This window comes from Gobio gobio, assembly GCF_949357685.1.
Source record: "Gobio gobio genome assembly, chromosome: 13".
NCBI classification, from domain to species: domain Eukaryota; kingdom Metazoa; phylum Chordata; class Actinopteri; order Cypriniformes; family Gobionidae; genus Gobio; species Gobio gobio.
This window is the reverse complement of record NC_137106.1, coordinates 11,732,340-11,793,287: the sequence shown is the minus strand read 5'-3', so window position 1 is coordinate 11,793,287 and position 60,948 is coordinate 11,732,340. Positions and strand designations below refer to the sequence as shown.

At 38.3% G+C, this 60,948-nt stretch overlaps 3 protein-coding genes across 4 annotated transcripts; 2 read left to right on the top strand and 1 right to left on the bottom strand.

The window, feature by feature from the left end:
- Positions 1-659: 659 nt before the first annotated feature.
- Positions 660-15,510, top strand: LOC307136180 (uncharacterized protein; the record flags this gene model as incomplete). Its single annotated transcript, XM_079832966.1, has 13 exons — positions 660-721; positions 3,133-3,309; positions 3,720-3,825; positions 7,676-7,786; positions 7,979-8,089; positions 8,201-8,381; positions 8,472-8,594; positions 8,780-8,967; positions 9,092-9,288; positions 10,484-10,575; positions 10,680-10,734; positions 10,924-11,021; positions 15,287-15,510. The coding sequence occupies 13 exons, from the start codon at positions 660-662 to the stop codon at positions 15,508-15,510; spliced, it is 1,725 nt and encodes a 574-aa protein (XP_079689092.1).
- A 211-nt stretch (positions 15,511-15,721) lies between these two features.
- Positions 15,722-22,682, bottom strand: gstz1 (glutathione S-transferase zeta 1). 2 transcript variants are annotated; one of them, XM_079832819.1, is made up of 9 exons: positions 21,404-21,503; positions 21,271-21,322; positions 21,115-21,182; positions 20,235-20,315; positions 20,024-20,149; positions 19,061-19,136; positions 18,854-18,906; positions 18,165-18,214; positions 15,722-16,179 (listed from the first exon to the last, which is right to left on the bottom strand). In XM_079832819.1, the coding sequence occupies exons 1-9, from the start codon at positions 21,428-21,430 to the stop codon at positions 16,053-16,055; spliced, it is 660 nt and encodes a 219-aa protein (XP_079688945.1). In that variant the 5' UTR covers positions 21,431-21,503; the 3' UTR covers positions 15,722-16,052. The 2 variants fall into 2 exon arrangements, with proteins under 2 accessions (XP_079688945.1, XP_079688944.1); XM_079832818.1 differs by lacking the exon at positions 21,404-21,503 and adding an exon at positions 21,673-22,682 and having other exon boundaries at positions 15,993-16,179.
- Positions 22,683-22,922: 240 nt separating this feature from the next.
- aldh6a1 (aldehyde dehydrogenase 6 family, member A1) lies at positions 22,923-49,694 on the top strand. Its single transcript, XM_079833431.1, has 12 exons — positions 22,923-23,090; positions 23,687-23,731; positions 25,635-25,709; positions 27,620-27,781; positions 29,399-29,477; positions 31,642-31,944; positions 32,046-32,167; positions 37,630-37,819; positions 39,582-39,763; positions 41,378-41,557; positions 45,605-45,703; positions 49,059-49,694. Exons 1-12 carry the CDS (start codon positions 23,052-23,054, stop codon positions 49,161-49,163), a joined length of 1,581 nt encoding a protein of 526 aa, XP_079689557.1. The 5' UTR covers positions 22,923-23,051; the 3' UTR covers positions 49,164-49,694.
- Positions 49,695-60,948: the final 11,254 nt, after the last annotated feature.

The window sequence follows — 60,948 nt, the reverse complement described above, 5'->3', positions numbered from 1 at the left end:
TTTAAGATTATAAAATGAAAGCTGAAGCATAGCCTATTTAATAAGATTATGGGAAAATGCCCTTCATAAAAGGTAAAAATATCAAATATATGCAGATTTAAATATGTCAAAGCTGATTGAACACTGGTGAGACTATTGCTTCAGAATAAATTATATTTACAACACAGTGAATGCTGGAAGAAAAAATATATATATATATTCCAAATTATTATGGATTATTAATTTGCCTCTTCCCTGACATCTTTGAAATAGAGAAATGCAAGAATTAATACTATGCACACACACGCACACACACACACACACACACACACACACACACACACACACACACACACACACACACACACACACACACACACACACACACACACACAATCAGAACCATGTCCCCACCCTGCATGAGGTGTGTTCGACTTGAATCAGCGCTGTGTAGATCGATCGGCGTATCACATCAAAATAACGCGAGAACGATTCTAAAGCATACGGAGTCGTCTGCTCTCGCGGTATTTTATCACGCCGATCGGTCACACCTGTTAATTGGCCATGGCTGCGCGTGACAGGAGGTGATAAATGCACCGGAGGTCGCGCGTGACTTGCTGCTGTCTGCAAGCCGCGCACCGAGAGCACTGGAGGAGTTTGACCGACTCTGAATCAACAGAATGGGCAAAGTGCACTTTTATGCCATCTGGTCCCTACGTGAAGCACCTCGTCAGTTTATACGGTGGGCGCTTTCGTTTGATGCACGTGACTATATGACCTAATATTAATGTTTTACTTGTCACAGGTTGCAATTAACCAAACAAGAAGGGGGTTGTGTGTCATAATGTTACAGCAATTACTATTTCTCAGGGTAGAAGTCTCTTTTACAAAAAAGTAGCTGAATGTGTCCACCATTATTGATTAAATGCTGATTATGCTGATTAAAGGGATAGTTTACCCCAAAATTTAAATTGTCAACATTTACTCACCCTCAAGTTGTCCCAAACTTTTATGAATTTCTTTTTTCTAATGAATACAAAAGAAGATATTTAGAAGAATATGGGCAACAGTTGATGGGCCTTTGACTTCCATGGTATTTTTTTTATTTTTTTTGCAAGTCTGTGGGGTCCATCAACTGTTTGGTTACAAACATTCTTCAAAATTTAATCTTTGTGTTCAGCAGAATAGACTACATGTTTAAATGTGTTCAAAAATATATCATATCCTATATAATGTTAAAAAAATGTGCTGTCAGAAATGTCCTTCCCACTTCTGAAGTCGTGATTACGAACTCAAATTAAAATTGAGTTGAGAGGGCGTTGATGTCAAATGTTTTACCTAGGAAACTAGTATTTATGATAATTCTGATGGCACGAAGGCAGCATTAAAATGTATCTCTGCTAAATTAAAGTAGTTCAACGCAAAACATTCAGGAAGCAACAGCAACTCACATGAGATACAGTAATCACAAACCACAACCATCCAAAAATTCGATCAGTTCCCCATGGACAAAATCAAGTCCCGCCCACTCGGATATACTTTACTATAGGGACAAAAAGATTACAACTTGTTTCATGCTGACTTTAGTTATATTGTTGACCCTTTTTTGAATGAATGCCAGTGTTGATGATACAGACATGTTTGTTTTGAACTTTGTCATAAAATGTCATAATTTTCTAGATAGATTTTTAAACCAACATAAACAATGCTAGAGTAAACAAGCATTTATACAATTCATAGTATAGGGTATGCGTGTGACATCACCTTTGGCCGGAGTCGCTGCTGTTACGCCCACTGAGTGGCAAAAAGACGGGAAAAACACACACAATGGCTAAAACGGAAAGCGCTTTGAGATTGACTGCACAAACAGATTTGAAATCTGAGGTATATTTTTACAGACGGCCAAAAGCTACAGAAAAGAGAAGCAAATTCACAGAACCGCTGGACTCCAGGCAGCAAAACATGGATTTACAGTTATCATTTTGTCTCAATTTGTTGAATTTTGGGGTAAAATCATACCCTATATATTGTATTGACAACTCCTCAATTAAATATTTACCATTGTATATTCTGCTTAATATAAGTGATTACCCGGATTTAGTCCTACCTATATTGTATTTATATAAAGAGTTCACAGGCAAATTTGCTTTATGCATTTCCCAAGCCTCGAAATCATGCTCATATAAATATCAGGAAACACGATTCCTGGCTGCATGTCAATATCACGGATCATTGGATCTTTGGTAAGTTTTAAAGAACACTTATATCTAGTCCAACCTTTAGTTTAAAGGAACACGCCACTTTTTTGGAAAATGGCTCATTTTCCAACTTCCCTAGAGTTAAACAGTTGATTTTTACCGTTTTTGAATCCATTCAGCCGATCTCTGAGGTCTGGCGGTAGCACTTTTAGCATAGCTTAGCATAGATAATTGAATCTGATTAGACCGTTAGCATCTCACTCAAAAATGACCAAAGACTTTCAATATTTTTCTTGAAAATAGTCCCTAGCACGCTCCCTGTGCAAGCAGGTTGTCACGTTGGTTATGTTGACTGAAGTTAACCTGTTTTCAGGCGCTGTGTAATATCATTGGTTCGGCAGCAAAGTTCCTTGATTATTACACAGGAATGAGAAAGTAGTTCCAAGCCAAATCCGTCTAGAAATTCACAACTTTTCATTTTCCGTCGGTCTTAGTACACAATGTAACTACAGAAGAGTCAAGTTTTAAATAGGAAAAATATCAAAACTCTTTGGTCATTTTTTTGAGCGAGATGCTAACGGTCTAATCATATTCAATGATCTATGCTAAGCTATGCTAAAAGTGCTACCGCCAGACCCGGAGATCGGCTGAATGAATTCGAAAACGGTAAAACTCAACTGTTTAACTCTAGGGGAGAGAAAATTTGCCTATTTTCAAAAAAAGTGGAGTGTTCCTTTACACTGAAAATCGTTTTTTACTCGTGTTTTCACAGTTTCCCCTATTAACTCCAGTCATGCAGCAGCTCTTTTGCCACTCAGTCTGGATGAGGGGCGTGTTCAGGCAGGAAAGTGACGTCAATGCATACCCTCTATAAATGTAGATCTAGCCCTTGCAACCAACTCCCTGTATGAAAACCTTTTTTGTTGGTTTCTTTTCTTTAATGTACCCCATTTAGAAATATCAACCGTACGATGTACCAGGTTCAGATGCCGTTACCTTTACCGAAGCAGCTGATAGTATTTGGTCTAGGGGAATGGTCATCCTTCTCCAGTGACACCGAGATCTCTGTGGAGGTTCTGCTGGGTCCAGAGGTCAAATCACAGGTCATCGGGACACTTTCACCTCAATCCAGGCAAGCACAGAGAATATTCTGATTATAGTGCCCTGCAGTAAATCAATTGGTCTAAATTCATCCCGATGTCATTAACTGAAACTAAAGCTAAGAGCCAAGTCTTTGTCCTATATATATATATATATATATATATATATATAACAAAATAATTTGGACTCTAAAATTGCTTTGTGATTCAAAGTTGTGTTCCACAAAATTTGAGCCTGCTAAAAAGTTTTAAAGTTCCATTTAACATGGTGTCCGATTCTGAAACCGTTTTCACAGGATGAGTTTTGAGTGTTTAAACATTTGGTTGACCTAATTTATGATTATTAAATATTGTGAAAAAGGCAATTAAAACCAAGTGCCCTGCTACCGAGACACTGAGAGTTAACAGCCTATATTTTGTTTGGGAAACTTTATCTGTGAAGATGTCTGATCTGGCAAGGAGTTTGGACTCCTGAACTCCTCACTGAAGCCACACGGAGAGGCAGGAGAGGAGTTTACGCCAAAGTCATGCTCAGCATCACTGGACAGGTATTTAAACCTCTTCTCACAAATGCAGACTGCAAATATTTCATATGTATGCCTTGTTTTTTGCCTTTCTCATCCATCACAAACTTCTTTGATGTTAAACCATATATTATTTGAAGGTAGGGCTGGGTGATAAACAATATATCGAGATCACGATAAAACTTAATTTTGATAATGATAAGCATTGGACATTTTTACTCGGTATGAATTAATCGATCACACAGCAGAAATAAACGTGACAACAGCCAGTCAGTGCATGTCGGTAATACGTGATTTCTGTGTGAATGAACAATTTGAGGAAGCAGCAACGTAGAAGTCGAGGCTTTAGCTACAATGTGGAGTTTAATTTATTAAGGCATTCCTCAAGTTGAATGGATTTGACTGACGGTGCTCTGAAAATTGAAAAGACATATGTGCTGAATTAGAGACGGTAAAAGTGAGTGGGTCCAATATCATTGGTCTTAAAAAGGGGGTGGGTCTTGTCCCACCCACATACAGTGGTTCAGATGCCCATGCATCTTTGCATACGAAATGGATAAGTATTACATGTGAAACGACTCGAAAACCTTTAGCACATTTTTACTATTACAGCTCTCAAGGTTAACTAATTGTGAAAAGTGCTGATTATAGCATTATATTCAGATCTATGGCATTATATTCAGATCTATGGCATTATATTCAGATCTATGGCATTATATTCAGATTGTGGCATTATATTCAGATCTATGGCATTATATTCAGATTGTGGCATTATATTCAGATCGTGGCATTATATTCAGATCTATAGCATTATATTCAGATCTATAGCATTATATTCAGATCTATAGCATTATATTCAGATCTATAGCATTATATTCAGATCTATAGCATTATATTCAGATCGTGGCATTATATTCAGGTCTATGGCATTATATTCAGATCTATAGCATTATATTCAGATCTATAGCATTATATTCAGATCTATAGCATTATATTCAGATCTATAGCATTATATTCAGATCGTGGCATTATATTCAGATCGTGGCATTATATTCAGATCGTGGCATTATATTCAGATCGTGGCATTATATTCAGATCGTGGCATTATATTCAGATCTATGGCATTATATTCAGATCTATGGCATTATATTCAGATCTATGGCATTATATTCAGATCTATGGCATTATATTCAGATCTATAGCATTATATTCAGATCTATAGCATTATATTCAGATCGTGGCATTATATTCAGGTCTATAGCATTATATTCAGATCTATAGCATTATATTCAGATTGTGGCATTATATTCAGATCTATAGCATTATATTCAGATCGTGGCATTATATTCAGATCTATAGCATTATATTCAGGTCTATAGCATTATATTCAGGTCTATAGCATTATATTCAGATCTATAGCATTATATTCAGATCGTGGCATTATATTCAGATCTATAGCATTATATTCAGATCTATAGCATTATATTCAGATCGTGGCATTATATTCAGATCTATAGCATTATATTCAGGTCTATAGCATTATATTCAGATCTACAGCATTATATTCAGATCTATAGCATTATATTCAGATCTATAGCATTATATTCAGATCTATAGCATTATATTCAGATCGTGGCATTATATTCAGATCGTGGCATTATATTCAGATCTATGGCATTATATTCAGATCTATGGCATTATATTCAGATCTATAGCATTATATTCAGATCGTGGCATTATATTCAGATCTATGGCATTATATTCAGATCTATATCATTATATTCAGATCTATAGCATTATATTCAGATCGTGGCATTATATTCAGATCTATAGCATTATATTCAGATCTATAGCATTATATTCAGATTGTGGCATTATATTCAGGTCTATGGCATTATATTCAGATCGTGGCATTATATTCAGATCGTGGCATTATATTCAGATCTATAGCATTATATTCAGATCTATAGCATTATATGCAGATCGTGGCATTATATTCAGATCGTGGCATTATATTCAGATCTATAGCATTATATTCAGATCTATGGCATTATATTCAGATCGTGGCATATTCAGATCTATAGCATTATATGCAGATCGTGGCATTATATTCAGATCGTGGCATTATATTCAGATCTATAGCATTATATTCAGATCTATAGCATTATATGCAGATCGTGGCATTATATTCAGATCGTGGCATTATATTCAGATCTATAGCATTATATTCAGATCTATGGCATTATATTCAGATCGTGGCATTATATTCAGATCTATAGCATTATATTCAGATCTATGGCATTATATTCAGATCGTGGCATTATATTCAGGTCTATGGCATTATATTCAGGTCTATGGCATTATATTCAGGTCTATGGCATTATATTCAGATCTATAGCATTATATTCAGATCTATAGCATTATATTCAGATCTATAGCATTATATTCAGATCGTGGCATTATATTCAGATCTATGGCATTATATTCAGATCTATAGCATTATATTCAGATCTATAGCATTATATTCAGATCTATAGCATTATATTCAGATCGTGGCATTATATTCAGATCTATAGCATTATATTCAGATCTATAGCATTATATGCAGATCGTGGCATTATATTCAGATCGTGGCATTATATTCAGATCTATAGCATTATTTTCAGATCTATGGCATTATATTCAGATCGTGGCATTATATTCAGATCTATGGCATTATATTCAGATCTATGGCATTATATTCAGATCTATGGCATTATTTTCAGATCGTGGCATTATATTCAGATCGTGGCATTATATTCAGATCTATGGCATTATATTCAGATCTATGGCATTATATTCAGATCTATAGCATTATATTCAGATCTATGGCATTATATTCAGATGGTGGCACGAAAGGTTGCAGTGATAAGCACTGTAGCCGACCACAGACATGTTGAGCGCATGAATGATGTGATCTCGTCCTTGCTCGATTTATGCACACTAATGAATGATTTCATCATAACTAACAGTGCAAACACAATGTAAATAAGAGATTTGTTGATTATTACAGGAATTTTGGCACGAGTCCAGAACTCTCACTGATAAACTCTCGCTGTTTGATTGACAGCTGCAGCGATTGTAAAGGGAGAGTTCTTTGATCGCTTACTATATATACTTTAATCACAGTTTAAAGAACAGATTTTCATCCTGACCGTTTAGTCACTGGTTTGATTTACTGACACATAGACAAAGAACATCTGACTGTACATGAATCATTACATATCAGAAATCACTGGTCACAGATCAGGCATTAGAATTAACACGGTCACTTACATGTTGTGGCATTACTGTCGAGGCCATATTGTAAAAGTCTGTTTGCAAAGCCGACTGCGACTGATTTACCAAAGAATCCACAGTGAAATGTACTTAATACAAACAAATAATGCCCACCTGAGACATTCACATTGTTGAAAACAAATAAAATAACCACATTAGGATCCTTTGGAAGGTAATGTTATTTGTAGTCCATCCTGTATTGCTCTTCTCTCCTCGTCATCTCACTAACACGCCAGTGGGCGGGGCCAAAGTTGTAATGATGAAGTAGGCGTTGAATTTCTTCTGCAGAGGCAGTCTTTCACCTATCTATAAAAATTTGATAACTTTTTAAAATCATTTTATATAACTTTGTTAAATCATAAAATGTAGAATCCAAAAATAAAATAAAATGGAAAACAGAATAGCCCTAAATTAAGGGCTATTCTGTGGAGTTTAATTCTGAACAAACAAGTTTACATTCATTCTCAATGTCTAACAAATGTCTCATTTAATGGTAAATTCATATTGTTGAAAATATATCATATGATTTTGGCTAATTGCCCAGCCCTATTTGAAGGTGAGGTCCAGTTTTATCAGCAGCACTCCACGAGTGACGAGGAAAAGTCTAGCGTTGAACCACTCCTCCAATCCATCCAGCACCCTTCTCAGCAGCGGAGAGAGTCATGATGTGAGTCACACTTTGCTTACAGCTTAAGTGAAATGATCCATTCATTGTTCTTCAGTGGATTACAAGGTCATTTCTAACTGAACCAGTCATCAGATTTCAGAATTTCTAGACATAAGGTTCATGAAACGCCTTAAGACTTGACTTGTGATGAAGTGAATACACAAAAGAATGACTTCTTGCGTCTCTATGAAGATCACCCAGAGATCACCTCCCGAGGGAAGTGTTGGCTGTGTGGAGCTGGGCAAAAGCAGAATGGAGACACGGGAAAACTCTCTACTCAATGTTCAGGGTGTGTGGCCAATGGTAAGGAAGGAGTCATCCACAAACTAGTTCTTCAACATGTAGATCATCTCCAGGCAGAGAGAGAGTCGCAAGCGTTTAAATTTACTGTGTCTTTGTTGTCTGGTTTTGAAGGATAAAACTCCAAGACGCTCCATTATAGGAATAAAGGGGTATGTTTGGAGTTCTGAAGAACCGGAAAGCCCTCGGGATCCAAAAAGCGTTTCAAGCCCGAAGAAGCGCAAACTGTGTAGAATGTCTGCAGTAGATTTAGAGGACGAGGCGGACATCAAACGTGTGAAGAGTTGCAGGGCTGGTAAAGTATTAGTCCTCTGCTCAGATGAAACTTTACTAATGTTTCTTTACACACTTGGAATTTTCAGAAATGTTTTTATTTATTTTTCAGACTGTCCATCAAATCGCTGGAGCCACACGATGTGTCTGAGTGATCCTGAAACGGCCATTCTGATTGGTGGAGAGGCTGATAACCAGGCCATATGTAAAGACTCCATATGGAAACTGGAGATTGGTATGTTAAACAGTCAATCTATCGACATACCTGTATATATTTTTGTGCAAATATACATTATGTAATAACTATCATGTAAGCATTATTATTATTATATAGAATTATGAATTTATTTAATAAATAGTTTCATACTAATAATGGCAATAATGTACCTTTAACACGCCTTTTACGGTAATAATTCTCAGACAATGATTTCTGGTTCCCCATGGACGTCTCATCATCTGAGGTCAGCCCACCAAGCTCACACGGTCACTCGGCAACCTTTGATCCTGAGTCTAAAGTCGTCTATGTGTACGGCGGTCTGAGAGATGGCCAGCGGTACAGTGATATTTATATATTGGACACTATAACATGGAAGTGGAAGCTTGTCTCTGTGAGTAATGGATCATTTATTTCCATACCTAACAGGCGATGCATTTAGGATTTGTGTATGTTTTGTGTAACAGATGATCATTTACCATTTCTGCATGCTGTATATCACTTTTGGGTTCGGATAGGCAAAGGGAAATATCCCGTCTTTGGCATACCACAGTGCCACAGTCTATAAGAAGGAGCTATATGTATTTGGAGGGGTGCAGCCCAGCAGATGTCCTGAAGGCAAGGTTTGCAGTAACGCATTATACATCTTCAACCCAGAACATGGTCTATGGTATCAACCGATTGTGGAGGGTGACCGTCCTCTGCCCAGGTTTGGGTGAGTAGTGGAAAGTATAAAAGCATCGTAAAAGTAGTCCATACAACATTCACTGTCTTGGGAACCTATGGAGTTGTGTTTCTGTCATGGAATAAAACGTATAAAAGGTCATTGTGACTTATCTCCGAATTTTTCCCACACAATAGTGAATTTATATCTCATATTTCAGACTTTATTCCTCACAGTCATAATTGCGAGATATAGACTTGCAATTATGCGTTAAAGTCAGAATAGCGAGAAATAAATGAAAGACTTTTTGTGAGATAGTGTTTATTTGCTGGTATAACACTTCAGCTTTAGCCTCCTTGTTGGTGCGTCTGACTCTCATGCCGGCGGACCGGGGTTCGAGTCCCGCCTGAAGTGGGCGGAGGGGTTACATTGGTGCCGTGACCCGGAGGGAGTGAGGTTTAGGGGGGTGAGGGTAACGGAGGCCAGCTAGTAGTCGCTGTGCAAGTAAACCTCACTCCTCTGATCTCAAGATACACTCTAGTGACTGAGGTTGCAGCCTTTAGCCTCCTTGTTAGTGCGTCTGACTCTCATGCTGGTGGACCGGGGTTCGAGTCCCGCTTGGAGCGGGCAGGTTCGAACAGGAGGGGTTACACTGACTTTATAACTCATAATTGTACGTTTATAACTGTCAATTCTGACTTTTGTTCTCAGAATTGAGATATCAACTTGCAATTGCAAAAAAAAGTCCGAATTCATGAGTCACAGTATGCTCACATAAAGTGATATACTACAGCAAATCTCAACTGCTTGATTGTTTATATGGCGGCAAAATACATTGCTTTATTTTGCGGCAGTATAAACAATCAAGCTGTCAGATTTGCAATAGACCTCAGTCATGTTAGATGCCATATTGAATTTAAAGAAATAGCTCACCCAAAAATGAAAGTTGTCGTCATTTACTCACCATCAAGTTGTTCCAAACCTGTATGAGTTTCTTTCTTCTGTTGAACACACAAGCGATTTTGAAGAATGCTGGTAATGTTTATTGTTGCCATTGACTTCCATAGTAGGGAAAAAATACAATGTCAATGTCAATGGGGTCCATGAACTGTCTGGTCACCGACATTCTTCAAAATATCTTTTTATTTTCAACAGAAGAAAGAAACTCATGTTTTTTTAGCCTAAGATTTTAGTCCATCTATTTGAACTATATTTTGTCCTAATTGTTTGTTGATGTTTATATCAGGCACTCCACCACGCTGCTGTCCAACAAGATGATCATGTTTGGTGGGAGAAAAACCGCCACCTACCTCAATGATCTTCACATCCTGGATCTTGGTAATGACCCATAGCACATAGGCATCTTCTGGTATTCACTGTCTGCTGTGTTGTTCATATTATCCCAGTCTCGTATACCAAGTCTTTTCTTTCTTGTGGAAAAGGCTTTATGGAATACACTGCTGTAAAGTATGAGAACATGCCACCATTGGCTCGTGGGTAAGATTTCAAATTATGAATACTCTTCAGACCATTTCAACTTATTTTTGAAGAAAACTTAGAATGCGTTGAAGAATTTCCAAATACAGATCAAAAGGAATTTTACTTAATGAGTAGGCTTGTGGCCAAGTGTGCTGTTCATGTGTATTGAAGTTTTTTTCTTTTTTTCTACTTGATTCATCTGGGCAGGTTTCACGCTGCTCTACCCGTGTCTGACAACAGGGTGTTGATCAGCGGAGGCTGCAGTGCTGTGGGAGCCCTACAGGACCTCCATCTCTTTAACATAGGTCTGTCATTCCCTAATTGACTACATGAAGTGTCATACAAATAACTATATTATAGCTAAAGTTTAAATACTTTAAAGACTTAAACTGAATTGGTTTTACAATGGCAGTGATGGGCTTTTTTTTTTTTTTTTAACTAAACTACATGCATTTTGCATATGAACATTGTTTTGGTTGTGCTTCGGCTCTGTGTGACTGTGCAGATGAGTATGGTTATCCTACTGCTCATAAAACTTTCACTACTATTCTTAAGAGATTTAACCAGTTTAGATGGAAAGTATCTCAAGCTGACTAGCTGAAGACGTTACTGTAGCTTTACATATTAAAGGGATAATTCGCCCCAAAAATTAAAATGTCATCATTATCACACCCATAAGACCTTCGTTCATCTTCAGAACACAAATTAAGATCTTTTTGATGAAATCTGAGAGCTTTCTGTCCCTTCCATTGACAGCTACACAACTACCACATTCAAGGTCCAGAACAATAGGCAAGACATCATTCAAGTAATCCATGTGACTCTAGTGGTTTATCCTCAATTTTATGAAGCGACAAGTGTTTCGCGCAAAAATAATTACCACTTTATTTACGAAAATATTGACCTGCAATCCAGTAGGGGGAGCACCACGAGGCATGCAGGTTGTTGACTTATGGTGCTTTCACATTAGCAGTTTTGGTGCGCACCCGGGTTCCATTGACGTCAGAGTTCGGTACGTTTGGATGATGTGAACACGGTCTTCCGAACTCGGGTGCGCACCCGCGAACCGTACCAGAGTCCGCTTAAAAAGGTTGGTCTGGGGTACGGTTCATGTGAACTCCGGTACGGTTCGCTGCTGATGTGAACGCAATCGTACTAAATCGCGGAAGTGAACCGCTATTAATGACGTATGATTTGATAAAAATGTGTGTTTGTGTGTGTTTCACTCATTTTCCTGACGAGCGTGACTGACATACTGCAAGCAGAGAGCTGTAGATCTCATTTCTGCTCGTCTTCAGCATTCTTTAGAGCATTGCACTACATTCGCGGCAGATAGACGCAAGTGCCATTACGTACTGAAGCTTTAGAAACAAAACCAACGGTTAAAAAACAAAAATATAAAAGTGAGGTGAGCAACGCTATGCATTTTGCCGCCTTCACGCTCGCTGCCGTTACTAAGCAACCGGGTAAACAGCTGCTGCTTTGACGCAAACGCACCCCGGTTCGGATCCAAATAATATAATATGAACACAGTCCAGCGGGGGCAGGGGGAGGGGGAGCAGTCGAACTCGGGTTCGGTCCAGGCAATCGAACCAAGTGTGAAAGCACCCTTAAAGGACAACTCCGGTGAAAAATTAACCTAGGGGTAATTAACACATGGTTACCAAGTAGACCGTTCTTTGGGATGTGTTTTCATGAAAATCGAATGTGAAGAGATTTATCTCTAAAAACAGATTAGCTTATAACGCGAGTAAATGGGGCACAGAGTAAGTAAAATTAAATCGCTAGTTAACATCAATCGCCACTAACAAGGCTCAAAATAGCCTCACACTAACACGGTAGCGTAATGAGGGTCCCTACGTGCAAACCGAAGCATTGAGAACTTTGTAAGTGTACAAACACTTTAATAAGAAGATACTTTATAAAGACAGAATATTACGCGTACACAGACAGGAGCCATCTTGGAAAACAGTCTCGACAAGTCGAGCCACGAACGCTGTGCTAAGCTGCGATAATTCCTATCGACCAGCTCACTTAGCACAGCGTTCGTGGCTCGACTTGTCGAGACTGTTTTCCAAGATGGCTCCTGTCTGTATACGCGTAATGTACTGTCTTTATAAAGTATCTTCTTATTAAACTGTTTGTACACTTACGGTTTGCACGTAGGGACCCTCATTACGCTACCGTGTTAGTGTGAGGCTATTTTGAGCTTTGTTAGTGGTATTAACTAGCGATTTTAATTTTACTTACTCTGTACCCCATTTACTCACGATATAAGCTAATCCAGACTCTCATGAAATAGCGTATGTATGACATGCCAATTCGCTATGCCATTTTGGCGTGCTATCAAGACGCATAATCGCTTTTTAGCGTGTTTATCAACGCCGTTTCATTCTATCACCCTTCACTGCTCCTACCCCTAAACCTACCCATCACACACACGGCGTAGACATACACGCGGAATTACACGGCGTAGACATGCATGCGGAATCACACGGCGTACACATACACGCGGAATCACACGGCGTAGACATACACGCGGAATCACACGGCGTAGACATACACGCGGAATCACACGGCGTAGACATACACGCGGAATCACACGGTGTACACATACACGCAGAATCACACGGCGTACACATACACGCGGAATCACACGGCGTAGACATGCACGCGGAATCACTGCGTAGACATACACGCGGAATCACGGCGTAGACATACACGCGGAATCACGGCGTAGACATACACGCGGAATCACGGCGTAGACATACACGCGGAATCACGGCGTAGACATACACGCGGAATCACGGCGTAGACATACACGCGGATAGCTCAAAATGCGTACAGATAACACGCCATTTGGCTTTAGAAAGTGCCGTTTATGTTTACGCAAAGTCATGATGTCATGTTGGCTAATCTGTTTTTAGAGATAAAACTCTTAAAAATTCGATTTTCATGAAAACGCATCCCAAAGAACGATCTACTCGGTAACCATGTGTTAATTACCCCTAGGTTAATTTTTCACCGGAGTTGTCCTTTAAGACCGGAAATTGTTCCGTGAACACACTTTGGATGTTAATTTGTTCTTATAAAATTGGTTAAACCACCGAAGTCACATGGATTACTCACAGAAGCAGGAAAAATGGGAAAGCGTAAGGATTTGAGCGAGTTTGACAAGGGCCAAATTGCTTTTCCAAAACTGAAGCTCTTGTGGGGTGTTCCCGGTCTGCAGTGGTCTGTATCTATCAAAATTGGTCCAAGGAAGGAACAGTGGTGAACCGGCGACAGGGTCATGGGCGGCCAAGGCTCATTGTTGCACGCTGCTTTGGCCCTCGGTACCAAAATCCTCCTCTTTGATTACCATTTTGACTGTTTACAAAGTACTACTGATGCCCAGATGGAAATATACATAAATATAGCTGCAAGCAGCAATACCGGGGCCAAGTGCAACAGAAGCAAAGAAGGAAGCTAGCAGCAGACCAACTGAAAAAATGAGTGAATTAAAACATTGAGTTATATAGAGGCAATTTCATATTTTGTTTAATTATAGCGCCACCAAGAGGCACAATCCTAAAAAAATTGTGTCTTCGAAGTGAGCCCATATATATGTGTCTCAATTTTGGTGAAAATATCTCGTTTCGTTTGAGTTATAGACATTTATATGAAAAAACATGTAAAAAATGACTGACACCTGACTTTGATTGGATTTTACTCCCCTTACTATCAACATTTTGACATTTGGGCATTAGCATATAGCTATCAACCTACGTTGCCGAACTTCTGATGCTGGTTTTCGTCTCGATCGGACTAGCGGTTTTGAAGATATCAGCTAACTTTTATAAACGCTAAATTATAAACGCGAAGATATAGCCTTAAGTGTATTTTCGCAACCGCTACGTAAAATTTGTCCGCGCGATTATCAAAAATGACTTGACGAATCAACTTGAGTTCCATAACTTTTTGTCAGCATGGTCTGAAGATGATCTGGTTAAATTTTTGTGAAAATTGGAGCAACGGCCTAGGAGGAGTTCGCAAAAGTAGGTTTTTCGGTTAATTAAAAATGGCAGGAAAATTTTCATGACGGAAAATTACGTCACATTGTGCAATCGAAATGGCTTGAGCCAAGGAATCAAAGGAAATTTTGTTTCTATCCATTAGGGTTCAAAAGTTATTAACATAAACATGAGTTAAACTTTGGACAGGTGGTGGCGCTAGAGGGATTGTTTTAGAGACTCCAAAATTGGTGTGTTTAATGTTGGGCCAGTCCTCTATCTGTGTGCCAAATTTCATAACTTTCCTGCAAACGGTTCTACGGGCTGCCATAGACTTCAATGGCGGAATAATAATAAGAAATCTAACGGTTTCAATTCCTTCGGTGCTTGGCCCCTGAATTCCGAAAAAGTATCGTCACCTTCGCTGGACCTCTTGGAACATTAATTGAATACCCCTGACATGGATGGTCTCAAAGCTTACAGACATGGACTAAATGTCCCAAATCATTGATGGATTCTTTAAAAGGCTTTACCGTTGTTAGTCTGAAAGGTTTAATCTAACCGATGCATGTTTTCAGATACCAGCTCCTGGACATCAGTGGCGTCCCCATTGCTTTGCTCTAAGCCTCGCGCAGGCCACAGTCTGATAAGCCTGGGCTGTACAAACACAAGGGATGCAAGGGATCGGCGTCATGGCAACAGCCTCTCTCTCCGTCTCTCCATCCTAGTGTTTGGAGGGTCCGATTGTTCAGGAACATTTTATAAAGAAACCATTAAATGCACAGTTGAACTCCCTGTTTAGAATCAGGGATGGCAGGATTTTTATTTTGTAAGAAATTAATGTAGGGTTTTACAGGAACGTAATGGAAAAAAGTGGAATATGAGAAGCACTTTTATGGTTTGTTTTTTTTTTTACTTTGCCTTGTTGCAATTTTAGCATGAACAGCTGTTTTACAGCTACCGTTTTTATAGCAATTTCTTTAAAAGCAAGCAATTCACTCTCACTTACTGGTGTAGTTCAGATTTGTATTTAGTACATTCAGAGACTCCATGTATTTTTGTGCAATAAATGTTTTCCCTTATTTTGCACGTATTTTCCACGTTTACACGTTTTTATTTTTGCCCACTCTCTCTTTGACATTTATACTCACACATTTTCCTTTAAGTCACTGGCATGTACCGCTCACCTCTTGTTCATGGATGTCTGAAAGCTGCTAAAAGCAAATCCAGTCTTTTCACCAATGCAATAAATGCAGTACCTTGCGAAAAAAGAATCTGAAATGTCGAGTCTCACAACTTTTTATCAAAGTGATTTATTATTTTCATTATGTATCATTTAGAAAATTATGCCCGCAGATCATCAGGAGTATCAGGCTGATGTGATGGATGACTGACTTTGAAAGCGTTGATCTCAGTTAAGGTCTGGTTTAATCGTTTGATGGTGGGAAACTGGGACATATCCACCTTGAACCTTTGGTAAAGGATGGTAGAATTTACATTACATTACATTACTAGCAAGACTCAATAGAGTGCAACAGTTCCCGTCCGCTTTTTCAGCTGCGTTGGTTCAGGAAGTATTTTTTTCCCATTAATTTCTCCCATAGAGATTTTAAAAAATCTTGGTTTATGGCTCAATGCGTTAACAAAGTCATTAGTCTTAATGTTAATTTACTAATGCATTATTAAAATCAAAAGTTGTATTTCTTAACATTAGTTAATGCACTGTGAACTAACATGAGCAAACAATGAACAACTGAATTTTTAATTAACTAACATTAACAAAGATGAATAAATACTGCAACAAATGTATTGCTCATTGTTTGTTAGTAAATGCATTAATGTTAACAGATGAAACCTTATTGTAAAGTGTTACCTATAACTTTTACGTTAGATGCGATTGATCACAATGAATCGATTTGATAGCACATCAGGCATAACATTATGACAGGTGACGTAAATAACACTGATTATCTCTTCATCACGGCGCCTGTTAGTGGGTGGGATATATTAGGCAGCAAGTGAACATTTTGTACTCAAAGTTGATGTGTTAGAAGCAGGAAAAATGGGCAAGCGTAAGGATTTGAGCGAGTTTGACAAGGGCCAAATTGCATCTTCAAAACTGCAGCTCTTGTGGGGTGTTCCCGGTCTGCAGTGGTCAGTATCTGTCAAAAGTGCTCCAAGGAAGGAACAGTGGTGAACCGGCGACATGATCCCAAGGCTCATTGATGCACGTGGGGAGCGAAGGCTGGCCCGTGTGGTCTGATCAAACAGACGAGCTACTGTAGCTCAAATTGCTCAAGAAGTTAATGCTGGTTCTGATAGAAAGGTGTCAGAATACACAGTGCATCGCAGTTTGTTGTGTATGGAGCTGCATAGTCGCAGACCAGTCAGGGTGCCCATGCTGACCCCTGTCCACCACTGAAAGCACCAACAGTGGACACGTGAGCATCAGAACTGGACCACGGAGCAATGGAAGGTGGTCTGGTCCAATGAATCACGTTTTCTTTCACATAATGTGGATGGCCGAGTGCATGTGTGTCGCTTACCTGGGGAACACATGGCACCAGGATGCACTATGGGAAGAAGGCAAGCCGGCGGAGGCAGTGTGATGCTTTATGTTCTGCTGGGAAACCTTGGGTCCTGCCATCCATGTATGATTGTTACTTTGACACGTACCACCTGCCTAAGCATTGTTGCAGACCATGTACACCCTTTCATGGAAACGCTATTCCCTGGTGGCTGTGGCTCTTTCAGCAGATAATGTGCCCTGCCACAAAGCAAAAATGGTTCAGGAATGGTTTGAGGAGCACAACAATGAGTTTGAGGCATTGACTAGGCCTCCAAATTCCCCAGATCTCAATCCAATCGAGCATCTGTGGGATGTGCTGAACAAACAAGTCCGACCTATGGAGACCCCACCTCACAACTTACAGGACTTAAAGGATCTGCTGCTAACATTGGTGCCAGATACCACAGCACACCATCAGGGGTCTAGTGGAGTCCATGCCTCGACAGGTCAGGGCTGTTTTGGCAGCAAAAGGGGACCAACACAATATTAGGAGGGGGTTCATAATGGTATGCCTGATCTGTGTTATATAATATAATATATTTTATGTTTATTGCAAAATATTCATATATATTCATGTATTTAAGTATTTTGAGAGCATAGAGAGATTGACTTGATGACAATTGCAGTGCTCATGGGTAATGTTGTTTTTCACGCATTCTGCTGTTAAACAATTATTTTAAAACTGTTGATATAATGCAGGTTAACGGCTTCAACAGAAGCAAATACTGTCGATTAACAACCTCGTAGCTCACATTTGGGCTTTCTTTTAAAGGTTTATGAGTTATAATTAAAAGTAATTTTCCCTATGGAGAAACTGAATGGAGTTTTTACTTCCGGAACCCGACCGCTGCAGTCTGTAATGTTAGCTTTAAAGAGACATGTTGTACCTTTCAGCGTTGTAGACTTGAGGCACAAGACAAATATCTGCCATGGATACCTAGAGGTTGAACAGTGTAGCAACGTCATGAATTCAAAGCACATTCAAGTTGAATTTATAATTCTCATACACTACTGTTTAAAGCTGTGGGGTCTGTAAGATAAAAAAAAAAAATCAATTAAAGGCACAATATGTAAGATTTTAGCAGAATTTAACATGCCTAATATCAATCTAGCTTGTGCAACAAGTGTCTCATAGTAGCCGCCGAGTGAACGCACAGAGTAGCATTATAACAACTTTCAACACACTCAAATGTGTCTAATATGATAAAACAGCTCTGCGTTACGCCACATACGCATGAACGGAAGAAGCGGAAGAGGTCGTCTGCGGTATAATAAAAGCTCCCCGAAATCAAGGCATCATCAAGCTACACCTTTGTTTTGAATAAGCGATCTCTAGCAGCGAAAAATTACATATTGTGGCTTTAATATTTTGATTCAGCAAGGATAAATTATATTTAAATATATTAAAACAGGTATTTTAAATTGTAATAATATTTCACCATTATGGTTTTTCTTTTTACTGTATTTTTGATCAAATAAAATAGTTATTTTCAAAAACATAAAAAAATCTTACCAACCCCAAAGATTTAAATATCATATACTGTGATTTATATTATATTCGATAATGTATTATTACCTCATCACCTACACAGTATTTTCCTGCTGTCTGCTTCAGGATCGGCTCCAGAGCTACAAAATAACACACAATAACATTCCATTACACAATTAACGCAATTAGACATATTAGGACAGTAATTGGATCAAATATAAAAACAAGTAACCTGACAGTTTATATGACAGCAGGAAGTCACTGCATTCAAAAGTCCTTCATGACAAAACTCACCCTCGAATCCTCGGTTGATGAAATGTTGAGCCCACTGTACCTTCTCTGCTCCGATTTTCTGAATCACATACAGATTCTGAAATGCAGCATCATAAATAATAATGGGTCACTGGAGTCTTTAATATAATGTTTGACTGACATTCCCTAAATAAAAGCACTGATGCAAAATTTGCTTGTTGAGAAGTGTCAGTGTTGCCACAGTGACTTTGAAAAAGTAATCTGATTACTCCTTTAAAAAGTAACTTAGTTACTTTACAGATTTACTTTACTTAGTTACTTTACAGATTACTTGATTTCAAAAGTAACTAAGTTAGATTACAAGTTACTTTATTAGTTACATTCAGCAGTTGCCGACAACACCCCTGCCGCCTCAACATAGAAATGACAACCATTTTTGCCAACATTCACTTTATTGGAAGTGCACTTTTAACAGTAACGTTCAAAAATGTATCTCCTGACATTTTAAGTTGAAATTAAAAAATATTTCCTGAAAAAAACAAACATGTTTTTATAAAAAATGTAATAAAGACAGTCTTTCTTGACTTCACTTAACATAAATACTCTCCCCGAGACACAAGAAGAAAGCAAAAGTTTATATTTTTTACTGAGGAAAATGACAAAAATACTAACTCACAGTGACTTGGATAAATTACTTTAATCTGATTACTGGTTTGGAAATAGTGACGCGTTAGATTACTCGTTACTGCAAAAAAGTAGTCCGATTAGAGTAACGCGTTACTGGCATCACTGAGAAGTGTTAATAACTTTTTCTGTGATTGGACATGATTTGACAACCTGTCACTCAGCAACAACAAACTACAACCATCCAATCAATTCCCGTGAACAAAATCAAGCCCCGCCCAACCTTTTTTCTTGTTCGAGAAGCCATGTCACTCAGATGCACGTCACATAGGGAAGAAGAATTTCAGTTTCATGCCGACTTTAAAAATTGATGTCTCTCACCTGGAGGGGCTGGATCCCTGATGCAATGATGTCACAGATGATGCGGACGTGAGCCCGCTGCTTTGGGTCTGCAGGCAGGAGGCGTGGCTCTGGCCGAGTTTCCTCAATGTACTGGATAATGGCCAACTGTGATCAATAACAAATCAATGTAAACATAAAATGATATAACTTCTGCGTGCTACAACAGCAGGAGAATCCATGTTCCTCTTACCGACTGAGACAAGGTGATGCCATCGATGGTGACGGCAGGAACTTGCTGCATCGGATTTATTGTCTTAAACTGATCTGTGAGCTTGAGAAGAAGACTCGGTGAAGACAGTTGAGTTAGTGCCAACATGAAATGATAGAGATCAGAGGCTTTCAATATATCTGAGGCCAAGGACCACCAAATATGATCTTTCTTGCGAGCGACCACCATCGTAACATTTTATCAAATGTTTTAATATTTTCTTATTTATTTTAAACCAGTGCTGTCAAATCGATTAATCATGATTAATTGCATCCAAAATAAAAGTGTGTACAGTGTATAATTATTATGTATATATAAATAAATACACACTCATTCATGTATATACAGTATTTTTTTTTATATTTGCATGTAATTACTGTATATAATTTATATTATATATATACATATTTATAAATATATATTTTCTAAATATATACGCGTGTGTGTGTGTATTTATATATACATAATAATTATACACAGTACACACACATATATTAGGGTGAATTCAGGGTGATTGGGACACTTTTCAAGTCATCTCAATGGCAAAAAGTCCCAATCACCCTGAATCTACCCTATGTGAACACAAACTTTTATCTCAGATGTGATTAATCGATTTGATAGCACTATTTTAAACACATCTAATCTATATTTATTGTTTATTTTGATATTATTTATTTTTAATTCTTTGTTTTAATATACTTATTTAAATATTATGATCTTTATTTTTACACAGATTTTACATGTATTTCTCTACCCCCTAACACTCCCTTGCTGCCCCTTGGCCGACCCCAGTTTGAAAACCCCTGAATAGATAACGCTAGATGAATATTAACAATCCAGTGCAGAGATTTCTGTAATATACCTGTTGCCCACCATCCTTGATGAGATTCACTGGTTTTTGCTCATATTCAATGCCTTTCAATGCAAACGCTAGAAATATTAAAACACAATAGAGAAAACTGACATTTGATATATGCAGAAATAGATTCAAGTGAATGAACTAATGTCTTCAACTCACCTATCCGGACTCTCCAAGAGCAAGAACTTCTATAGTATCCATAAAGAACAGGCTAGAACATTAAAATACAACAGTCAAATAATGCATTATATACAGTAACTTAATTTAAGATCAGCAACAACACATTTAAAACCTTCACTTGTGTCTCCATGGTATTCATACATCAGTTCTGTAACTACTGAAGCTGAACAAGAAAAAAACCACTACTTTTTGGTCAACCAATAAGATGCAGCAGCAAAAATCCTCCTCCTGGCTGTGTTTTTTTTTTTTTTTTTTTTTGACTAAGCAACTTCAATGGACTTCGGAAGACATCGGGAAATGATTTGGTCTGTGTGTGCGTTTAGATGTCTATCATCTCACATCTGCAATGTTCATACAAGCATACGAGATTTAGGCATTTACCTTGATTATACGTGCAGCTGATGCACTCATATTAGATTGTTGGTCCCTGAGAAGAAAGGACTTTGTCTGCGATTCATTTATTGATGCTGGGTTCACAAACAGTCCTTCTTATGAACCGATTCTTTTTGAGGATTCAGTCGAACCGATTCGCGAACCGTTTAGGATGACTTTTCTTTTTGAAAAAAAAATTGTGAGAACAAAACTGTTAACGATTTTTGGAATCATTCATATTAAATGTATTAAAAATTAACATTATTATTTATTGTATTGGAAGTCATATTCTGAGGATTCAATCGAGCCGATTCGTGAATCAATTAGGATTATTTTTTTGTAGGAAAAAAAAATTGTGGGAACAAAACTGTTAGCGATTTCTGGAATCATTTATATTAAATATATAAACATTAACATTATTATTTCTTAGAAGTAATATTTTGAGGATTCAATTTAACCAATTCTCTAATCTATTAGGATTACTTTTTTGTAGGAATAAAAAAAAAATTGGGAACAAACTGATAACGATTTTTGGAATCATTCATATTAAATATGTTAAAAATTAACATTATTATTTGTTGTATTGGAAGTCATATTTTGAGGATTCAATCTAACCAATTCGCTTACCTATTAGGATGACTTTTTTTAGTAATACAAATGTGGGAACAAAACTGATAGCGATTTCTGGAATCATTTAAACATTACCATTATTATTTCTTATATTGGAAGTCATATTCTTATTTGTGTTAGCAATGATTTCAACAAAAATGTATGAACAATAAACAAACATGTAGCATGATCTAATATAATCGAAACTGTTTTGCCACCAAGAAATATCGCGCTGCATGACTTAACCGTTCGAACGAACCGATTCCTAAAATGATTCAGACTTCTCGATGCACTGTATTTCAAAACAATGCATTTCTTTGATTTAGCCCTCAGAATAGAAAATATTCATCACGCAAAATGGTATGGGTAAATAAAAATGCATCAAAAATGGAGATTAATAATAGCATAGTGATTTTTTTCCGCATCACATGTCTTCTGTCTATGTAATTATTGATTGACAGGTTTAATGCCCTATCACTTTCTAGTCTGCAGAGCTCTCGCCTATGATCTGTGTCTTCGTCATCGAAGGAACGCCTTTCAACATACGCGCACTGCTATTGGTGCATCATCTCACATGTCTAACCAATAGATTTCATGAACCTGGGGGAGTATTTGAATTCGGCATATAATTGGCTATTTGAAGACTACGTCCCGCCCATTCTTAAAGTGACAGTAGGAAAAGCGATTCCTCTGCAGGCTGTAGGTCTCGGCGCACGTCCTCTGGCGGGGGTTAGACGCACATTAGGGAGTGAATACAGCATTAATCTACGAATTCCATCATGGCAGCGACATTAATGCGTTCCATTGTAAAGAAGAGGGTAAGAAACACAAAAAGTGTTGCACTTTTACAGCCATGCACGTAGTATGAGTTTGACGTTACGTCATGTTGTCAAAGTATCAACTTCACGGTCAAACACCACGAGCAGAAACGGTGTAGCCACACTGAAAGCATCTCTAAATACACTATAAAAGTTCAATGAACGATGTCGTATGGATTGCAAGAAGTTTGTCGCCTAATCGCCACTAAGCTCTGACCTCTATTCTTATCATATTATATCATTTCGCAACAGTTAACTTGGTCAAGCTCATACGCGCTAAGTGCTACTCGTGTTAAATAACAGTCCGAGAAAGCATTTGACTTCATGCATTGACCCATGTTTAGGTTTAAACAACAGTGAGTCGAAACCAATCATATTCGTTGCAATCAGAAAAGTATATCATATCCATCTCGATTAAAAGCAAAACAACCCATTAGTTTCCTTTCTATGTTTATGAAACCGGTTACGTGTACGAGAGGTGCACAGCAGTTTCAGCATATATGAGCTTTAATATGCCAACTGGCATTATCAAATGAAATGATTTGCCCAGAGACAAAAGTGTAAATGAAATGCTGTTCCTTTGAACTGTTCTGCAGGTTCCTCTTCAGGTGGGACGCATGTGCTACTCCTCCTCCTCTGTGGTAAGTTCATTGGGTATGTGAGCACATATTTGTGCAAAGTGTGTTTGGGTTCAAAAGAAACAAGTGGATTAATAGAATGTTTGTCTAATATGTCAGAAAACTTTGAGCCAAGCAGGCCATTTGCATGTAGAAATATTGGTCTCTGTCTTCAACTCTTTATAGTAGTGTTCCATAAGCCTTTAACCTGTAGATAATGTAAATATCCAATGAAACTTTGCCTGGTGAAAGACCACCACACTTGTACTGAACCTTGTACTAACACACTGTATGAGTATAAAAATCACTCTTTCATTCTAGTCTTTAATTTCCCTCTGTTGAGAGGAATAACACTAAAGTAGTCTTAGTACATGTAAAGGCTTGAATACACTACAGTACGCACTTAAAAATAAAGTTTCCAAAGGGTTTTTTTTTTGGCGATGCAATAGGAGAAGCATTTTTTTTTGCGTCTGGAACATTTTTAAAATCTAAAGAAATGTTTTGCCACTATAAAGAACCTTTTGCACAATTATTCCATGGATGTTTATGTTTATAAAAGAGTAAATTCAATCTGATCTTTTTATAAAGTGATCGTGTCCTTTTCAAAAAAAAAATTGACTAAACTGCTCAGTTCATATGAATTAGTTTTATGGTCTCTTTATGAACTTTATGAAGCATCAAAGTGAGTAATTAAAGGGGTAGTTCACCCAAAAATGAAAATTAGCCCATGATTTACTCACCCTCAAGTCATCCTAGGTGTATATAACATTCTTCTTTCAGACAAATAAAATCGGAGTTATATTAAAAAAGTCCAGGCTAATCCAAGCTTTATTATAGCAGTAATAGTTGCTCTGTTTTTGAAGTCCATAAAAAAAGCATCTCCGGGGTGTTAATAAAGGCCTTCTGAAGCGAATCGATGCGTTTGTGTAAGAAAAATATCCATATTTAAAACTTTATCAAGTAAAGTTACAGCCAATCGCATTCCGTGGAAAAGTGTAGAAAGTGCCATCTCGCAATTCAAGATGCGTACATGGCGTCTGAGGAGCGTACCTGGTCGCGTTTGTCTTTCGATCGGCAGAGGCACTTTCAACACTTTTTCCATAAATTGAATATGGAAGGCAGTCAGCCGAAACTTTACTTTATAAAGTTTTTAATATGGATATTTTTCTTACACAAACGGATCGATTTGCTTCAGAAGGCCTTTATTAACACCCCAGAGCCGCGTGGAGCACATTATTCGACGGACAGATGCACTTTAAAAAAAAAAAAATGTTTGGTGATAAATTAATAAAATATTTTCTAACATCAGCTCATAATATCAAAATGTTTGTTATACTCCGACTGGATGGAGTCATTCATAGTCTGAAACTATAAAGTCAAAGTCTAAGCAATTTTCTATAAAATCTGCATATTGACTGACTTTCGCCAACTAGCATTAAGTCCTCCAGACTGTAAATAAAATAAGGGCATACATTGGTTACTCTTTATTTTGATGGTCCACTTTAGAGATTCTACTAACTATCAGTAACTTTGCAACTACACTGAAGTCATTAGAGTATTAGTAGACTGTCTGCTTAATATCTACTAGCACTTTATTTTGACGCTCTCCAACAGACTGTCTACTGACTATAAGTAACTTTGCAACTACATGTCAACTTATTCTACTAACCCGAACCCTTACAGTCTACTAATAATCTAATTAGAGTTAGTTGACATGAAGTTGCAAAGTTACTCCTAGTTAGTAGAATGTCTAAAGTGGACCGTCGGAATGAAGTATTCCAGCCTTAATCTCTCACACAAAAAAACAAGCAAAACACATTAGCGTTGCTGTGTCAAATCATTATTGTTATAACTATGTTTTTATGAGTTGTGCTTTATGTTTGCTTTTTACATTTAATTGTACACAATTTTCTCTGTTCTTCCTCAGCCCACCACCAAGTTGTTCATTGATGGAAAGTTTGTAGAATCCAAGAGTCCAGAATGGTTGGACATTCACAATCCTGTAAGTTCATACTGTGCTAACAGACATCTAATGCTTTTGCTGAATTTACACAAGAAGAGATAATGTACTACACCAGTTTAACGGATTACATTCTTTGACCACACTTCAGCCACTTAAAACCTATTAGATTAATGTGTTTTAATCACATGTGACTAAACGACACCGCACCTGCACTACTTAAGCCCTATTTAGATGGGATTAGTTTTACAAGGGTAGATGGAGTAATGTAATTTTGCCACAGGAAGTCTGTAATATTAATGGCGATTTCGCACCGGAGAAGACATTTCAGTAAAACTATCAGAAGTGGAAGGGGTAGTAACTCGATATGCGCACCACCGTCACCTTCCTGTCGTCATGTGCCTATTAGGTTTCTTCCTGATATCACGTGCGCAAACACACAAAGTGTTCTAGATATGTAATTTTTTTTTCTGAAGAAAATGAGTGGTGCTTGCATAGAACGCAACTGAGCGCTTCTTCAAGCCTCCTCCATACTGGAAAAACCACGGAAAACTACTTTTAAGCAGGAAATTACAGACTATTTAGGTATATACACTAAATTGCCAAAAGTATTGGGACACCCCTTCAAATCATCGAATTCAGGTGTTCAAATCACTTCCATGCCCACAGGTTTATAAAATCAAGCACATGGCATGCAGACGCTTCTACAAACATTTGAGAAAGAATGGGTCGCTCTCAGGAACTCAGTGAACTCAAGCGTGGTACCGTGATAGGTTGCCACCTGTGCAATAAGTCCTTTTGTGAAATTTCGTCACTACTAAATATTTCACGGTCAACTGTTAGTAGTATTATAGCAAAGTGGAAGCAATTGGGAACAACAGCAACTCAGCCACGAAGTGGTAGGCCATGTAATATCTCAGAGCGGGGTCAGCGCATGCTGAGGCACACAGTGTGCAGAACTCGGCAACTTTCTCGCCAACTTTCTGCTGTCAATACAATAGCTACAGACTCCTTGTTCTCTGGAGTGACGAATCACGCTTCTCTGTCTGGCAATCCGATGGACGAGTCTGGGTTTGGTGGTTGCCAGGAGAATGGGACTTGCCTGACTGCATTGTGCCAAGTGTAAAGTTTGTTTTTCAGGGGTTGGGCTTGGCCCCTTAGTTCCAGTGAAAGGAACTCTTCGCACGGGATTAGTATTACCTGAATTCATTTTTCTAGACCTTTTTCCAGAAGGTAAAAGTCGCCGTAATCTTTACTGACTTTGTCATGGGGTTAATTTGGATAGGGCTAAAATCACTGAGAAGCTCTTTACTTTACTTTACTTTACCAGTAAACCATTACTTTACCATACCCCATATCTCCATGTTAAAGTAATCCCGTCCGAATAGGGCTTTAGTTATACAGTATATACTACAAATTCAGTGATATTGTTAGTCCTTTTTATGCTCTTGAAAATGATTACTCACTGACTGTTACCAATGTTCAATAGGAGAACTATTAAGATTAACCAGATTCTTGAGCTTTTCTTGGTCTAATCTGCTTTACTCAGTAGAAAACAGATGCCATAACAATTGCTTATTTGTTTTGTTTCACTCTGCATTTGCACTCTATATTCCAGAAACTCTGGTTAATATCAAATTAGAGCAGTTTAAGCTTTCTAGGTTTTCAGGAAGGAAAGTTGCTTTGGCAAACAAAGCTTTATTCTTCAGATCTAGTTATATCTTTAGATATAATTCTGGTGTTTTTATCATGAATGACTGAATCTTGTGTTTGAAAATAATAGTAGTTTTTCGATGTTCTGTTAATGTTTGTTAACTGCAAGAAAGCACAACCATTGTCACCAAGCAGAATTTTTTACAAGTGACCTAGTGTATCAGCACTTTGCAGAAAAAAGGGCACAAATCGGATGCAATGTCTCTGTGATTGAATTATAATGCTTGTGATCTCCTCAGGCCACTAACGAGGTCATTGGTCGAGTGCCTAAGGCTACACAAGAGGAAATGTTGGCCGCCGTGGACTCGTGCTCACGGGCATATCATTCCTGGTCCGAAACTTCCATCCTGGCCCGCCAGCAGATCTTCCTTCGCTATCAGCAGCTCATTAAAGACAATATTGTAAGTTACTGCTGCCCATCCTTAACCCCTTTGTTTTGCATTTGAACTTTACGATTCATTTTACAATCTACACTGGTCTGAATATTTGAAATTTAGGTCCCATTTACTACAGTAGTTCTTGTTCTACACACCAGAGAAGTCTTAACCTTAACTATTGAGGACAATACATTTTTTTATCTGTATGCAGTGCTTAAAGTTGTCTTTTGCTCACCGATATGCAGTATCAGCAATTTGGCATTATGTGGCGCCCGTGAATTATTCTTGCTTACCGGCAGCTCTCATAAACAGCCATGCACTCTTTTCTGTCTTCTGCTCGGGAGAGATTGAAACTGAACTGAACACAGATTCACTCTCTCGTGCATGGACATCCATGCTGCGTTTCTCTCACATAGTCATGCAGACACACTTGCCCAGTTTCAAGAAGTTTCAGAGACGATCAATTATGATATAGTGGTGAATTGCGATTTATTGGCTCGTGATTTTTGTATTACGATGCGCATTTGCTTTAAATTCATAACATTTCATGACATGACAGGCGATAAAATAAAACTGTTGAGGAAAGCAACACCGCTGAGAAAGAATTAAGGTTACTATACAGACCATGTGTAAATATTTCTTGCAGATTCTAGCATTTACATATTTGTTTTCATTATTTCCAGGCCAAAAAAAAAGTGATATGAAAAGATTTTTGTCAGGACAAACTTTTTAATAAATTTGTAAAGTTATCACACATCTTTTTGCTTTTTTATTATAGGTTATGAAGTGCAGATTAATGTTGGAAATTGTAACATTTAAAACAATATTTAAAAAATAAATTTTTAACATAAGGCTGCAACATAACAAAATGTGAAAAATAAAGGGGGCTGAATACTTGAGTCCGCTGCATGTTATATGCAAAGACTTTATTCTGATGCTCCCTCAATGGACTTCCTACTCACTAGAAGTAACTTTGCATGAACTTGTCAACTTATTCTACTAACCCGAACCCTAACAGTCTACTAATACTCTGAGAGTTAGTTGACCTGTATTTGCAAAGTTACTTGTAGTATAAATCTAAATAAAGTGTTGCCGACTGCTAATATGCAAACAAGGGGAACACAAGCACCCTTTTTTCCCACTTCAAGCACTGGTTTTGGCTATAAATATAATTTTATTTAAGTAATAAGTACAGGATTTATAACGTTTAGTGATTTGAGACTCGACTCCGAATCCAGATGAAAGACTTGTGAACATTTCTACTACACACTTGTTGTGCTTGTTAAATATAGATACTAACAGTAAAACAGTGGTGAACCTTCAGTTGAACAGTGTTCAGTGGGTTCTCTTGACAATGGAACGCATAGAATTACCAGGGATTATGATTTCCAGTTGTGTTTTCAGTAACTGGATTATAGTTTAATAATTATGCAAACGGTTACAGATAGTGACTGATAATTAATAGTCCTTTATTGATTTGTAATGTGAATCATTTGAAATATAAAAAAAAACAGAAAGAAAAAAAAAAACTTCTGCCAAGGTTTGGGGGGGCGTGGGGGTAATATTGTGATTTATCATTTTGATGAATCGTTCTGCCATAATGCCTGCTAAATGTATATGTGATTTTGATTTGTGTTTCAGAAAGAGCTGTCCAAGTTGATCACCCTGGAGCAGGGTAAAACCCTGGCTGATGCTGAGGGCGACGTGTTCAGAGGACTGCGTGAGTCTCTTGGTTCTTGAATAAATCTGTAGTACTAGTAATACTGAGGCCTATCAATATTATTTCATTCCTGTCAGAATGTTTTAGTTAAGTCTGTAGAACATTAAAAGGAATATTTTGTTATTTTCAACATAATGACTTCAGTATGTACCAATTCATATCGCCGCTACTACAGAAAACGATTTTGACTCATCCTTTAGTATATGTTAGCAAACATGACGCGTTTACAGTAAACAGCAAAAAACTAAAGAAAAGTAAACCTGCTTAGTAATGCTTATTATCCTTGTGTGTCCTAAGTGTCAATAGCTGTTTCCATCCACCCATTTTTATGCACATTTTGGGATATTGCATAAATGTAATATTATTTTCAGCAAGGATGCTATACATTTATCAAAAGTGACAGTAAAGAAATGTATAATGTTAAAGATTTCTGTTCCTTTGAACTTTCTATTAATCAAAGAATAGAAATAGTATCTTTTATGTCTTTGTTTCCACAAAAATCTTAAGCAGCACAACTGATTTCAACTGTGATGATGATAAAATTCCTAATAAGAAGTCTAAAGCCTAGTTCACATTGCCTGATTTTGATTCGCCGACAGGTTTTGCGAAATCGCCGACAAATGCCCGAAATCATAGGCAAATCGGCGCTTGTGCACGCAAGCGACAATCACGCAGTGTGAATGATCAAAGACGCGATCAGGGAGAATCGCAGACGAGTCGCCAACGCCCGTGAGATATTTGTCATGCTAAATATCTGGACCTGTCGGCGATTCAAAATCCTGCTGTGTGAAATGTGTTCTGACTGAAAAATACATCGCAGATGACCGACAACCAATCAGAGAGCGAGATACAGGACAGCGGGAGACTCTGGGAGGAGTTGGAGACCAAAATATTTGTATTTTAATAGATATATGTACAGTTTTATCAAACAGAAACAAAGCACAAACGTTTGCTTGATCAGCCGCAACAGCAGCACATTGCAATATTATTCATTTACCTCAAACTCTCTTTGCAGAACACAATCCTTGCTCCCTGTGTCTCCCCAACCATTTCCTCCACCATAATCTTTTTTATTTTTCTCCCTTTTGCTGCAAATCAGCGCACAGACAATTTGGAGGTTTCTGCACTGCAGTCTATATTTTTAATAACAATTCCAGTCTAACGCACGTGTGATCTCGCGTTGTTTCCTTCTCACTACTCGCGAGTGCTTTGTTGCGAATCGTAATTTGCGGATGGGACAGAGCTGTCTGCGATTATTCCTCTTATAAAGTCATGCAGTGTGAAACCCACTGTCGCCGATCCATCGTGTGAACACAGCAGTGACTGAATGCTGGCCCAGATAGTCATGCAGTGTGAAAAGAGCAGTGATCCGACGAGTTTGAAAATCGTGCAGTCTGAACTCGGCATAAGAATAAGAAATGTTTCTTGAGCAGAAAATGACTTGATATGACGTGACACTGAAGACTGGAGTAGTGATGCTGAAAATTCAGCTTTGACATCACCGGAATAAATTAAATTTTAAAATATTGAATATGAATGGAGTTTTGTTGTAATATTTCACATAATTTACTTTATTTTTATGCAATCCATAAGATAATTCAGTAACACTTTAGTTTAGGTCTTTCTCACTATTAACTAGTTGCTTATTAGCATGCTAATTACTAGAATATTGACTGTTTATTAGGACTTATAAAGCACATAGTGCTTTATTCTGCATGACCATATTCTACATCCCTTAATCCTACCCAATATCTAAACTTAACAACTACCTTAATAACTATTAATAAGCAGCAAAAAGTGATAATATATATTTAGTTTTAGATTTGGACCCTATAGTGACTGATAATTCTTTCAAAAGCATAAAATCTTACCGAGCCCAAACCTTTTGAATGATAATGTAATGTAAGCTTCTCATTTCTGCTTCTAAACGTTTCTGCCGCTTGCCTGCTTAGCTTCTATCATAAGTACCTTTACTATAAAGATGTTTCCTTTTCCGTTATACACGCTGAGAAATATAATCGACACCATAGCACATAATCATTTTTAGTGCTATAGATGAGGCTTTTAGGACAATAGAAAGTCTTTAGCCCCATAACTGTTTGCACATTTTGTTTGTGCGCTTTTCTTTTACATGATTAACTCTAGTTGTTTGTTGATCTTGCAGAGGTGGTGGAGCACACCTGTAGTATCACATCCCTTATGCTGGGTGAGACCCTCCCCTCTATCACTAAAGACATGGACACGTACACATACCGCTTGCCCATTGGCGTGTGTGCCGGGATCGCCCCCTTCAATTTCCCTGCCATGATTCCTCTGTGGATGTTCCCAATGGGCATGGTGTGCGGGAACACCTATTTAATGAAGCCTTCAGAGAGAGTGCCTGGCTGCACCATGATGCTGGCCAAACTTCTGCAGGACGCCGGCGCTCCAGATGGAACATTAAACATAATCCATGGACAGCATGCCGGTACAGAAAATAGCACAGAAGGGTTATAAATAATTTGGCCGCATTATGATCTAGATTATATGTGCAGATAACGAATTGATTTTTTTCATGTGTTATTATAGCTGTGAACTTCATCTGTGAGCATCCCGCCATCAAAGCCATCAGTTTCGTTGGCTCCAACCAGGCTGGCGAGTACATCTATGAGCGAGGCTCCAAAAACGGCAAGAGAGTGCAGAGCAACATGGTTGGTTTTGATTTAATGCATTTCACAGAAAACCATATTGCACATGACAGTCTGTTCATTCACAAACAAAAAAAACATAGTCAAGCATCCTCTCCAAATGTAAAGTGTCATAACTTCGTTAAAGAGGCATTCAGTAGTTCTGTAGCTATAGCATTGGGTTCTTTAAAGGAACTGTATGTAAGAAATGTATTTCAATTAATCACAAAATGGCCCTGATATGTCACTAGACATTAAGAAATCATGTTCATTTCAAATATTTATATCACTGACAACGGTTGTCCGGCCAAGATATTGTCATTTTAAAAGTGAAGTTGCAGCCCTCAACTGATGTTGATGTTGACATGTTGTGTTTTGGCCTGAAGCGCCACCCTCCGCCTATCTACCAATCACGAAGTCAGTAGTGTTTCTGCATTCGGGTGGCCAGCTCTGCTCTAGTTACCACAGCTGCAGCTACAAACTTTTTGGATAAACAATGTCTAACTTTACGAAACCTAAACGACCTCGTTATGAATCAGAAAAACGTTGTGACAGTGTCTGAAATAAAACAAGGATTTGAGATGCCTTTGAAAGATAGAGACGGCTGAAAACGGAGAATAATTTGAAGACTGATGCCAACGTTGCTAATTTTCTCCTGGACAGGTAAGGTTCATCTATGTTTGGCTAACTTGTACTTAATGTAAATGGACATTTCAAATATTCATGACAGTCGAACAAAGATATGCATGTTCGTGCAAAGTAACGTTAGGTTAGCGCAGATGGAGGAGGTGGGTCATTGAATTGAAAAGGTAACGTTAAGGAATTGTTTGGTAAATAAAAACGGCGAGTCGTCATTGCTAACATTAGTAATGCATTATCAGAGCCCGTTTCTCTGTCATTATGCTGGGACGCTGAGGAAAACAACATTAGCACGCCTATTAGCACTGTGTAAACGTATTTGAGACAGTAGTCTAACGTTACCTCAGTAAAAATGATTCCTCATTCGTTCTTCGCATATATAGTGGACAAAACATGCTGCAAGTTGACCTGTATGACCATTGCTAATGTTATTTAGCTTTGCTGTAATTTTACTATAGTATTTTTTCATGTGGGAATGTACTGTCACATACGAGCGTTCATATTTACGATTATATTTGGCTAATCGCCATTAGTACATTTTTGCGATTCATAATTACTTCACAAAACATCGCTCTTGAAGCATAAACATAATTAGCAGAAAGAAAAAAAACTTACTGTGTACGACTCGTCACTTGCCATTGAAAGCTCCTTATAGCAGCCTACCTTCCTGCTGGATCCTGCAGCCTAGCTGGCAACCTCGAGTCAGGGGGAGGGGGAGAGGGGATACACCGCTCTACAGTCATTTGAAAGTGATTGCAGTACCAGTTTTGGCCACAGTCCTACATACAGCTCCTTTAAGTATACCACAAAGGTTTTAGATGTTGCACATCTATTTTTATGTAAAATTACACTAGCTTACACTTTTTGGAATTTTTTGGAAATGCCACTTTTTGGAATTTTTTGGAAATGCCACGATGCACATAAATTGTTAAAATGCGCATAAAAACCACTCACTTAAAGCAGATAAAAAAAATTTAACCAATAAGAAGACATGCATGTAAAATATAATGGAAACGCATTTACCAAATAAATACCTCAGTGCTTTGCAAAAAGCGAGACTTTGCCTTAACAGTGGATGTGATTGGATGACTGGACTAACCAGCGGATCAGTCTCATTGCACAGCATCTCAAATGTTGGTTTGGTCATTCTGAAATGCCTGAGCCAAATTCTGTCATCAGAATGATTGGGTTTATTTCCCTCTCAGAAGCGTCTCACACAATTGCATTCCCCAAAACCAGCTTTTGAACGCAAGATAACATGACAGCGTTTATTGTTTCATCTGCACGCCCATTTATGATGATGAAGGAAAATAGAGCCAGTATCTTCCCCGCTTGCAGCAACTTTCATTTTTATTACAGATATTTTGCGCCGATTTCCCAGAAACTGATGATTTTGTTCTCATGAATGCATGGGATTCAAATGCTTTATTCTCAAATGTTTTATGCAGTATTCTGTTGGGGTAACAGCTTAGGACCCAGGACCAGTAGTGAAAAATGAAGACCAGGAGTCAGGAGTCAGATTAATTAAAGAAAATTTTACTGAAGAATAGTTTGCAGTTTCATCAGCAGAAGCCAGCTCAAGAGGAGTTCGTAGGCCGCGCTCCCTCTAACAGTCTCCCCGCCTCCGTCTAACGTACATACAATTTTCTGAACAGTTATACGGTTTTCAAGGTCTAGACACGTCATTACTGCCATGTGGAATGATTCTGATTGGTTCTAACAACATGCAACGTAAGCAACTTTCCACACGTAGACAGATAGGAGCATATATCTCTAAAAATGCGTAGACTTGATGTCGCCCAGGCCCAGATTAATCTCCAGTGACCTCGGAGGTCACAGAAAAGCGTCTAAAGGTCTGGCATCGCCTGCAGGAAGGCCCATATCCAATACTGAATCTGCACAAATCATACAACGCACACACACAATACTCCAGAGAATACCAGTTTTCATCAAGGTCGGGACATCTTAACTAACTATCAACAAAGTCCTTCTTCAAAACATGCTGATACTAACTCTACTTCAGAAGTGACTTTATTCTATTCTATAAAGAAAGAAGATCTATCAAAGAGGTACATTTTTCCCTGAGTCCCCAAAGAATCCCACAGATGTTACAGGGATGACCCCGGGGGGGGTCACCTCAGGAAGACATATAGTTAACACATGCTGATCTCGTTTGACTCCCTGGAGTGTTATTACTACACCAAGGGCATCTGCCTGCCAGCACGTCTTGACACAGACATCAGAGCAGCACCTCAACAATAGGAATTCAAAAGCACAGCAAAAACACTTGAATCATCAAAATCACTCATTGAATACAGAGAGGATTAAATATAAATAGGTTATATGTGAATTGATTTAGTAAATGTAGGAAATGGTTATAAATTGATTATCATTAATTCTTATTTTGATATTAGATCATAAAATCATTCTTGAAGGATATGTGTCTGATGAAGAGACAAGTGATGTTTGGCTTGACCCTTGACCCTTCAATTCCAAGTTTGCAACTTGAATTTGCAACTTTGGATGGAAACATTGCTACTGATACTAGTGAGTTTAAGAGCCGTCTACACAAAAATAAATACCCTTACCTGTCCAACTTGTGCATCACTGCTCAGGATTTACACCGTCGTCAAATCTTTCTACCCTGTGTATGCCATAGCGATGTTTATGCACTTTTTTTTGCTTTTGTCAGTCTTTCTGCTATCTGGCGTCAGACCTTTTCTGCTTTTTCAGCCGTACAGGTACTGATTCTCCCATTGTCTCGGCTGGTTAAACCCTGAAAATAAGTGTTTCATTGTCTAATTTTCCTTTTTTGCATCAACAAAAAACGTTATATCTACTACAGAGGCAGCAGCCAATGAGCATTCGGATTGTCTTGGACGATTAGTGTATGTTGGTCACGTTATTTCAACATAGCAAAGTAAGGTTTCGCACCATATGTTATTTACTACTTATTGTGAACTTGAATTGGCACCGGATGCATCTTTAAAAGGAATAAATAATGAATGAAGTAATTAATTAATTTAACTTCTATTCAATTCTATGTTGTTTCAAATGCATATTACTTGGTTACTTCCAGGTAATATGAATGGTGTGTTTTTGAAGGTTATCCTGGTCGCACTTTCCAATTTGATGAAAGTGAATGATAAATATTTTTGACCAAGTTGATCATTAAATGATTCATTCATGAATCCATCCTATTGGTTCTGTCTTTATCGGTCTAAATCAGGGATGGCAACTTCGGTCCTGAAGGGCATCTGTCCTGCGGAGTTTAGCTAAATCAAACATGAACAAGCTAATCAAGGGCTGTGTTCGAAATCGATCCCTATACCCTCACTATTCCTTACATTTCTCCTCTAATATAGTCCACTTGAAGGAGTGAATGAAAACGAGTGAGTGAATTCAGACACTGAGTGCGCCGGTAGGTCTGCTGCTTTTGTATAGTTTGTACTGTGTAACAATCATTTTAAACATAGCAAATTGGCAGCTCCAGTAGAAATGAAAACCTGTGTCATGGAAACTAGCATGTATAAACTCAAATTAAATTTAATAATCAATTAAGGAATTTATACCAGTATGATATTACGCTGTAGCCACAAATAGACCAGCGGTTTGGAAAATGGACAGATGAAAGATTCCGCTTCGGGCGCCATCTTCTAGCAAGATCTCTTCAATGCGCGACTCTCACAGTGCATTATGGGTATTCTCTAGCCGTTTAGAGTACATCGGTACTGAACTTCTTATTGCGGTGCCTTATTGGATTGAATGAGTGCACTCAATCGTCCATTTCCAGTTTTGTACACAACCACAAATGGCTGTTCTCTCAAATAGTGCTTAATTTAAGGGTATAGTGGGTGATTTCAGACACAGCCGAAAGCTATAGGCAGGTGAGAGTGTTTCAGGGTTGGAGCTAAACTCTGCAGGACCGTGGCCTGCCAGGACTGACATTGTTTTCCTGGTCTAAAGAATCGGTTGCAGTGGTTCCACTGGAGAAGAATTTGTCAGTCAATAACAATTTGGTCCATATGGATCATGCACTGCCATTTTGTATCATTATGGTGTCTTTGCACCCTTTTTGAAGCTTGATAGCTTTCATATTATGTAGAATAGAGTGGCCAGGATTTTCTTTCAAAATTTACAGAAGAGGACGGAAGTAATTAACTAAAAGCTGTGCTCCTAATAAACTAATATTTAGTACTGTGACAATAGTGTAACTTTCAGTAACAAGCTCATTTTTCCATGGGATTTTGTTCCCCAGCTTTGCTCTGTAGGTCAGTAGCTGTATCTCAACACAACTGTAATGGCCAGATGGGGGCAGCATTTGGCTACAAATGAATCTGCACCATTCTGGTTCATTCCTAACCTCCATAATGAGGCTGCGATTTTAGTCTGACTCCAAATTTGGGAAGGGAATATTAATGACCCCTTTCAAACTTTTTTTGCTTTGACAGTTAGCATGACTGACATACACACACACACACACACCTATATATATATATATATATATATATATATATAAAGCAATTTACAGATGACTTGGATTTCTGATTTAATACAGCATATCCCACCTCCTTTGCTCTCACTGCAGATAAACTTCCTATTTGTGTAACCCAATAAGAATCCCCTCACTACCACAATCCTTTTAATTTCTTTGCAGTTGTGCAAATTAACTTGAAATTTTCATTTGTTTCTTATGGCAATATAATATCTATTCAAGATGTAAACAGTGTTTTTTTGGCATTTTTCCCTCACTTGTACTTTGCCCATTTCCAATTGTGTTAGTGCTAGAATTTGTATTTTGGTGAAGATGTGGAGCTGCTTCCTTAATCTCATCTTCTGTCCACCAGGGGGCAAAGAATCACGGTGTGGTGATGCCTGATGCCAACAAAGAGAACACACTGAACCAGTTGGTAGGTGCTGCTTTTGGAGCAGCAGGTCAGAGATGTATGGCACTTTCCACGGCTATCCTCATAGGAGAAGCCCGAAACTGGTTGCCTGAACTGGTTGAACGTGCGAAGAGTCTCCGTGTCAATGCAGGTACTTGAGCTTTATTATATTCATCAAATCATCACTTTTTATGTCTCACAAATCTGACACCCAATTTAGGCATGGAGCACACACACCCAATTTAGGCATAATCAGGCACAACATTATAAAGGCCAAAATGTACTCATCTAGCAGCGAGTACATTTTGTACTCTACTTAAAGCTTAGTCTGCTGATGTTTGTGCACACTTTACGCAAAGGGTTTGCATGTTCGACTGTGTGAGATGGATACCTAGATTGACAATCCTTGTGACTTTTACAGTCCACTTATAGTAAAGTCACCATTTTGCGCTGCCATGTTTCTACAGTAGCCCTAAACGGACAAACTGCTCTACAGAGCGCTAGTCACTCTCTGTTCGCTCCGGCGACGACATCTTTGTCCTGTGTCAGCCACCGTAGCTTCGAAAGTGTGCAATTCGCCACCTCACTGCTAGATGCCACTAAAATGTACACCGTGCACCTTTAAACTATGTTGGCTGAAGACCATAATTTTTGAAGACATGCGTACAAAACACAATTCTCTCACCATTCCACAGTGTTTGGCACGGTCTTGTGGCTGTCAGAGCGGAAACGAAAGCTGATGCGCTGTGTTTTTTCCGTCGTCTCCGGGCACGTCCATGTGTAAATTGTGTGAGCTTATTTCATCCATTAGATCGAACGATCTGAAAAAGCCCATACACCATAGACCCTCCCTTCAAAGAAATCAGGACAGAAGTGGTTGAAAGTGGACAAAAGATTAAACTGATTAAAACACCAGGTGTAAACTGGAATGTGTCTCCCTTAGGTGTAAACAGGGCCTATGATATACCACAAATGTTTTTTTTAATTGAATAAGGTCTCTTCCAAAGTTTCACTCAGTTTTTTTCTCTGAATTCATGCAGTTTGCTTTATCCCTCTTTTTTTGGCCTTTTTGTAGACCACCCATGACTTCATGACCACACCTCTCCCTGAGCAACTTAAAACATGTTCAGCTCACCCAGAGGAGAGACGCACTATTTGTCTTGGTCATGCCACAAAGCTGAAGCACATTTTGTGGTATAAAGGGGACCAGAAATTAGTATGGGCCGATCAAATGTTTGAAAAAAAAAAGTCTGCCGTTGAAAATTGTAATTGTAATCAGAGGAACTAAACCACAGCAGCTATTCTGAAACCTTAAAGCAGCCCTCAAAGACAAATTGCCTCAGGGTATCTAAAATTGTGTGTGTGGCTGTGTTTATTCATGTGTGTGCAAGTGCATATGGATATGTCAGTGTTTGCCAGTCCCCTTTGGTTATGACCCAGTAAAAGGGGGTAAATTAAAGGAAAGTCATCCTCTTCATCCATCTATTCAGCGAAAATCAACAACACGATACAGAAACCCTTTCTCCAGCATTTAGGATGTCTAAACTTCTGGTTAACCAAGTAAACTGTTGTTTGGAAGGGAAACCGCTACATTTTCTGCCAACTATCCACCTAAATCATCTGTTCTACAGTAATGATTCAGCAAATGAGGGCATCTTGGTTGAGCTCTGAATTGCTAACATATGAATTCACACGTTTATGTGGTCGTCAGATTTCTGCTCATTCATTATGTAATGAATATAGTGTGTTCATTCAGCTTTCGTTACATAGTGCCACATGTGATGACAGGTCAGACTAAAAACTTAACAAGAATCTAATTCTAATCAGAAATGGCTGTGGTTTGGGTATGTTTTGTTAACTCCTTGGCTTCTTAATCATGTTTTTCTCTTATTTTCCATTTTCTCTTCTGTAAGGTGACCAGCCCGGAGCTGATGTGGGACCTCTCATCTCACCTCAGGCCAAAGAGCGAGTGAACAGCCTTATTCAGAGTGGTGTGGATGAGGGCGCCAAGTTGCTGCTTGATGGCAGGAATGTGAAGGTCAAGGGTTACGAAAATGGGAACTTCGTAGGACCAACCATCATTAGCAATGTTACGGTAAGAACCACAATATCCTTACTTAATAACTTAATAATGTCATTCCAAACATGCACATCTTTCTTTCTTCTGTGAAACATAAAAGATCATTCGAAGAATGTCTGTGTTTTTTTTGTTGGTCTTTTTATTTTATACAATGAAAGCCAATGGGGTTTAGAGTCATTTTGGACTCTATAAGCCGCTTTTCCACTATCAGGCCAGTGCAAGCCAGGGCAAACAACATTTCCGGGTGCAGCCAATAGCCTCTGACCTTGAGCCGCAAGACCAAAATCGTGCTGCGATTCCACTATCGGGCCAGTTGCCCCGCAGCGCTACCCTAAAACCCGCCCGTAACGCCTCTGTAGAACAACATCTCACAACCTCACCAATTCACCAGCATGGGGAAGCCAGCTGACTGAAAACTAGCTAGATTGTTAAACATGACCGACTGCAGCATCGATGTTTGACCAATAGGGGTGTGACAAGACACTTGGCTCACGAGACGAGACACGAGATTGGGTTCACGAGATGAGATTTTTGCACAGCATTTTTAAGAAGTAGTCTGGAAAAATAGTCTGAAGGTGCATTTTGAAATGTTTTACCTAATCTTAATGAATGTCATTTAAATTCTACTTTCTGAGTATGAATTATTATATGCATTGGAAGATAAGATACAACTCTGCAGCTTGTGCTGGATAAGCAAAGCAGACGTTTACAATAGACCGTTATCCAACTGAATTAAATGGTTTTTATCTCTTTAATATAAATGTAGCGATGGCATATTCTGTGGTAATTTCACCCTCACGTTCCATCATTGCGATATCTCATCACATTTTAATAACGTGAGACCAATGATTTACGATAAAATGTTACAGTGACAGTAATGTATTAATCATGCTGAATTATACCATATTTATCGTTATTGCAAGTTGCGCCTGCTTCCGTTTATTTGTGATCTAAGTAATGTGCACAAAACAACTCAGTTAAGGCTTTTTACTCCAAAGGCATGATTATAATCATATATGCTTTGTCTAAGTTCTTCAAGCGGTCTCTGTATTTTCCATGATCATATGTGTATTTAATGACAATGGTTAGCATAAGCAGCCTTTCACATCATGTATAAATATATTTCTACCTCATATGGTGACCGGAATCCCCATCGGATTGCAATCAGAAGTTTTTTTCACCCAGTCGCTGGTGTCTGAAAGTGAGTTTTGAGCTGAAAATTGTTTTAAATGTTGAGTTTAGCGGATATCCTGATATATGAAAACATGGGAAATTAGCAGCAGTGCTGCCCATCTCCTGACTCCATGACCTTTGTTCATGATCACTCTTCAAGTCCAAGTTGAACCAAGGTATTCGGTGGCCCAAAAAACCCTGGCCATTGGCCCAGAGGAGGCCCTGATAAGGGCCAATCAAGCCCTAGAAGTGACATTGGAAATGTGACTGGCCCTGGCATGCACTAGCACGCTCTCAATAGAAGTGTTTCCACTGGCCAAAAGACTTTCATTATATGGAGTAAAATATAATTTTTTGCATGTAGGTGGTTAAATCCCAACTAAGTCAGAACAAGTCAAAAGGATGTAAAGGATATGTAATGTTATACATTTGCTGTTTGTGCTACCACAATTTCAGCCTGACATGAAGTGCTATGAGGAGGAGATCTTTGGACCTGTATTGGTGGTTCTGGAGGCTGACAGCTTGGATGAAGCCATCAAAATAGTCAATAAGAACCAATACGGCAACGGAACAGCTATCTTCACCACCAATGGTGCCGCAGCACGTAAATACACCCATGAAGTTGATGTTGGTCAGGTGAGATTTCTTTTCCTTTTGGCTTGCTTTTACGATACACATTGTGATGCATCAAACTGTCACAACTGGATTGCAGCCTAAACACAAAAGAGATCCCATTGACAGTTTATGCTTATTTGGTTTGTGCTTATTTTGCTTTTTTCGACTGCAGGAAATGGGAACGCTTGTATTAATGCAATTGTGAGAGAAAAATGTGTGGTATATCAGTATCTGATTATATATACACACATCCCTGCTAGTTATTCCACCATGATAGTGCGGTGTAACACTGTAGAAACCGTATATGTGTGACCTGAGATGGGTGCATGCAAGAGTCAGAAGTTGGAGACCTCGGTCAGTCTACGTCTGGAAAACTCCCTCCTTATAGACGGTGTAGACATGTTGATGTTCAGTTATGTCGTATTAGGCACCTCTACATGTCATGTAGGCTCTTGACAAGACCATTGTAGGTGAAGAGTTCCAGGCACACCTCTAGAGTAAACATTAGAATGTGAAGTAAATGAAATGTGTAAAATCCCCTTGGCGCCACTCCTCGACTGAAAGCCGAGAAGCACGTTTCAGATGCAAGTGTCATCTCTTTAGCTGCCATTAGTAACACAAGCCCTCCTTTAAAAATGTATATATAAAAAAACTTCCATTCGAACTTACCTTGTTTGCCACATATTTTAAAATGTACAAAATACAGCTGCGACCACAAAACATGCACACTACAAATAGTTCACAGCAAATATGTGCTTTTTAATCAAACCAGCACTATGCCAAAATATTTTGCTGGTAAAGCCCGGAGTCTTAAATTAAACTCAAAAGGGATCCCTTGCAACCTGTTGATCTGGTGGTTATGCAAAAACTGCCCCCTTTTACCCCGTTTGTTTGCCAGTGGCGAGCCGTGTGTTTGCGATTCACATGCTGAAGTACACGGCACGGGCCATGTGCTGAGCTGGCCTCTCAAACCTCCGCACACAAGAACCTCCTTTTGCTTTTTTTTTTTTTTTTTTGGTCCGTCCACTCCCTCACGAGTCACCTTTGGCCAGAAGGCACAAATTGTGTAACCGCATTTAAAAAAAAAAAACACACATTTCAAGAAGCTCTGGCAGTTTCCAGCCTCACCCCACCCCAAAAACAAAATGTTTTGTTTAGTTATTCTCTGCATGCATTACTTTTCTCAGCTGGTACACAAACAAATGATTGTGGCTTTCAGTTGTGTGTCGACTGCCTCGTCAACATATTCAATAGAATGAGCTTATTGTTCCACACTTTCCATACACAGTTGTTGAAGCCCAACAGAAACTTGTTCCCAAAGCAAAGATATACATGGGTGTTTCTTCTTCTTCAGGCACTTTAATGTCAATAACAAGTTCATCAATTTTGAAACAAGTTCAATTCACCTATAAGCATTTATACAAGAAGACAATCGTGTCACTTTCAGTCCATTCAGTGTTGATTCAGTTCAGTTTAATAAGTGTCGATTTTACAAAATGCATCAATTCTGAAACAATCGAATCGGCTATAATGCAGCATGGTTTCATTGTCCAGCTCAAGTTTTGTTCTCGTCAAGTATTGTCAGTGCAGTGAAATTGATAAAGCAGTATGACGGAATATTAAGGGTGTGTTCACATTTGGCATCTTTAGTTTGATTAAAATAAACACTGGTGCAATTGCTCTGTTAGTGCGGTTCATTTGAACAAGTGTGAACGCTGCCATCTGAACCCTGGTGCGCACTTCCAAACCAATTTTGGTGCGGTTTGACTGAAATATGAATGCAACATGGACCAAAGACATGTAAACAAACTAGGGATGAAACGGTATGGAAATTTCACATCACGATTATAGTGACCCAAATTATCACGGTTTTGTTCAAATGAGATGAGTGTTCAAAAAGAACAGATGCACACTTAAAACATTTAAACAAGTTTTATATTTGAAAATCAACAAACAACAAATAAAGCAGCTCTATGCACTTTTTTTAAGCTAGATTCTATTCTGTGGGATTTCCTTTCTTATAATGGCTGTCGTCAATAGCAACGCATAAATAATAATAGCAACGTGTAAATATATTCTCAAATATTATCTCTGTAAATATATTCTCAAGCAATATTCTCAGTGTTCTATCAGCTATGACGCATTTAAATCTAGCATATTTTGTGTAAAAGCCCAAACAGTATCCTAGTGAAATCAACTCAAATCATATGAAAATATGGATATGCATTATTTTATTAAATATCAAAAATCCAAACGGTGTGCATCATACCAGACACCTAGATGAACACTTTACAGTCAGTTTTCTAACTTCAATAGCATTTGAAGAGAATGACTTAAAGTTAGAAACGTGTATACCAATGTTGTATGTAACTTTCGAGGCGGTCCCTAAATTCACGAATCTCGAACGTCAAGCTAACTTTATGCCAGTCATATCGGATTTACTGTGGTTCTGATGTGTTTGCAACTATTTTCGCTGCTGAAATGGAACAAAAACAGTCAACCACTGTATGATGAATGAATCTCCTGCGCACATCGCACATTCATCTCTGCTTTGAGTGCAGATTTCAGTGAGAGCGTGCTCTGAACAAAAATCCGGCTAATCTGAATGCCTCTGATTATTAGACATTGCATTCATAAACTCAATAGAGACACGTGTGATTGGTTATAATGCGCAACGCGATTATAACAGATAGCTTTTGAGAAGACTATAATAAGTTCAACCGCCAAAGTGGCTAGTGTGAGTGACATGCCAGTGTTACACGCCACAGCCAAAATACACCCGCAAATGGCGGTTAATGTCAAGCCCTGATTATTATCCCTTAAATGTCACCCTAGTCTTGTCTGAACTTGTTTGTTCGTCTTTGACCTCAATACCAAAACTACATCTGGGAAATAATAACGTGAAGCTTGAGCCAAAGTCCACTTGCCTTGTGTTCGCAGATTTGAAGTGTTTCCCCCTATTAGGCATCAGAACCGCCTCTCCTTGCCGCAGATCTTTGTTTCTGTGTGTGAAGAAGGGATTCCTGTCACTGTATGGGCTCTTCACAAGTTCTCAGCTGGTCAAGATACCATCATATGTAGGCTACGCACATGCAACGAGCGCATTTAGCCTTGCACACAGCGTTGTTTTAGATGTTCCATCACAAAATATATGTAATAAAAGCCAACTAATTGTGAACATATCCCTATGCCTTAGGTTTGGTATATTTAGGTTTGGTGTTAAAATGCCAATGTGAACGTCAAGCAGGCCAGGACTACTACTTTTTTTTTTTTTTTGGTCCGGACCAAACAAACCAAGCGAACCGAACTACAAGTGTGAACACACCCTTCATTTGGTGAGAGGGGAGGAGAGCTGCAGTTTAGCCTGTAGTGCACGAATAGCATATCAATGATCGTACACTCTAAAAAATGCTGGGTTGAAAATGAACTAACCCAGCAATTGGGTTGTTTTAAGCAAACATTTAACCCAACCGCTGGGTTGGGTTAATTCTTTGAAACAAGCATGTTAAACGTTAGCGGGTTTAAGAAAGTTTAGGCTTTTTTTTTTATATAATCCACAAGGCAAAAGTGCTCCTAGTGGAAGAAACCCATGTACGAAGAAAGAAACGAAATCCACTGGCATGATTGTCCTGTTTTTGCTCGCTATCTAGTAAAGGTTAACACTAAATTTAAACTATAGTTTTGTTAAACTCCTATTTCTGGACCTTAATTACTACATTGACATTGAAGCGCAGTAGGCAAGCTCTTCAGTACACACTGGAAAGGTTGAAGCTACACTTGTATGGCGAGATTTCTAAGTTTACATTGAGCAGGGAGACGAACTTGAAGTGGTAATGTATAGAATTTACCAACCGTCTCTCCCACATGGTGTCTAGCGACGTGAGGAAAGCATACAGCTTTCTGCGGCAGACAAAAATGCATTTGCGTCTGACGGGTACGCTGTTGTCTTAACTGTCATCAGGGTGCGAGTGTGTCAGATATGTGAGATGCAGTGAACATGACTGCTCAAGAGGGCAAACTCAAGAGCTGACCTCTGAGACATCTGTTAATGTGCTGCTCCTTTTACAGATTGGAGTTAATGTACCAATCCCCGTCCCACTGCCCATGTTTTCATTCACCGGTTCCAGAGGCTCCTTCAGGGGTGACACAAATTTCTATGGAAAACAAGTAAGTATTCATTACTGGATATAATGTATACACATGCAACCCTCTAAGGACACACTGAAGCTGGAGTCGCCATTGGCTAGTAAATGTTGTTTATTTTAGACTTTTTACATGGAATGCAAGAAAAACGCAAATGAAAAAGTTCTACATACAAATATTATAAATAAAGAGTAAACAGTCTGTAATGTATAATAAGAACAAATAATCAAACTACAAGCAATAGCACAAATAAACACAATAGAACGATGATGCAAATTAAATGAACTATGCTTTTCATGTTTCTCAGTTAAATCTAACAGTATTCAATTTCTGTATCTAAACAAAAAGTTATCAAATGTAAAATAATACATTAAATATACAGTGGCAAGAAAATGTGAATAATTGTAACAAAATAAGAGAGATCATATAAAATGCATGTTATTTTTTTTATTTAGTACGGTCCTGAATAAGATATTTTACATATAGGATGTTTACATATAGTCCACAAGACTAAAAATAGCTGAATTTATTCAAATGACCCCGTTCAAAAGTTTACATACCATTGATTCTCAATACTGTGTGTCGTTCTCTGGATGATTCACTGCCTTTTTTTTTGGTTTGTTCTTGAGTCTCTTGTTTGTCCTGAGCAGTTAAAGGTGCACTATGTAAAATTTTTGCTGTAAAATATTCAAAAATCACTAGGCCAGTTATATATTTTGTTCTATTGAGTACTTACAATATCCCAAATGTTTCCAACTATTTGTAAATCGTGGGCAAATTGCTATTTTACCCAAGGAACCGGGACGTGTGAGGGTGTCGCCCTTCAATGACAACATATCTGCGTTCCCCTCGGTTTCCGGTTTTATTTTGCAGAAACGCTTTACTCAGTGTGAACGAGTATCAAAGCAGCCGCCTTAAGGAACATCTTAACATCATCAACACACTCAGATGTGTCTAATATGATAAACAGAGCTGCGTTACCTCATACTCATGGTCGGAAAAGCAGAAATGGCGCCGGCGGCATAATAAAAGTCCCGCCGGTTTGCGCTTGTTGCGCTCTTCTTATAAACAGCAACGTTAATAATCACATCCATCAACATGATTTCTGCCCGAGTCCTATCCGATTCTTTCCCACCGGCTGTGAGGTGAAGACCACATGTCCCAAGATTCTGCGCTCAAACTTGGCATCATCAAACTACGCCTTTGTTTTGAATAGGCGACCTCTAGTGGACAGAAAAGTTACATAGTGCACCTTTAAACTGCCCAACGTTCTTCAGAAAAATCCTCCAGGTCCCAAAAATTCATTTTTTCAGCATTGAACCCTCTCCAACAGTGACTGTATGATTTTGAGGTCCATCTTTTCACACTGAGGACAATTGAGGGACTCAAACAAAACTATTAAAAAAGGTTGAAACATTCACTGATGCTCCAGAAGGAAGCATGATACATTAAAGGGTTAGTTCACCCAAAAATGAAAATTCTGTCATTAATTACTTACCCTCATGTCGTTCGACACCCGTAAGACCTCCGTTCATCTTCAGAACACAAATGAAGATATTTTAGCTGAAATCCGATGGCTCGGAAAGGCCTCCATTGGCACAATGTACTGTACACTCTCAAGACCCATAAAAGGTACTTAAGACGTCATTACAATCCATCTCACTACAGTGCAGGTTCTACAATAACTTTATGAACATTTACATTTAGTCATTTAGCAGACGCTTTTATCCAAAGCGACTTACAAATGAGGGAAATAGAAGCAGCTAGAGCAGTCTAAGGGCAACAATATCAACAATATGCAAGTGCTGTAACAATTCTCAGTTAATCTAGCACAGAACAGATGTTTTTTTATTTATTTTATTTTTTATTTATTTAATAAATAAATTAGACCGACAGACAATGAATAGAATGATAAGTGCTATTCTCGATCGGTCAGGTGTTGCTGAAGCGGCGAGAATAGTTTTTGTGCGCAAAAAAAACCTAAATAACGACTTGTATAGTGATGACCGATTTCAAAATAATGCATCATGAAGCTTCAAAGCATTATGAATCAGTGAGTCGATTCAGCGGTTTGGATCGCCAAAGTCACGTATTTCAGCAGTTTGACACGCGATCCGAATCATGATTCGACTCGCTGATTCATAACGCTTCGAAGCTTCATGATGCCTTGTTTTGAAATCGGTCATCACTATATAAGTCGTTATTAAGGTTTTTTTTTGTGCACAAACTTTTCTCGCCGCTTCATAAAGTTATTGTAGAACCTGCACTGTAGTGAGATGGATTGTAATGACGTCTTTAGTACCTTTTAAGGGTCTTGAGAGTGTACAGTACATTGTGCCAATGGAGGCCTTTCCGAGCCATCGGATTTCAGCTAAAATATCTTCATCTTACGGGTGTCGAACGACATGAGGGTAAGTAATTAATGACAGAATTTTCATTTTTGGGTGAACTAACCCTTTAAGAGCCGGGGGTGAAAACTTAACGTGGGGGTTTGAATTTAAAGATCGTTAAATTGTGCTTCCTTTGTCTTCCGGGAAACATGTAAGTATCTTCTGTTGCTTCCGAAGGGCAGTACTAAAGGAAAAAAAATGTAGTAGTAATTTTTACTACATTAAAAAAAATTGGCGAATTTATAAAACATTTTGTCTTGTGGACTATATGTAAACATCTTCTATGTGAAATGTCTTGTTCAGGACAGTACTAAATAAAAAATATATTTTTAAGACCTAATACACTGATACTCTTACACATGCATTGTCTTTCTCAACTGTTTGTTCGCTAAAGACATAACCAACTATGTTTATTAGGATACTCGCTAAGACGGGCATTTTATAGCACAGTTTTGTGTGGAATTGTTCGTTCAAGAGCAAGAAGACATGAAAGAGAGCTCAATTCAGTATTCACATACTTTCAGACGTAGCTTTCTGGACGCGTGCTTCAGATGTACAGTTTGAGCACAGCGCACAAGTTATCTTCCGCATCTTCTTGCGCTTGACCCCTTTAAATGAATCAGATGGTAGAAAAGTAGAACATTTGGCAGGAATACAGTTCTTTCAATAAATATATAATAATATATATAATATAATATAATTTAAAATCAGGTCACATGTTGACAAGGTCCATTTGGTTTACCATGTTTTGTCTCCAGAGTTTGGCTGTAAAATTTGTTTTGGTATAAAATTTCATCCGCTGTAGTTTGTCATAAAACTATGACTGACATGTTTTGACACAAGTGGTTTATTGCTCTCGCCAGCATACGTTTGCCAGCCACCTGCCATTTCTCATGTGATGTCATTGTCATTTTGAGAGGGTATTAAAAAGATGACTAATCTTGAGTCATTGTTTAGTCTTAAGTATTTTGGTATTCTTTCCATCACAGGGCATTCAGTTCTACACACAGATCAAAACTATTACCTCACAGTGGAAGGCAGAAGATGCTACACTGAAGTCCCCTGCCGTTACAATGCCAACAATGGGACGTTAAGTGTCGATCGCCTGTATGAATTCCACCCGTCCTCCCAAAATCTTTAAAACTACACGTTTTAACTACTGAACATGGATATTTTCAAAAGAAACTGGCCTTTTCACAGCTAAACTGACGTATGTAGTTAAATAATTCCTAAAAATGTGATTTTTCTTTGATAAGTGAAAAAAAAAATCTAACAAATGTAGCACACAATTCTTTCATTGTATAAAGCATCTGATCTGTCAAATGATTGTCAGTTTCTTACCCTGATATAGCCCAAGTTTCTCTGTTTCGTAAGATAATGACTCCGCATTCAACACAATTTTACTTTGAGTGTTGACAAGCTGTATTAAGTCTACAAAAAGATTTCTACAAAATCGAATAACTGCAGTATAACTGGCTTTTCTGAACTGCCCGACTAGTATAATCTCTTGTTAAATTTGAATGTCTGTATACATATGCAACATTTGTGAACTGTTGTTGAACAGAAGACTGTTTTGGGTTGTTTGTCTCAATAAACAAGACAATGAATTTGTTCTTGTTGAAGTTATTTATTTTGAGTATCACTTGCTAAGGTCAAGCCGGGTGCACACTATCCCCTGGTTTCACAGACAAGGTTTAAAGTAGTGTTAGACTGATATATCGGCCGGCCGATTTTTGCGATTTTTAAGTGTATCGGCCGATACAAGGCTGCTGCGTTCGTCAATATTTTTTTCCCTGCATTATTTACAGACAGGCGTCCACAGGCAGCTCTCACCGTCTTCAAACTGTCTTGCTCTCCCTCTCTCGCGCATATTAATCAAGATCAATTGAGAATTGACACGATGGTAAAAGGTAGAAAGACGGAATTTTCACGTGGAGCATTGGGAGATTTTTTTCCTGAATTACCGCTGGTGTTGCTCTACAAGAGATTAAGTTAAGTGCACCTACACAATGTGAAAATGGACTAACCCAGCAATTGGGTTGTTTTAAGCAAACATTTAACCCAACCACTGGGTCAAAACAACCCAATTGCTGGGTTAGTCCATATTCAACCCAACTTGGGTTATTTTTAACCCAGCATTTTTTAGAGTGTAACCATTAAATGACTAGGTTGTAAACAGTTTTAAAATGAAGTATAGTATAGTCAGTGTGCACTTTATTATGTTGCTTGTTGATACTGTGTGCAATAGTGTAATTATTTTATTTATGCTGTCACGACCGGCTCAAAGCTGTGACAAATAAGTGGAGGACATAATAGGTTGGTGAGGTTTTGCAACACATAAGGTTTATTTATGTAAATAATAAAATATATAATACAATAAATCAAGGCCAAAATAACTACAATCTCTGTCAGACAATGTTGTTAATGTGTCAGACAGAACCAAATTCAAAGTAATGACAAAAGAACGTAAACAAAACCATAACGAGACTGAAAAGGGCGCAAACAACTCAGGACGCTCTCATGATGGTGCTGCACGACCTGAAGCTCTCTCCAAGTCCCTCAAGTCTGTTGTTGACTCTCAAAGGCTCAACTTAAATAGAGGAAGAGACAGGTGCACATAATTTGCTCAAGAAGCCTGCCCAGGTGCACATCATTCTCCCGATGAGTCTCTCAGCCACACCCACCGGTCGGCAACAGTAATGGTAACGGGAGACCCGTCACAATGCTTAAATATTTATTTTCAGAATTTATTTTCACCACTGAACTTTTTTTTTTTTTTTTTTCTTGTTCTACCTCACCTGTTTTTACTATTTTTATTCAATAGTTCAATAAATGTTCCTTTTTTAAATTGTAAATTTTAAATTATCATCATAATCATTGTGTCATTTTTATGTTGTAAATTGAGGGAGCAAAAGCAGTATCGGCTCCAAATATTGGCTCAAGAAAATCGGCCGCCCGTATAGGTAAAAAAAAAATCTGTATCGGCACTAAAAAATCCATATCGGTCGATCCCTAGTTTAAAGCCGGTTCAGACTACAGGGCCTGTATTCATGAAAAATGCAAAGAGTAGCTCCTAGTGACAAAATTCTAAGAAAAAAATTAAAAAGGTGGATGTTTCCTCTTAAAATTGAAGAAAGCATCTTAACCCTTAAGAGTTGTTAAGGTCCAAAATTGTTAGTTTAGACGAGGACTTTTAAGAGGCTTAAAGGGATAGTTCACCCTGAAATGAAAATAAGGCCATCTTTTACTCACCCTGCTGTTGATGCCCTATGTCCTTCTATCTTTTTCGGAACTCAAAAGCAGAAATTTAAAAAAAGTCCTGCACGCGCTCCTACATATAATGGCATTGAATAGCGAACAGGCTAAAACATTACAAAAATATCACGCAATGATACAGTGAGACGCGCACCATATATGGAAAGTGTTCAGGAGGCATACTATAAGGTTTTGCAAGAAAGAAAATGTATTATTCAGCCCAGAGCCGTTGAAAAACAGAGTTACGACACTCCCATAGACCTCCATAGGAACTGAGGAATGCGGAAGTAAAGCGTGTCATGAAGCGACCAATAGTTCCAGCATTGAACCCCATTCATTTCAGTATATCTCAAGCACACTCGCTGGCAAATTGATGAAATAACTGCATATTTTGAGATTTTATGGCATGAGTTGACCTCTGACAAGCTGAGCCATATCGCATTAATTATCACAGGCGATACGTCAGTGATAATTAATGCGATATGGCTCAGCTTGTCAGTGAACTACGGCTCTGTGTAGTAAATGCCGCTCTATCTGAAAGTAGGTGATGGCGATTTACTACTAATCAAGGAACCGGCTTTACTGACGAGATGCGCCTAACAATGTCATGCGATATATCGCCCAGCCCTACCATGAACCACGTGACCGTGTGGCGGCGAGATCAAAGTGTCACAACTCTCTTTTTCTATGGCTCTGATTCAGCCAAAACACCCCCGCCCCCCCATTGTCTTGTCATTAATGTAGTGCATATTTACATATACGAGTAATCATTTCAGCGACAACTACAAAAGTGGACTCTAGATAGCATCATAAATGACAATATGGTTGTCAGTGCATGTGACACTACAAATAATTTTGGTTTTAATAAGATTTTCCCAATAAATAGGCAAGAATAAACCTGTGTCCTCCATGATTCCTGTTCATTTCGACAACAAAGCACTTGAATGCAACAAGCTCGTAATCACGACTCCTGAAGTGTGAAGTACGGAATTTCCGATAGCACGTGAAGGCGGCATAAGATACTTGTCTAGATTTCTCTGCTCACTTATGCAAGTTTATTATAAACCGCTACTGTGAAGTTTAAGTGAAGTCTACTTGTATCAGGTTTTTTTTTATAAATTAAAATTATATTAAATATATTACAAGACATATACGTCATACATGATGTGCACATGACCTTCTGTGACGCCCACGTCAATAAAACATACCACCTCTGTAATAAACACACGTTAGTCCCGTCCGAATCGGTACATGAAATCACTGATAAGAAGTGTAGCTCAAACGTCGTTTAGAAAACTAGTCCATTCCGAATAGGGCTTTAGAAATGGGTGGAAAATCATCTGCAAATGAACTGGGCCAGTGCAGTCAGAGGTGATGGGGTTGTGATTCTTGAGTTACCAAGTTCTTATGATGTGTTTCCTTAACAATCCTGTTTGGGAGACAGCACTCTGTAGTACGCCATTAATTATGGTGAACCAGCACAGGGAATATGCAAAGCGGGGATAAATTACTCTGGATCTTCATCTTACAGCTTGACTGCTCTGTCTGCTAAACAACCAACCTCAGATGGAGTAAATCTTGGAGATGCTTTGTAATTTGCATGGCGTCCTCTGGCATGCTAGTGTCTAACCCTGGCACCCTTGGAAAAGGCTGACAAAGCCAAGAGATGGGCTGGTTTCTAATGTGGGTGAAGAAAAATGCAGAGACGACATAAAACATTTTTAACCGTGGGGAGGATATCCACTACCTGGCTGTTACTATGTAACTTTCTAGAAGCTAATTCCACTGGATATTAAAAGTTTGCTCCTGGTACGTATTTCAAACTGTTGAACCTAAAGAAATATTTTATATTTTATTCGCTACTTAATAAACTAAAGCATCAGTGCCATGCTTTAAATGACCAAAGTCTAACACAGCAGAAATAAAAAATGGTATGGCATTAGGTCTTCACGATTTTGGGGGGAAATCTAATTGCGATTATTCTGGTTAAAATTGCGATTTTAAAATGCGATTATTATTTTTTATTTTTACAAATGAAAAATGTGTATAACATTGTGTTTATATATTATGACTAATAATAATTATGATTATTATTATTGCTAAATAAAAATAAGAAATATTACTATTACAATAACATTTTCATTATTAAACATTTTAAATGGAGCATTTAAGAATAAATATAACAGTATAATATTTATATTTTACAGAAAACCTATTAATATGCAGGTTAAAAATGTAATATGCAGACAGCCTATGACTAAAAATCATTAGAAAGTTCTAAGGATTTATTGTATAATTTTTTTTTTATAAAAATCAGTGCTTTTTATCTGTGATATAAATTTTTTAAAGTCGATGTCTTTAAAATGAAAAATGAGCCTCTTATGCACCGCTCTTCACTGACACACTGCATATATTTATTTCATTTAAAATCGCAGCCTTTGCGCTTTCATAATCGCACATAACCCAAATTGCGATTATGGTTCGATTTCGATTAATCGTGCAGCCCTATATGGCATGCGTTCTTCTATGAAATCAAAACAAAAAGAGAAAATGTTTTGTAATTATTATTTTTTTCATAATGAAAGTCAGTATAGTCCCTATTGAGGGTATATAAATATTGACAGTTTTGGGTGAACTATCACTAAGAGTACATTTTTAAAAACTGAACACGGTTACTTGAAGGTTACCACAAAGAAGTGTGATATAATCTGCATCTCTGCAAAGTTAACCCACAGAGAACTCGACTAGAAAGTAGTTCCAGCTCAACAACTTCATAAAAACATTTCTTGTATATTAAATAATTCATGTAAGTGTTTTAAAGATACAAGCTTGTGCTTTTAAACCCTCTGACCCACTGACCTGCTAAGCTTCCACCACTACACAGTACTGCATGATGGTAAATGCGTTTCCCATTCATTTTTGCAAGCTGAGGGATGAGTCAAAATTCTTTTCTTAGGTAATCAAAAGCACGCCACAAATGTTGGCCGCTGAATATTCTTTGGGTATGTCAGTGTCTGCAACAAGAAGGCGAGTTACGCCTGTTTTCTCTTGATATCTACAAATAATTTGAAAGTACAAAATGTGCATGCGAAGCTAAGTGGCATGTTCAGACTCAGCATGCAGATGTTTCTTGCGGTGTGTATGTCAAGGCCAGTGCAGCCGTATTTTTACCCTTGACTCCTGGTTTTGACTAACTCCTCTACCTCCATTCAGCTGAATGGACTGTCAAAGCCAACTTTGCATCATGTCGGCATCGCATTTACGCTGTGGATTCAAAATGTTCAAGCGTCCAACTAGACGCGAACTTGACGCTCTATTTGCGTTTGGTCTGAACGCAGCATAACACTCCTACTTTTTTTTTTTTCCGAAGGACATCCTGGGATTTTTTAATGAATGCACCTCTTGATGGAAATAAATGTTGTGATGTTATTTCCATCAAGAGGTGCATCAATTTTCGGTCAAGATCTTGAAAGTCTCCTCCAGGACATCCCAAAGACTTTCAGTGAATTTAAGGTTTGGACTCAGAGGTGCCAATTCATGTGTGAAAATGATTCTTCATGCTCCCTCCCAAACATTCTTTCAGATTTGAGTTTTTGAACATATTTTCTTCCTCTCGCAGTAAGTCATTCCAAGAATCCTGGCAACGGATGTTTACACATAGCCTATCCCAGCCACTGCACTAGCCATTATTTTGAATCGAAGGAGATGTAGGCACAGCTCGGCCAGAGCCTCTAAGCTTGCTAAAGCTGAAGTTTCCTCCTAATCTCTAACCGTTTCTCCTCATAATCTCCTCCATATCGTTTTAAAATATAAAAACCACACTTCATTCACCCCAGATGTCTGAATTGTTCCCCATCTGCTAATATTGTGCACTGTCGAAAATGGTAAATGTGTGAACAACTGACCGATTTCCGAAACCCATCTACAGCTAGGGATGTACGATTAATCGAAAAATAACCGAAACCGACATTCAGAACCTCTAACCGACGTATTTTTCCCATGTCGGTTATTTCGGTTTTCACGTGACTCTGCCCAGTCAGTCACATCAAGTGCAGTTTGCAGGCACACAGATGCAGGAGCAGTTATCTGTGTTTATAGATGCCCAGAATCAAAAATAGTAACTGCATGTTTTACACAGTTTATACAGGTCAGTCAATCGCCGTTCTTATAGCCTATACACGCTGCCACGGACACACACACACACACGGCGCGCGCAAGCCCCAAAGCCGCTTTCACTTTCATGCTCAAAGTTTGTCAAGTACATGCGTTTAAAGGCTTGCCAGTTTCAACATTTAAAGCGATTGTGCACTATTCAAAAACAATCTTTCTGTGATAACAGAGAGTCGAGCTGTGTCGCATCTCTGACAACGCGCGCGCCCTGAAGGCAGACTCTTTTATCTGCGTCCTCACAAAGCTTTGTCATTTCTATGTGTTTTAAGCCCTGCCAGTTTGAACATTAAAGCGAGTTTCGACCATCAGATGTGTATTATGTTGAACTAATGCCTGGTATATTGTGACAAACGAACACTCATACAGTAGCTCGCACATCACGTGAAGATCGCGCGCAGAAACTCAGTGTCACCGCTGTCCTGTGACTAAAGTAGGGCCCTATGAAATCCGTTTTATTTTTTCCCAAATTCCGTTTTATTTTTTCCCAAATTCCGTTTTTTCCGTTTTAATTTTTGCTAATTCCTTTTTTTTCCGTTTTAATTTTTGCAAATTCAGTTTTTTTTACCCTTAACTGTTATTTTAGTCGTAAAAAGAGTGTTTTTAATGTTAATATAATAGAACATAAAACATAAAATAGGAATGACAAACATCAAACAGGTAACAAACATCACATTTACTTTTCAGGACAAATACTGCAACATAACACTGCACTCTAAGCACTTCAAGTCACAACTAGATATTAGTGCTGTGAATTGATAATTAAAAAAAACCCAGAATTAATTGCATTTTTTCTGTAATTAATCATGATTAATTGCAATTAAAAACATTGGAGTTTTTAATATTTTGATATTGTAATAATTTCAGTTACTCTCCAAATTAATTTAGAAACAATTTAAAGACAGCATATTTTAAATGTGTGTTGTAATGGCATCTTTTTATGAATGAAGGCCAGTATCACTGATATTAATGTCTATATGAAACATTGATGACGTTACATTACAGTATAACTGAAAGCTACCGATTTCACCATTTATTAGGCTTTAAAAAATAACTTTTAATTTAATTGAACTTAAAACAATCTTTACATAAACCCATTATAATAAATGTTATATTTACCTGTGGCCTTCCCTGTCAGACATAGTCTACACAGAAATTGAATAAAGTTATCAACACCTTTCTTAACTGCATAAATAATAAGTGAAATATAGATGAATCATCATTAAAACTACAATCTTCTGTTCCCGTTGTTCTTTGAACATTAATGACAGACATTATCAGTGCTCCTGTCACTTTAAGAACAGCCGCTTCTGAACATGATGTGGATAATGCTGCCTTCACGTGCTATCGGAAATTTGATGATTCCGACTTCTGAAGTCGTGATTACGAGCGCATTGCATTCAAGTTTCAAAATGTGAGGGCGTTCATGTGCAATGTTTACCTAGGAAACTCGTATATTACGATAATTCCGAGAGCACGTGAAGGCAGCATAAGACGCGCTGATCCGCGCATCTCATTTTCTCTCAAGTTCATTTAAGGCATTATTTTCCATACAGTACATTGAAGTGCATTAAAAACCAGGCAAAATACAGCAAGCACTACCTGAGGGAACTGCTCGGCTCTGTACTGAGGGCGGTGTGAACGGGGCTTTAGCGTTGAGTTTCTTAACTTTTCCGCTGATGAAAGCAGAGCCGTGGTGAGCCATACTTTCATTGTTTTGAAGGCGGAGCTGAAATGACGGGAGGGGTTGAGTCGCCCAGATTTGCTTCCCCCGGTCTGCATTTTCCCCAGACATACGTTCTTCTCCCACACAAAACCGCATTTCATTCCAAATATGTCAAATTCCGGGAAATTCCGCGTTAACAATAGATTCCGCGTTAATATGCCAATTCCGCGATTCGGTGATCGCGGAAATCATAGGGCCCTACTAAAGTAAAGTCACTAAAGTAGCTTAGAAACTCAACCGTTATAGGCATATATTTTAATACCTTTGAAGTAAGTAAGCTACAAACCACAGCTTCAGAATGAATAGAGACGGTATGAGTAATTCACACGCACAATCACTCTCTCATTAATGCATTCAAATAAATGTAATGTAGGTCTACTGTGTCAATTTATCTGTATCTGATGTACAACAAACAGAAATCTGCTCCATAGACAATAACTGCTGAAAGAGAACCGTTTCCTTCAAGTGTTTTAAAATCACAAAGAAATGCACTTTTTCATTAGAAAACAAACCTTATCAGGAACTTACTCAAAAACCTTACGAGGGCAAAAAAAGAAAAGAAAAGAGCAAAATAATCATTCATTAATCGTAATCGAGGTAAAATGTTAAATTAATCGAGGTTTTTATTTTTGGACAAATCGTTACAGCCCTATCTACAGCGTCTATTTATAATGTAGGGGGCGGGACGCTTCGGATTCTAGAGAGCATTTGATTGGGCAGAAAATCTGATGAGAAGCTGAAGTGCAGTGTGATGTCATCAAAATCATTGATCCATATTGGCGGAAGTGAGAGACTGTAAGTTTTGAATGCTTATATCTTCTAAACATGAATTTTGTCATTGTTTTGGGGCACACTAGCTTATAGATAACAGTAAGGCTAACCTATTCATAAAAAAGCCAAAAAAAGTTAGATTTCATGGCGACTTTAAAGAGTGATCGACTTTTACATACGCCAGGTGACCTGTAAATGCGAAAAAAACATTGCAGTTTTGCAAAATATTCCTTTTTCGAATTGCCTGAAAAACCATCTCATGCAAGCGTAAAAACATTTTTGCGATACATGTGTTTGTGTAAATACACCGTTTTTTTTTCCATTGGCCGTTTTATTTAATTTTTTTTTCAATTCGCAATTTTAATTTGCGTGATCTGAAGGGTAATGGATACACGGCTATAGTACCATTTACCTATTTAAATCCAAACAGTGACTTTTTTTGGCTTGGCAGTGTACTATATAGCAGGGTTTCTTAACACCAGTGCTTGGGACCCACCTTCAAATAAAGTTTTAGACATCATCTTATTTAACATACAAGCTGATGAGTTGAATCATCAGCGTTAATTAGTGACATCTAAAGCTGCGTTTCCACGGGTCTAAAGGAACTTTCCCCAGGAACTAGGGGGTGGTACTCGGTGTGTTTCGACCGCAGGAACCAGGGTCTAAATGAAGTTCCGGGTAAATATTCCCCCCTCAAAACGGCCCTGCTCGCGAGGTAGTACTTTTTCAAAGTTCAGGAACTTTCGGGGGTGGGACTTGTGCGCTGAACATGCTGATTGGTTGAGCTCACGCAGCATTTTATTTCAACCGGCATTTTTAAAGTCTTGCAAGGTTTGTTCTGCGTTCAGTAAATATTAGTCTTGCTCTTTCTGTCCGATGGTGCGCGTTCGTCTCAGCCATCTCACAGTCAATGTCCGTAATAGCTGACAATAACATCCTTTGTCTTATTTTAAATCTAGCTTTCAGAATACGCTTTAGTATCAGTGCTCGTCTCTTTTCCGCCATTTTGTTAATTACATCTTTAGTAAACCAATACATAACTAGCAAAAGCAGCGCTGCTTGCATCTCCTCCATACTTGTTATTGTTGCAGACAGTATCGCACAAAAAATGATTACTGTCCGTCGCTGACTGGGAGGAGAAGCCGCGCGCAGTCCCACGTCTCTGGACTAATTTGCCTAATCTTCACGGTACTTTAGACCGCAGTGGAAACGCAGACAGTAGCAGGTCTGGGGGGAAAAAAGTTCCTGGGAAAAAAGTTCCTGTAACAAATTGTTCCGAGTAATTTCGGTGGAAACGGGGCTTAAGGGTCCCAAGGACAGGAGTTGACAAACACTGCTCTACAGAACATACTTTTTAATGGTTGCGAAGTAATTGAGTCATTGTGGTCACAACGACACACATCCTTGGTTCACACAGACACATTGTGCCAATGCATTATTGCTAGGGTGTAAAGCCATGATTGTATTTTCGGTAACACTTTATTTTGATGGTCCTTTTTGAACATTCTGTTGACTATCTGTATGTAACTTTGCAACTACATGTCAACTAACTCTTATTAGAGTGTTAGTAGACTGTCTGCTTAATATCTGCAAGCTCTTTATTGTAATTGTCCTCCCAACAGACATTCTACTGAATATAAGTAACTTTGAAAGTACATGTCAACTTATTCTACTAACCCTACCATTATACTAATACTCTACTAACACTCTATTGAGAGTTTGTAGACATGTAGGTGCAACGTTACTCATATTCAACATAATGTGTGAAAGGGACCATCAAAATAAAGTGAAACTGTGTTTTCTAGTATTCCGGCATCCCAGCATGTATTCACACAGAAGTATTTCCAGCAATTTTCACACACAAAAAAAACATGTAAAGGACCCCCTGGGTAAACGCACTAATGTTGTTTTCAATCCTTTACACAAATTGCAAAATGCTCACAGCTTGAAAAATATTCCGACTAGGAATATTGTCAGTGGTTCTGCAAAATGGTGATGGATAACAAACTGAAATGTAAGCAGAGAAAAGATTGACTTGGACACACATGACTATATTTAAAGCTAATCTTAAGCAAGCTGTTTGTGAAAAAAATGTCACTCTGTAAAAAAGATTTTCCACCAGGCTGCAGACAGCTCAGACATTTGATATGAGGTGCAATGACTGCCAGGACATTTTTGAAGAACTGCTACAAGTTTAACCTCCTCCTCCTCCTCCTCCTCCTCCTCCTCCTCCTCCTATAGTCACAAAATTGTCTGTATTTATGGTCATCTCTGAAAATCCAAGGCATTAAGTTTTGCTATGCCTTTGCAGAGGGGTTCGAAGTGCGTTTTTGTTTTAAAATGAAAACGATCCTCGTCTACACTGGCGTTTCCATTGCGTTTCAGAAACAACCTCTGTCAACAATCAACTTAGGCATGCAGTGTTTTTGGGAAACGTGGCCCTGGTCTGTTATTATCACGTTCCGGTAACGGAAACGCCAGAGTAGTGTAGACAACAGTATAACCGTAGCAAAAGTTATGCGTTTTAAAACGAAAACGCACTAGTGTAAACGGGGCCTAAGGCAGGAGTATCTGATCCTGCTCCCGAAGGGCAACCTTATCTCAAGCCGTAGCGCATTTCCTGGACGAGAACAGAATGTCCTCATCAAAACAGACGAAGAAGCAGCAATGTGCGATATGTAAAATAACACGACCATTAACATTAAACAGCATATACACTCACCTAAAGCATTATTAGGAACACCTGTTCAATTTCTCATTAATGCAATTATCTAATCAACCAATCACATGGCAGTTGCTTCAATGCATTTAGGGGTGTGGTCCTGGTCAAGATAATCTCCTGAACTCCAAACTGAATGTCAGAATGGGAAAGAAAGGTGATTTAAGCAATTTTGAGCGTGGCATGGTTGTTGGTGCCAGACGGGCCGGTCTGAGTATTTCACAATCTGCTCAGTTACTGG

Coding starts and splice junctions, on each gene's coding strand:
- gstz1 (XM_079832818.1), bottom strand. CDS start 21,702: ATGAGTGCATCAGCTGCACGTATAATCAAG. Junction 20,316..21,114: donor TCAAGGATGGTGGGCAACAG/GTATATTACAGA, acceptor CTTCTTCTCAAG/CTCACAGATCAGTTTAAGAC. Junction 18,215..18,853: donor AATACTGTGTAGGTGATGAG/GTAATAATACAT, acceptor TTCAACCTCTAG/GTATCCATGGCAGATATTTG.
- aldh6a1 (XM_079833431.1), top strand. CDS start 23,052: ATGGCAGCGACATTAATGCGTTCCATTGTAAAGAAGAGG. Junction 25,710..27,619: donor GGTTGGACATTCACAATCCT/GTAAGTTCATAC, acceptor TGATCTCCTCAG/GCCACTAACGAGGTCATTGG. Junction 45,704..49,058: donor CAAATTTCTATGGAAAACAA/GTAAGTATTCAT, acceptor TTTCCATCACAG/GGCATTCAGTTCTACACACA.